Raw genomic sequence first — 72089 nt, forward strand, 5'->3', positions numbered from 1 at the left:
GTCCATTGATGTGAGTGTGTTGTCAAAATCTCCTACTATGATTGTATTCCCATCAATTTCTCCTTTTATGTCTGCTAGTATTTGTTGGACATATCTGGGTGCTCCTATTATAAGGGCATATATATTGATGATTGTAATATCCTCTTCTTGAATGGATTCTTTACTATTAAAGTAGTGTCCTTCTTTGTATTTCTTTTGGCCTTAGTTTTAAAGTCTATTTTGTCTGAAATGAGTTTTGCATCTACTGCTTTCCTGTCTTGCCCATTTGCATGAAATATATTTTTCCCATTCCTTCACTTTCAATATATATGTGACCTTTGCCCTAAGGTGAATTTCTTGTAGACAACAGATTGAAGGTTTTTGCTTTTTTATCCAATCTGACACTCTGTGTATATTTATTGGGGCATTCAGTCCATTGTCATTTAAGGTGATTTCCGATAGATTTTTATTTATTTCCATTTTAAACCTTGTTTTCCAGTTGATTCTATGTTTCTCTCTTCTTCTTTTCTTTTATCCTTTGGATGGTTTCCATTTATTTTATGCTTGAGTACTGTTCTTTTCATGTTTTATGATTATAATTTTCAGTTTTGATTTTTGGTTGCCCTGTTTTTTTAAGCAGTTAAGCCCTTCTATATCTGCTTGCTTTAGCCTGATAGTCATATATGTTCAAACACATCATTAAAATAATAAAATAAATAATTTATATTTTCTTACTCTCCTTCCCCAAATTGTATGATTTTGATGTCTTTTTTTTTTAACGTCTTCATGTTTAGAGCTGTATCTGCCTTATTTAAGCAACTACTTTCAAATTATGGTTTCCTCCATCCTAGTTCTTCTTTTTCTATTTTTTCTTTTTTTTTTTTTTCAATTTGGGGAAGCCATTTCAATATTTCTTTTAGAATGGGTTTAGTATTGCTGCACTCTTTTAGCTTTTGTTTGTTGGAGACATTATTTCCCCTTCTATTTTAAATGATATTCTTGCTGGATAGAGTATTCTAGGTTAAAAATTTTTTCCTTTTAGCACTTCAATTACATCTTGCTACTCCCTTAAGGCCTATAGTGTTTCTGCAGAGAAATAAGCTGATAGCTTTATGGGGGTTCCCTTACCATTAATGCTTTGCTAATCTCTTGCTGCATTTACAATCCTATCTTTATTTTTAACTTTTGCCATTTTTATTTATACTATGCCTTTGTATGGGCCCTTTTGGGTTCAACTTGCTTGGGGCCTTCTGTGTTTCATGTATCTTGTTATAAGTATCATTTAGATTTGTGAAGTTTTCAGCCATAGTTTCTTTAAATATATTTTCAATCCCCTTTTCTTTTTCTTCTCCTTATGGAATTCCTATTATGCATAGATTGGCCCACTTTATATTATCCCATAGGTCTCTTATATTGCTTTCATGTTTTTTTATTTGGTTTTCTGTCTGCTTTCCTGATTGGGTGATTTCCATTATTTTATCTTCCAAGTCACTAATTCATTGCTCTACATTATTAACACGGCTCTTTATTGCCTTTAGCTCAGATTGTATCTCTGCAAATGAATTTTATACATTTCCCTGGCTCCACCTTATATTTTCTAGTTCCTTTCTAAAGGAATCTGCATTCCTGTTCATATCTTCTCTTAATTCCTTCAGTATTTTAAATACCTCCCATTTTTAATTTTTTTTTATTTTCCCACTGTACAGCAAGGGGGTCAGGTTATCCTTACATGTATACATTACAATTACAGTTTTCCCCAACCCTTTGTTCTGTTGCAATATAAGTATCTATACAAAGTTCTCAATACTATTTAGCAGGATATCCTTATATATCTATTCTAAGTTGTGTCTGATAAGCCCAAGCTCCCGATCCCTCCCACTCCCTCCCCCTCCCATCAGAAGCCACAAGTCTTTTCTCCAAGTCCATGATTTTCTTTTCTGAGGAGATGTTCATTTGTGCTGGATATTAGATTCCAGTTATAAGTGATATCCTATGGTATTTGTCTTTGTCTTTCTGGCTCATTTCACTCAGGATGAGATTCTCTAGTTCCATCCATGTTGCTGCAAATGGCATGATGTCATCCTTTTATGGCTGAGTAGTATTCCATTGTGTATATATACCACCTCTTCCGAATCCAATCATCTGTCGATGGACATTTGGGTTGTCTCCATGTCCTGGCTATTGTGAATAGTGCTGCAATGAGCATGCGGGTGCATGTGTCTCTTTTGAGTAAAGTTTTGTCTGGATATATGCCCAAGAGTGGGATTGTGGGGTCATATGGAAGTTCTATGTATAGATTTCTAAGGTATCTCCAAACTGTTCTCCATAGTGGCTGTACCAGTTTCCATTCCCACCAGCAGTGCAGGAGGGTTCCCTTTTCTCCACAGCCCTTCCAGCACTTGTTATTTGTGGATTTATTAATGATGGCCATTCTGACTGGTGTGAGGTGGTATCTCATGGTAGTTTTGATTTGCATTTCTCTTATAATCAACGATGTTGAGCATTTTTCATGTGTTTGCTGGCCATCTGTATGTCTTCTTTGGAAACAGTCTATTCAGGTCTTTTGCCCATTTTTCCATTGATTGATTGGCTTTTTTGCTGTTGGGTTGTATAAGTTGTTTATATATTCTAGAGATTAATCCCTTGTCCATTGCATCATTTGAAACTATTTTCTCCCATTCTGAAAGTTGTCTTTTTGTTTTGTTTTGGTTTCCTTTGCTGTGCAAAAGCTTTTCAGTTTGATGAGGTCCCATTGGTTTATTTTTGCTCTAATTTCTATTGCTTTGGGAGACTGTCCTGAGAAAATATTCGTGATGTTGATGTCAGAGAGTGTTTTGCCTATGTTTTCTTCTAGGAGTTTGATGGTGTCCTGTCGTATATTTAAATCTTTCAGCCATTTTGAGTTTATTTTTGTGCATGGTGTGAGGGTGTGTTCTAATTTCATTGCTTTGCATGCAGCTGTCCAGGTTTCCCAACAAGGCTTGCTGAATAGACTTTCCTTTTCCCATTTTATGTTCTTGCCTCCCTTGTCAAAGATTAATTGACCATAGGTGTCAGGGTTTATTTCCGGATTCTTTATTCTGTTCCATTGGTCTGTCTGTCTGTTTTGATACCAGTACCACACTGTTTTGATGACTGTGGCTTTGTAGTATTTCTTGAAGTCTGGGAGAGTGAAGCCTCCTGCTTGGTTTTTGTTTCTCAGGATTTCATTGGCAATTCTGGGTCTTTTGTGGTTCCATATAAATGTTTGGATTGTTTGTTCTAGTTCTGTGAACAATGTCATGGGTAATTTGATAGGGATTGCATTGAATCTGTAGATTGCTTTGGGTAGTATGGCCATTTTTACAATATTGATTTCCCCAATTCAGAATACCTCCCTTTTGAACTCAATGTCTGTCAGACTGCAGAGGTCTGTTTCATTGTTGACTGCTTTATGTGAATTCTCCTGTTGCTTTAACTGTAAATGGTTTCTGAGCTTCTTCATCTTGCTTGTGTTTCTCTTTTTTCTGTGAGTTTGGGAAAGCCACACTGTAAGACTACCTCTATGCAAGCATACCTCTTTGTATTTTTTGAGGGGCAGTTATTATTTATTTTTGGTGTGGGAGTTTGAATATTTTTATTTGTCTGTGTGAACAGGCTGTTATTCCTAGGATGCTCCATTTGTTTTCATGGAGAAGTAGGCAATGGGTAGGGCCATCAGTCAGTGCGTGGTCATTGGGCTCTCAACAGCAGTATGGGCCTGCAGGAAGGTGGCACAGGCTACTCCTATTAGCACGGCCCTGGAAATGGTTATAAGCTCAAGGCAGAACTTCAAGGTGACCAGAGCACTTGGCAGTAGCAACAGCAGGGTGCATGAGTTCCCAGGGGAGGGAGAGCAACAAAAGCTTGTGTCTGATTACAATGCCCCCCTCTGACATGATTAGAACCACAGATGGTGCCTGTTCAGGGACCCCTGTTGAGAGCGGGCCCTGACCATCTGCTCATATTTTATTATTTCATTCCATCTACTGACTTTGGACTTGACTTTTTCTCTATTTTCTTTAAGAATAAGGATAGGTTGTCTATTTGAGCCTATACTATAAAACTATAGTCAGCAAACAGTATGATATTGGCACCAAAACAAAAATATAGATCAATGGGACAGGATAGAAAGCTTAGAAATAAAACCATGCATCTGTGGTCAATTAATCTCTGAATAGGAAGGCAAGAATATTCAATGGAGAAAAGACAGTCTCTTCCATAAATGGTTCTGGCAACACTGGACAGCGACATGTAAAAGAGTGCAATTAGAAAACTCTCTAACACCATACACAAAAATAAACTCAAAATGTATTAGAGACCTCACTGTAAGACTAGATACTACAAAACTCTTAGAGGAAAACATAGGCAGAATACTCTTTGACAGAAATCACAGCAATATCTTTTTGGATCCACCTCCTAGAGTAATGAAAATAAAAACAAAAATAAACAAATGGGACCTAATTAAACTTAAAACAATTTAAGCAGCAAAAGGCAGTATAAAGAAAATGAAAATAGAATGGGAGAAAATATTTGCAAACAAAGTTACCAACTGATATTAATCTCTAAAGAATTCAAAGGACACATGTAGCTCAATGTTAAAAAAAAATGAACAGCTTAATCAAACAATGAGTAGAAGTTCTAAACAGACATTTCTCCAAAGAAGATAAGTGAATGACCAAAAAGTACATGGAAATATGACTGGCATTGCTAATTTTTAGGGAAATTCAATTTAAAATTACAATGATGTATCATTTAACTCTGGTCAAAATGACCACCTTCAAAAAGTCTACAAAGAGGAGTTACCATTGTGGCACAGTGGAAATGAAAATGACTAGTATCCATGAGAATGAAGGTTTGATACCTGGCCTCACTCAGGCGGTTGAGTTTCTGGCATTGTCATGAGTTGTGGTATAGGTCACAGAGGCAGATCAGATGCCATCTTGTGGTGGCTGTGGTGTAGGCCAGCATGGGCTACAGCTCTGATTCAACTCCCAGGCAGTGAACTTCCATATACCATGGGTTTGGCCCTTAAAAAAAAAAAAAAAAAAAAGTCTACACATCTTCCTCATCCAATTATCTGTTAATGGATATTTGGGTTGTTTCAATGTCTTGGCTATTGTGACTAGAGCTGCAATGAACATGCAGGTGCATGCATATTTTTAAGGAAATTTTTGTCTGTATATATGCCCAAGAGGGGGATTGCTGGATCATATGGTAGTTCTATGTTTTAGATCTAAGTTAGCTCCATAATGTTTTCCATAGTGGCTATACCAGCTTATATTCCTACCAATGCATGGAATACTACTCAGCTATAAAAAAGAACAAAATAATTTCATTTGCACAAACATGGATGACACTAGAGATCCTCATACTGAGTGAATTAAGTCAGAAAGAGAAAGACAAATATCATATGATATCACTCATAGCTGATAACTAATTTACTGCACCAATGAATCTTTACACAGAAAAAAAATCATAGACTTGGAGAAGAGACTTGTGGTTGCCTGGGGGAGTGAGAGGTATTGGGAATTTGGGGTTAGTGGATGCAAACTATTGCTTTTGGAATAGATTAACAATGAGATCCTGATGTGTAGCACTGAGAACTATGTACAGATACTTACAATGCAGCACAACAATGGGAGGAAAAATTATGTATACATATATGTGTAACTGGGTCCCTATGCTGTTCAGTGGGAAAAAAAAAACTGTGTTGGGGGAAATAACAATAAAATAAATTAAAACTAATGTCTACAAACAAAGCCAGAGAAGGTGTGAAGAAAACGGAAGCCTCCTACACTGTTGTCTAGATGTCCATGGACAGATGCGGTACAAATATACAATGGAATATTACTCAGGTATAAAACAGAATGAAATAATACCATTTGCAGCAACATGGATAGACCTAGAGATTATCATACTGAGTATGTCAGTCAAAGACAAATATCATATGATATCACTTATATCACTTATAAAAAATGATACAAAAGAACTTGTTTATAAAACAGAAAAACTCAGACTAAAACCAACATAGGGTTGCCAAAGGAAAAGGTGAGGAGGGTGAATTGAATTTGGTATTAGCGTATGTACACTATTGTGTATGAAATGGATGGTCAAAGAAGGGGACTTTCTTATAGCACAGAGAACTCTACCCAATAGTCTGTGATAATCTGTACAAGAAATAATCTTAAGAAGAATGGATATGTATATATGTATAACTGAACCACTTTACTGTACAGCAGAAATTAACACAAAATTGTAAATCAGATATACTTCAATAATATTTTTAAAATGAAAAGAGAGAGTAAGAAGCCTTAAGTCCTTCTCTATTAAGTGAGGAAGCTGAAATCAAATCTATAGATAGTTTGAGGCTAAATGACTCTCATGTTAATGCAAACAGATAAAGGAAGGGTTTAACATACTTAAAAAACAGGGCAACCACAAATCAAAATTGAACATTACATTCACAAAAACTGAAAAGAAAAATACTCAAGCATAAAATAAATGGAAAACATCCAGCCAAAAAAAAAAGAACAAAAGAGAAAAATAGAATCAACTGGAAAACAAGGTTTAAAATGGCAATAAATATATATCTATCAATAATCACCTTAAATGTCAATGGACTGAATGCCTCAATCAAAATGCACAGAGTGGCAGATTCGATAAACAAGCAAAAACATTCAATTTGCTGCCTACAGGAACCTCACCTTAGGGCAAAAGAAATATATAGATTGAAAGTGAGGGAATGGGAAAAGTTATTTCATGCCAATGGAAAAGACAGAAAGCAGGAGTTTCAATACTCATATCAGACAAAATAGATTTTAAAATGAAAGCCATAAAGAAAGACAAATAGGACACTATTTAATGGTTAAAGGATCCATTGAAGAAGACAATATTACAATCATCAATATATCTGCCCCTAATATAGGAGCACCCAGAGAACTGTGACAAATACTAACAGACATAAAAAGAGAAAATTGATGGGATGGAAATACAATCATAGTAGGAGACTTTAACATCCCACTCTCATTGGTGGATAAATCCGCTAGATAGAAAATCAATAAGGCAACAGAGATCCTAAAAGACACAATAGAAAAGTTACTTAATCAACATTTTAGGGCATTACATTAAAAAAAATCAGAATATGCATTCTTCTTATGTGCACATGGAACATTATTAAGACTTGAACACATACTAGAGCACAAAACTAACCTCAACAAATTTAAGAGTATAGAAATTATTTCAAATATCTTCTCTGACCAACATGGCATGAAACTAGAAATCAACCATAGAGAAAGCAATGAGAAAAAAACTACCTACATGGAGACTAAACAACATGGTAATAAAAGAACCATGGGTGAATGAGGAAATCAAGAATAAAATTAAAAAATACCTCAAGGCAAATGATAATGAAGACACAACACATCCAATTCTATGGGATGCCACAAAGGGAGTGCTTAAAGAGAAGTTATAGCAATACAGACCTTCCTCAAAAAAGAAGAAAAATCTCAAATCAATAACTTAACCCATCACATAAATGAATTTGAAATGAAGACCAAAACCTGAAGTAAGCAGAAAAAAGTAAATCATAAAGAACAAAGAGCAAATCAATAAAACAATAAAAAATAAGATGAAGAGGTGGTTCTTTGAAGAGGTAAACAAAACTGACAAACCTTTGGCTAGACTCACCAAGAAATGGAGAGAAGATACCCAAATAAACAAAATAAGAAATGAAAAAGGAGAAGTCACAGAGGATACTACAGAAAGACAAAAAAAAATGAGAGAATACTATAACAATTATAATCTAACGAATTTGACAATCTAGAAGAAATGGACAATGTACAGCCTGCCAAAACTGAATCCAGAAGAAATAGATCAATTGAACAGAGTGGTCACTAGAAATTAAATTGAATACATCATAAAAACACTCCCTAGAAATAAAAGTTCACAGGGGAATTCTACCAAACACACAAAGAGGAACTTACACCCATCCTCCTTAAAATTTTCAAAAAGGCTGAAGAAGAAGGAACACTCCCCAAGTCAAGCTATGATGCCAAAATCACCCTAATTCCAAAAGTAGACAAAGATACAACCAAAAAAGAAAACTATCGGTCAATATCTTTGATGAATATTGACACAAAAATTCTCAACAAAATTTTAGCCAACTGAATCCAAAAACATATCAAAAATATCTTACACCACGACCAGGTGGGATCAATTCCATGTGCACAAGGATGGTTCAAACTATGCAAATCAAACAACATCATGCACCACATTAACAAAAGTCAAAAACCACATGATCATTTCCATAGATTCAGAAAAAACTTTTTACAAAGAACAATATCCATTCATGATCAAAACTCTTACCTAAGTCGGTATGGAGGGAAAATGCCTTAACATAATATAACCCATATACAAGTATAATACTCAATGGAGAAAATATGAAAGCCTTCCCACTAAAATCCAGAACAAGACAAGGATGCCCACTCTAACCACCATTATTCAACATGGTACTGGAAGTCCTAGCCACAGCAATCAGACAAACAAAGAATTAAATGGTTCCAAATAGCAAGAGAAGAGGTAAAACTGTCACTCTATGAGATGACATGATAGTATATACAGAAAACCCTATGGACACAACCCCAAAACTATTTCAACTGATCAACAAATTCAGCAAAGTAGCAGGATATAAGATTAACATTCAGAAATCAGTTGCATTTCTGTACACTTACAATGATCTATTTGAAAAGGAACACAAAAATATAATATCTTTTAAAATTACATCCCCAAAAATCAAATATCTGGGTATACACCTGACCAAGGAAGTTAAAGACTTGTAGGCAGAAAATGAGCAAACATTAATGAAGGAAATTAAAGATGTAAATAAATGGAAAAATATTCCCTGCTCCTGGGTTGGAAAAATTCATATTGTAAAAATGGTCATACTACCGAAAGCAATCTACAGATTTAATGCATTCTCTATCCAACTACACATTACATTTTTCACAGAACTAGAATAAACAATCCAAGAATTTGCATGGAAGAACGAAAGACCCTTTGTTTTCAAAGCAATTCTGAAGAACCAAAACCAAGCAGAAGGCATAACCCTCTCAGACCTCAGGCAATACTACACAGCCACAGTCATCATGAGACTGTGGTACTAGTACCAAAACAGACAGACAGGCCAATGGAACAGAATAGAGAACCCAGAAACAAACCCAGACACCTCTGGAAAATTACTCCTTGACAAAGGAGGCAAGAACATAAAATGGAAAAAGACATTCTTGTCAGCAAGTATTGCTGGGAAACCAGGACAGATGCATACAAATCAATGAAACTAGAACACAGCCTCACACCATGCATGAAAATAAACTCAAAATCATTGAAAGACTTAAATATAAGACAAGACACCATCAAATTCCTTGAAGAGAATATAGGCAAAACAATCTCTGACATCAACCTTACAATGTTTTCTCAGGTCAGTCTTCCAGAGCACAAGAAATAAAAGCAAACATAAACCAATTGGACCTCATCAAACTGACAGGCTTTTGTACAGCAAAGGAAACTGAAAAGAAAACAAAAAGACACCCTACAGAATGGGAGAAAATACTTGCAAATGATGCAACTGACAAGGGCTTAATATCTGAAATACACAAACATCATATACAACGCTACAGCAAAAAGCCAAAAACCCAATTGCAATATGGACAAAAGACCTGAATAAACATTTCTCCAAGGAAGATATAAAGATGGCCAACAATCACATGAAAAACATGCTGAACATCCCTGATTATTAGTGAAATGAAAATAAAAACTACCATGAGATACCACCTCATACCAGTCAGAATGGCTATCATTACTAAAACCACAAATAGAAAATGCTGGAGGGGGTGTGGAGAAAAGGGAACCCTCTTACACTGTTGGTGGTAATGTAAGCTGGTGCAACCACTGTGGATAACAGTATGGAGGTACCTTACAAAACTATACATAGAACTACCATATGACCCAGCAATCCCACTCTTGGGCATATATCCTAACCCTATTCTAACCATAACCACAATTTCCTCTCTTCTCTAACTTCTAACAGAGCCCTGAACTAATCTAACCTTGATCAAATTCTAATTCAACTTTTAGAATTTTAGGAATGAGCTCATGTATGTTTTGGTGCTATTTAGTATCCTGAGAGATGGTATATGTAGCCTAATAGCACTATTTGCCTCATCCAATTCTGTCCCATTCTTTGTCATGAGAGGGTCTGAGGATGTTCTCTTGGGGTCAAGGTGAGCAGGAGCTGTCTTACTGGTCATGGAGAACCATAAAAGAGCAAAAATCTCATGGAAATTTTAGCCCACAAAGTTCTTATGTGGTGTATCTGGGAATCAGGCTTCTAGAAGTACAAATGGCGGGAATTAACTTGTGGTGCAGTGGTTTAAAGTTTCAGGCTTGCCATTGTAAAGGCAGAGGTTAGATCCCTGGCCCATGAACTTGCATATCCTGTGGAGGTGGCAAAAAAAAAAAAAAAAAAAAAAAAACGGGGAAAAAAAGGATAAAAAAGGAAGAAAAGTACAAATGGCAAGTAAACCAAGTATTGCACCTGATAACAAACAGGAACATTCATTATTTGAACATTGAGTAACTTAAGGCAGTTTAACAACAAATTAATCTTGGTTCTGTTGCTAGGTCTAGATTACTCCGGGTTCCTGTCTCCTTTCTGCAAGCTTAAGTTTCTCCCCCTTTTCAGCCCCTCAAACAATTTAAGACAACCAGCCAGAGGAACATATATTTTTACCCACAGTGACAGGGGCCAGGAATGGCATCCTCATCTCTTCAGGGTCAGTCCTTACCAGCCTGCTGGGATCTCTCACCCATGTACCTGCCATGGACAGCAGCACCAGCTCCTAGTCCTTCTGATACCTCTTTGACCTCATTGTTGCAGAAGCTGTAGATGAGTGGGTTGAGGACTGGGATGACAAGGGTGTAGAACACAGATGACATATTGTCACTCTCCAGGGCATAGATGGATCTGGGATGCAGGTACATGAAAATGAGTGTCCCTTACAGCATGGCCACGGCCATGAGGTGGGAGGCACAGGAAGAAGCTGTTCATCAGAAGCCCCAGACTGGCTGCATGTGTATCACAGTGCCAGCAATGAATCCATAGGACATGGCAGTAGTCAATACTGTGGCTGTCTGGATGAAGCTGCAGATTGCAAAAAGCAGTTCATTGAGAAAGGTGTCATTGAAGGAGATGGCTAGCAGTGGAGGAATATCATAGAAAAAGCTCTTCACCTCCTGAGAACTGCAGAAGATCAGGCAGAAGGTGAAGGTTGTGTGGACCCACTGCACTCACTGCCCTGCTCTGGCCTGATGCTCCCAGCAAGGTCAGGCACAGACATGGCAACATGGCCCTGGTGTAGAGAATAGTGTTTTTGATGGCCACATAGCAGTCATAGGCCATGGCTACCAATAGGCAAGGCTCGGCATCTGCCAGCCCTGCAATCACAAACATCTGGAGGACACAGTCTGTGTAGGGGATGGTGGCAAGTAGCATCAGAAGGTCCACCAGCATCTTGGGGCTGATGGCTGAGGAATAGCAGGCATCCAGAAGGGAGAGTTTGGCCAGGAAGAAGTATATGGGTGTGTGGAGCTGGGTATCCATGCAGATCAGCAGCTTCATGCCCATGTTTCCCAAAAGGCTCACCAGGTAAATGGGCAGGAAGACCAGGAAGTGGGTGACATGAAGGTTCCAGCGATCTGTGACCCCAGAAGGATGAATTCAGCAGGGGCACTGCTGGTGCAGGTGAAGTTCTCTGGCTTCATCCTGTTGAACAGAAACTGAGGAGAGACAAAGCAGAGGGAGGTAAGGGAAAGGTCATAAACATCATGGGGGAGAGAGTTTTTTGTACTGGTATCAGGACTTTGGTGTTAGTCCTACATGGTAACAAAATTGCTGTGTGACCTTGGACAAGCTGTATCACATCTCAAAACTTTGTTTCTAACACTAAGTCACTGCCATTTAACCTTCATGAGAGAGGAAATCTTGCCTGTCTTAATTAATTTCATATCTGCAGTCCTGAGAACATAACCTATCACAGAGTAAGTGCTCAATTATTTTATTGCACTTTGCTTGATTGAATTTTACTTTATCATGCTTTACATATAGTGTTTTTTTAAATAAAGGTTTGTGGCACCATTTTCTTTTTATATTTAATTTTTAAATTTTTATTGAATTATAGTTGATTTCTGTTACACAACAAAGTGATTCAGTTATACACATATATGCACATCCATTCCTTTTCAGATTCTTTTCCCATATAGATTGTCATAGAATACTGGGTAGAGTTCCCTGTGCTTTATAGGTCTCTATCAGTGTAGCACCATTGTTACAACAGCATTTGCTAACTTTGAATCTCCATGTCACATTTTGGTAATTCTCACACTATTTCAAACCTTTTCATTATTATTACTTTGTTATTGGTGATTTGTCATGGGTGATCTCTGATGAACCACCTTCACTGGTTCCCTGAAAGCTTAGGTGATGGTTAGTATTTTATTAGCAATGAAGTATTTTATTTATTTATTTGTTTTGCTTTTTAGGACTGCACCACCAGCATATGAAGTTTCCCAGGCTAGAGATCAAACTGGAGTTACAGCTGCCAGTCTATGCCAAGGCCACATGATATCTGAGCTTCATCTGAGCCCTACACCACAGATCACAGCCACGCCAGATCCTTAACCCACTGAGCAAGGTCAGGGATCAAACTCAGACCTCATGCTTCCTAGTCAGATTTGTTTCTGCTGCGCCATGATGGGAACTCCAGAAATGAAGCATTTTAAAGTTAAGGTACATACATTGCTTTTTCTAGGCATGATGCACTTGCATACTTAATAGACTGCAGTATAGGGTAAAGGTAACTTTTATATGCACTGGGAAGCCAAAATATCAGTGTGAGTTAATTTATTGCTATATTGTATTTTTCTATAACTAAACCCACATCTGCTTGAATTTGTTCAATGAATGAATGATGAATAGGGTAGTAGTTAGCGTCTAGCCAGGGATTGAAAACCCCATGATTCTTTTTTTTTTTTTTAACATTTTGCAGCACACCTGTGGCATATGGAGGTTCCTTGGCTAGAAGGCGAATATGAGTTGCAGGTGAGGCCTATGCCACAGCCATGTAAATGTCAGGTCCAAGCTGCATCTCTGACCTATGCCTCAGCTGTGGCAATGCCAGATCCTTAATGAAAACAGTGAGGCCAGGGATCAAACCTCCATCCTCACAGAGACTATGTTGTGTCCTTAAACTGCTGAGATACAAGGGGAATTCCCAAACCTCATGATTCTATGTGCCTTCTCCTTTCCAGTTTCCCAAGGAGGAAAAGAGGCAATGAAATGGGCAGAGTCTCCTGATGCAAAATGTAAATAGCTTTGAGTCTTGAAGTTGGCTGGGAGGACATCTTCCCATTGGAGTAAGAGCTGGGAAGGGATAGAGCAGCAGTGGCTGGCATCTGGGGGATATGGCCAGGAGGGTAAAGAATAGATATGAAAGTATTCCAGGACTTGACTCTTCTTCTCTCCAAGCCTCGGATTTCTCATGTATTTAATCAGAAATAAAAAGCTGCAAGGATTCAATGAGATGATGCATGTAAAGCATCTCACACAAAGCCTGTCATGCAGCAGGCTTTTAATGAAGGGTCAGTAAATTGAATTGAATTGAGCTATATGTCTTGCCTTGATACTGGAAGGAAGCAACTTGATGGCAACCAGAGGTACTGTAGTTTCCAGAAAATGTAACATTGCTTCACCCTCCTGTGCCTTTTCACTAGTTGCTTTTGCTTAGAACACATTTCCTCTTTTTGTGTTTGATAAAAACTGTCTCAGATATAAAGCCTTCCTTCAAATGATTCAGAGGAAAATAAACTTCTCCCTTTGTTGTTCTGGCTGCCCTGGAGCCTATGTCTATCACAGTGTTTCCTTATTCTATTGCACATATTACTTATGTGACTGTCTGTTCTGTGGGCTTTGAGCTCTTTGGTTCAATATTCATTCGACAAACCTTTACTGAGTCCTTGTATATGCTAGGTATGGCCCTGTGATTCATTTTTCTCCCTCTAGGGTCTGGCAGTAATCAGTGCTCAATAAATATTAGTTGAATATATAAAAATGAAAAGAATGTGAACATTAATAGCATGCAGACTTGGTTTTAAGTTTGGGTTCCTCCACTTTCTGGTGTGCAAATTAGGACAGGTCACTTTACCTTCTGCAGGCTGTTTTCTCATTGTAAAGTGGGAGATGTAATATCTATCTATTAGAGGAAAGCAATATGCAACACCTGGAACTGAGTAAATGCTCTTTCTCATTCATTTAATGGAGTTTAGGAGTTCCTTCATGGCTCAGAGGGTTAAGAACCTGGTGTTGTCACTGCTTTGCCTCAGGTCACTGCTGTGGCGTGGGTTAGATCCTCAGCCTGGGAACTTCCACATGATGTGATTGAGGACAAACAAACAGACTAGTTTAAATGTTTGGGACCTTACCTGTGGCTGGTGAGGATGATGTAGAGCTTCTAACAGAGCACTATTTGGATAAAAAAAATTGATTATATTGAGTTCCCATTGTGGCTTAGCAATAACAAACCCAGCTAGTATCCTTGAAGACTCAGGTTTGATCCTTGGCATCACTCACTGTTTTGAGAATCTGGTCTTGCCTTGAGCTGTGATGTAAGTCACAGACAGAATTTGGATCACCCATCACTGTGGCTGTGGTGTAGTCTGGCTGCTGTAGCTCTGATTTGACCCCTAGCCTGGTAACTTCCATAGGCTATGGGTGCAGCCCTAAACATGTAGCAAAAATTGATTATATCACATATTATTGTGGTTGTGATGGTAGAATGTAAACTGAGCAATTTGGAAGACAATTTGGCAATGAACTACCAAAAACCATGCATACCCTATGTCTTAGACTGCTTGGGCTGCTTTCATAAAGTACAATAGACTGGGGGGCTTAAACAACAGACATTTATTTCTTGCAGTTCTGGAGGCTGGGAAACCCAAGATCAGGTACTCAGCATGATTGGATTCTGGTGAGGGCCCAATTTCAGACTTACTGATGCCTGCCTTCTTTATCTCATATAATGGAGAGAGACAGAGCAGGTTGTCTAGATTATTTTTCTAGGGGCACTAATTCCATCATGAGAACCCCACCCTTCTGACCATGTTACCTAATTATCTCCCAAAGGCTCCTCTTCCAGGTACCATTACATTGTGGGTTAGGGTTTCAACATATGAATTTTTTGGGGGGAGACATTTTCTCCACCTTGGTGGGGATCACTGCTAGAGGTCAGTGTCTGAGCTTAGAAAGCTGTGGGCCTCAAGCTCCAACCAACCACACATTCTCCATGAAAAATCAGCTTGCCAGCTAAAGTTCTACATCCAGAACCCAGTTGGTAGCAAAGCCCTTGTGTGTTTCCATCTATTCACATGCACGCAAATACTACTTACCGTCACAGATTGAGGAGCATCTATAAAATGGAAACCATCAGACTTCAAGGCTTTTAAATTTATTTGAAATTGTGGGGTTCAAGGATCCCAAAATATTAGTTAAGCATTTACTATTGAGTGTGTGTGTGTGTGCACAAAACATAGAGTGAATTCTCCATTAATTTCTCCCTGTTGCCTTACTGCCCATGAGGAGTAATCCTGACATTCAGGGACATTCATTTTTTTTCCTTGAAGGAAAGAATATGGAATTCCATAGAAGGAAGGAGATAAGACACACAGCTATGAAGGTATGGAGTTGGGCTTGAACTCAGATCTGGCTCCAAATCAAGTTTCTTTGTCTCTGTGCAGAGACCCTAATTAGATCTCTTAAAAGATTACCAAATTATTGTTGGCACTGTCTTGCCTCAGTCCTCTCATTTCAGATGAAGCAGATTGGGCCATATCAGGTGTTTCTGGTCTACTCTGTGGACTTCTTTCACTGGAACTACAGGTGGAGCTATGTGAAAAACTGTATGTCTCTACACAGTGGTCAAAAACTCTCATTCAGGGCTCAGAAATCTGTCCTTGTAAGAAAATATTACAGGTGATTCTAATATGTAGCTTGATTTTGATCCCTGATCATCAGAACTTATCAATATTTTTTTCTTTTTTTTTGGTCTTTTGCCCTTTTAGGGCTGCAACTACAGAATATAGAGGTTCTCAGGCTAGGATCTAATTGGAGCTGTTGTTGTTGGCTTATGGCATAGCCACGGCACCTCAAGATCCAAGCTGCACCTGCAAACTACACTACAGCTTTAGGCAACACCAGATCCTTAACCCACTAGGCAAGGACAGGGATAGAACCCACAACCTCATGTTTCCTGGTCAGATTCATTTCTGCTCCAGCATGGTGGGAATTCCAGAGCTTCCCAATCTTTAGTGCACCTAGGGAGCTTATTAAATGTCAGTTCTGCATCAGAAGGACAGGGATGGGCCTGAGATTCTGCATTTCTCACAAACTCCCAGGAGACACTGATGCTTCTATTGTGGGTACAAAGCTTGAGGTATGGAAAGCCTAGGTCATATTGGACAGCATTCCAGGTTCTGACATATTTTTTTCCTCTTTTTTTTTTTCTCTCTTTTTTTTATTTTTAGGGTTGCAAGTGCAGCATATGGAAGTTCCCAGGCTGGGGGTTGAATGCGATCTGTAGCTGCTGCCCTATGCCACAGACATAGTAAAACCAATCTGAGCTGCATCTGAGACCTGTGAATCTAGCCATGGCAATGCTAGATCCTTAACCACTGAGTAAGACAAAGGATCAAATCCACGTCCTCATGAACTCTAGGGTTGGTTCTTAATCTAACAAGACAGAACCAGAACTGCCCCGGATCTGATAATCTTTAAGGTTCTAGCATGCTGGGGGGTTCTCAGCCTCCTCCGGCTAGCTCTTTTCTCTCTGCTGATGACTTTGTTTTGACTCGTCCTCTCTTCCCAGGCTCCACTATACTCATGAACACTTTTCAGTGTGGCAAGGCTAAACTCCTGGTATTTATCAGGATGTAGCCTCCCCATTTCCTAAGGAGCCCCTGTTCTTAGCTCTTTCACCCTCAGCACACAGACATTTGATGTGTCTCAGGCTGTTGTCACTATGATAGCGCAGAGTTAGGGGGTTGGTAGGATGTACCTAGAAGCTGGAGGTGGGTGAGGCATTCTTCCCACAGAGAAGCTTCAGTCCAGCCATGGGGTGATGATGGCAGGGGAAGGTGGCAGGGACATGCCTCACCCTAGATGCAGGAAGTGGGGGACTTGTATTCTCCTTGAACCCTGAGGGAAGGGTCTCTATTTTCCTGCTGACTCCTCTTCCCATCTCTGCTGTCCTGAACTCCACAGAGACTCCCTCTCCACAGCCTTTAGGGACCCCATGACAGCTGGTGGTAGTGGAAAGCCCAGGATGATGCATGTTTTGGAGCCTGAGGAATTTGGAAAAGTGTGTCTGGGTGGGTTCCAGGTTCTGTGTGGAGAAGACAGTCATGCTGCTTGATTAGAGGCTTTCCCTGGGCTCCTTTTTCCCATATGTTCTCCCCACCCCCACCCCAGACTTCAATCCATATTTGAGACTCCATATTTTTTTATGATTTATGACCTTTTACACAACACAAATTATTCCTGGGGGTCTCCTAACATTTAACATTTTCCTCTTGCCTTGAATGCCCAACCTCTTTATTTATTTTTTCTTTTTTGTCTTTTTAGGACTGTACCCATGGTATATGTTGCATATGAAAGTTCTTAGGGCAAAGCTCTTATCCGAGCTGTAGCTGCCAGCCTACACCATAGCCACAGCAATGCTGGATCTTTAACCCACTGAGCAAGGCCAGGGATCAAACCTGAATCCTTATGGATAATAGTTGGGTTCATAATCCTCTGTGCTACAATGGAAACTCCAATGTTCTGTTCATTTCTACTGTACAGCAAAATGATTCAGTTATACATATATACACATTCTATTTCATATTCTTTTCCATTGGTTTATCACATGATATTGAATAGTTCCCTGTGCTATACAGTAGGACATTATTCTTTATTTTATCTATAATTGTTTGCATCTGCTGATCCCAAACTCCTAATCCATCTCTCCTCGACCCGATTCCCCCTTGGCAACCAAAAGTCTGTTCTCTATGTCTGTGAGTCTGTTTCTGGTCTGTTGATGAGTTCATTTATATCACCTTTTAGGTTCCACATTAAGTGATATCATATGGTTTTTGTCTTTCCCTTTAAGACTACTATTGATCCATTTGCTATTACCAGTCCTAATCCAGAAACCTGCCCAGGGGCATACACAATTAATAACATTGGGCATGAGTATTCTTTGTATGTCAATCACAGTATACAGACAACCCACCAAACTGCTGACTGGGGATGTTCCTTGGTGGATCATCAGGTTAAGTAACTGGCTTTGTTACTGCTGTGGCATATTGCTGGCCTGTGGACCTAAAAAAAGGATTGCATGTACGGCATTATCACTACCATGCAAGGAGGTGCTTGTGGCTTTATCCACAGTGTTGTGTGTTCATACCTGATGAGTCTATGAATGGATCATTTTATTAAATCACATTAAGGCACAAGGATGAAGATCCTGAGTCCCCAGCCTAGGAGACTTAATAAGTGATTCAGATCATGGGCCTGTGATGGAAAAAATTGTTACTTATGTTGGAAATCATTATCTTAAACTGTGGTTTTTCTTGCATGAGCTACACTGTTGCTGTGATTCCTGCCTCCAAATTCAGCCAGATAGCCACCAAATGAGCCACATCCAAGTAAGTGACACCTCTTGCTAACAATTAAAGGCACATTTCAGAAGACAGAGACATATGTGATAGTAGGAACTCGTCACCAGAATGTTGGTGTCACCAAGCCAAATTTCAGTCTGTTTACCTGTGGGCAGTAAAGCGTCTCCTAACACTGGGTTGCTTTGAAGAAAATGGCATTTGTTGCAGGGCAACAAGGTGGCTAATGCCCCAAAATCCTGATAGATGGTGAGTTCCTGTCATAGCTCAGCAGAAAGGAATCTAACTAGTGACCATGAGGACACAGGTTTGCTCAGTGGGTTAAGGATCTGGTGTTGCCATGAGCTGTGGTGTAGGTTGCAGATGTATCTTGGATCCTGCATTTCAGTGGCTGTAGCATAGATCAGAGGCTACAGCTCCCACTTGCTGGGCTGGTAACTTCCATATTCCATGGGTGAGGCCATAAAAACAAAATAAAACAAAGTCTGATAACTTTTAGGGAAAGAGTTTTAAAGACAGAGTGAGGGAGAGGGTTGCAGGTGCACAACAAGCTGGGAGACATTCCTCTGATTGGTTGGTGGTGAGGTAATCAGGAGTCAACATCATCAGCCTTTGGGTTCCAACTGGTCCACGTGCTTGTGGTTAGCAAGCAGTTAATTTTTCCCACCTGGTAGGGGTTTCAGTATCTGCCAAACAGCTCAAAGGGAATGGCTCAGAATATTACCTGTAGCCCTTGAGGAGGAACTAAAAGTCCTTGACTTTGTTTTGTGGCTAAATTAGTATTATTTTTTTTGGTCTGGCTTGTTTCCTTTTCTATCTGTACTTTTCTCAATTCTCTGATTAAATGTATTCCTTGGAACTTGAGGAAGGCCGAGGAAGCTAATGTTTGTTTACAAACCAGCAGAAGGCCAAGAACATGGGGTGGAGCAGGGGAGCAGGGGGTATTTCCAAGGAAGCCCCCATAGGGACCTGTTCAGTTACATCTGGAGAGGTCACTGAGAGGACAGAGAAAAGGTAACTGCTGATTGACCTGCAAGTTGGACTTGGCTGATTGGAGGTGTCTTGACCCTGCCTATGTCCTTGAAATGTACACTCTGACCTCGGTTCCTAGGCTGGGAGCCATTTTCGAGGAGGCAGCCTTGAAGCAACAGTGTGTTGCTGAGACTCTATGGACAACATGTGTGTCTGAACCCACTGAGGGCCTCTGTAAAAGCTTTCAAGATCCTGGCCAGCAGGGGTGGAGAGCTGCTTTTGGCTTCAAAGACAAGCCTTGTAAGTAAGTTCCCTTGCTTATGAAAACTGCCTCCTACCATTCTGGGGTGGGGGAATGGTGGCTGGCTCTTTTTTCAGGGGCCAGTTCATGAACAGACAGGTGGGTTTTCTTCCCCCTCCTCCATGGCAACTGAATTACACTTTATATGAATGGAGGGGCTTATGTGTGAGTGTCATCCTGTCCTCTTGATCTTTCAAAAGCATCTTCCCTAATATATTTTCCCCTAATTATGTTTTTGCATTTGTTTATTGTGGGCCTAAGCTGATACTAGAGTTAACAGAAAATTTTAAACAATTATGTGCTTTTTCATGTGGTTTCTGCTCTTTGATTATTATGAATAGTGCTGCTATGAACATTCATGTACAAGCTTTTATATGGATGTAGGTTTTCTTAGTTATATACCTAGGAATGGAATTGCTGTGTGGTATGGTAACTCTATGTTTGAACTTTTTGTGAAACTGCCCATGTTTTCCAAATTGGCTACATTATGTTAAGTGCTTACTACCAATACAGAAGTGTTCACCCTCCTCTCATTCCTTGCTAACATTTTAACATTGTCCATTAATACTTTTTTAAAAAATTAACCATATTAGTGGAAGTGAAGGGGTATCTCATTGTGATTTTGATTAGTATTCCCCAATGATTAATGATGTTGAGTTAATTGGCCATTTGTATTTTTTCATTTGGAAAAATGTCTCTTTAAATCCTTTGCACATTTTAATATTGGTTTATTAGTCGTTTTGCTGAAGTGTAAGAATTCTTCATATATGCTTATACCAATATCTTATCAACTATATGATTTGGATATATTTCTACCTTTCCATGGGTTGTCTATTCACTCTCCTGATGGTATCTTTTGAAGTAAAAAACTTGGTGATTTTGATGAATTCCTGTTGATCCATGTTTTCTATTACTGCTTGTACAGACAAGCAGTTTGGTGTCATGCTTAGGAAACCATTGCCTAATCTAAGGTCAGAAAGAGTCTCACTCCCATGCTTTTCTCTAATTGTCCTGTAGTTTAAGCTCTTGCATTGATCCCTATCATCCTTCTGAATTAATTTTTGCATGAAGTGTGAGATGAAGGTCCATTTTCATTCTTTTGCATCTGGCGATTCAGTTTTATCAGCATGGTTTGTTGAAAGCACTGTTCTTTCCCCCTTGAATTTCCCTGGAAGCCTTCTTGAAAACAAATTGCCCATAAATGTGAAGGTTTGTTTGTGGACTCTCAATTGTATTCCTTTGTCTGGCATAATGCTTGTGTATCATTGTCCTGTTAATTGAAGTCTAGTTTTTCTACAATAATTATATAGTGTACACTTGTATTATATATAGTGATTCATAATTTTAATATTATACTCCTTTTATAGTTATTATAAAATATTGGCTATATTCCCCATGCTGTACAGTAAATCCATGTGGCTTATTTTATACCTAATAGTGTGTATGTATTAATCTTCTGAACTGATCTTGCCCCTCCCCTCTTCCTTCTCCTCACTGGTGACCACTGATTTGTTCTCTGTATCTGTGAGTCTGCTTCTTTTTTGTTATGTTCCCTAGTGTGTTGTACTTTTAACATTCCATATATAAGTGATGTCATATATTTAGTTATCTTTTTCTGAGTTTTTTCACTTAGCATGTGGTTCTCCAGTACCACCCATGGTGTTGCAATTGGCACAATTTCATTTTCTTTATGTCTGAGTAGTAGCTCATTGTGTTTATATGTGTATTTATATGTGTGTGTGTGTGTGTCCATTCATCTGTTTATATGTGTGTGTGTCCATTCATCTGTTGATGGACACTTAGGTTTCTTCCATATCTTGGCAATTGTAAATAATGCTGCTATGAATATTGGGGTGCATTATCTTTTTGAATTAGTGTTTTGTTTTTGTTATTTGGTTTTCTTTTGGGGGGGGGTTATGCACCCGAGTGGAATTTTTGGGTCATAGGGTAGTTCTACTTCAGTTTTTGGAGAAACTACTATACTGCTTTCCATAATGGCTGCACCAATTTACAGATCCACCAACAGTGTATGAGGGTTGCCTTTTCTTTGCATCCTTACCAACATTTGTTATTCATGTTCTTTTTGATGATGGCCATTTTGACAGGTGTGAAGCAATATCTCATTGCAGTTTGATTTGCTTTCTCTGATGATTTGTGATGATTAGAATCTTTTCATGTGAAGTACTAAGCATAAATTACTTCTTAGTTATTTAGTTTGTAGTAAGTTTTGAAATCAGGAAGTGTGAGTCTACCAACATTAGTCTTCATTTTCAAGAAAGGACTGGTTATTCTGGTTCTATTTCATTTCCATGTGAATTTTATGATCAGCTTGTCATTTTATGCAAAAGAAATATATATAGCTGAGATTTGTAATGGGATTGTGTTGAATTCAGACTGTTTATTATTTCTACTAGGTTTTGGGGGGATTGATTTCTTAAGAATTTAAAACTATACAGAATCTGCCATTTGCAAGTAGAGATGATTTTCCTTCTTTACAATCTAAGTGCCTTATATTTCATTTTCTTCCTTAGACATGCTGTTTGGAACATCTAGTACAATGCTAAATGGAATTGGCAAGATTTATTGTTATTCTTGATCTTAGAATGGTGGGAATAGGAAGATTAGGTAAAAGGGATAGTGGAGCTCACAAGAAAAAGAGATCCCTTCTGATGATTAGAGTGGGCTGGTGTGAGAGGGCACATTTTGAAGATGACATGGCAGTTAAACTAGATAGGCTTGCAGTAAAGTGCCACAGAGGAGGAAATTATAGTAGAAAGAAACACCCTGAGGGAAAATGTATATGCTATATTTGAATGAATGAGAGTCCCATTATTGTCAGCATCCTGATTTTGAATAATTATGGGACTTGAAATTGAGAGGAAACTCTTTTTTTTGGCCATACCTGTGGAATGTGGAAGTTCCTGGACCAAGGATTGAACCTGTGCCGTAATTGTAACCTGTACCACAGCTGTGGCAAAGTTGGATCCTTAACCCCCTGCACCACGAGGTAAGTTCCATGAAATTCTGGAAGAGAGTGAGATGTGTAGGAGGAGAACCACCTAAATTCATAATATCACTCTAAAAGTCATGTATCATTTCAGTAAAAAAAATAATGATACCCTGATGTTCCCTGGTGGCACAGTGGGTTAAGGATCTGGTGTTTTCACTGCTGTGGCTCAGGTCAGTACTGTGCCATGTGTTTGATGCCTGGCCTGTGAACTTCTGTTGATGTGGGCATAGCCAAAAAAGTAAATAAATAACACACCACATACTGAAAGCCACTGAATTATAGCCTTTAAAATGAATTTTATGGTGTATGAATTACATCTCAGTAAGACTCGTCTTAAAAAATTACACATCTTACTGAAACAAAAAAAAAACAATTTATTGATCACATGAACTCTATGCAGAAAAGAATTTCCAATGATAACACTGGCAGAAGAGTCAGAAGGAGGAATTTTTTTTTTATCGGTTTCATTTTTATAAAGTGAAAACCCATTTAGTTCAACACATCAAAAAGAAAATGGACGGATGAATGGTGACTGGGGAAATTTTGCACTAGGAGCATGAGAGTGCAAATTTTAAATCTTTAATACAAAGAGGACTTACACAAGTCTGTAAGAGAGTCAAATGACCTGAACAATTGATTAGGAAGAATAAACACAATGTATTTACAGAGAGTTCCTCTCATGGTGCAGTGGAACTAAATCCAACTAGGAACCATAAGGTTGCTGGTTCTATTGCTGGCCTCGTTCTGCAGATTAAGAATCCGGCATTGCCATGAGCTGTGGTGTAGGTCATAGATATGGCTTTGATCCAACATTGCTGTGGCTGTGGTGTAGGCCCACAGCTGTAGCTTTAATTTGACCTCTAGCCTGGGAACCTCCATGTGTCTACCACTGGTGTGAACTTAAAAAAAGCAAAAATAAATAAATAAAAAATAAATAAATAAAATGTATTTACAGACTTATGAAAACAATCAGTAAGCAAAACATTAAAACAAAAGTCTATGATTTTCTTTTGTGTGGAAAGATTCATATGTGCTGTTTATTAGATTCCAGATATAAGGGATATCATATGGTATTTGGACTTTGTTTTGGACTTGGAGAATAGACTTGTAGATGCCAAGGGGGGAGGGGGAGGGAATGAGATATATGAGGTGCTTAGGGTTAATAGATGCAGACTATTGCCTTTGGAATTAATTATCAGTGAGATCCTGCTGTGTAGCACTGGAAACTATGCCTGATCACTTATGATGGAGCATGGTAATGTGAGAAAAAATAATGTATGCATGTATGTGTAATTGGGTCACTGTGCTTTATGGTAGAAAATTGACAGACCACTGCAAACCAGCTATAATTGAAAAAATAAAAATCATAAGAATTTCTTAAAAAGGAAAAAAGCAAAGAAGTACCATTTTTGGCTTATGATATTTGCAATAATTGAGCCAAAAATTGAAACACAAAGAATGCAGAGAAGGGTCACTCCCATAAGACCATCAGTTGGGATGTAAATCATTAACAGTGGTGTTTTTCCTTCATTGACAGTTGTGTAAAGTATTTTAGAAACATGTATCATGAGCCTGAAAAATTTTCTACACAGCAACTCCATATATTCAAGTTTATTGCAAGTACAGTGGCAGCTGCTTCTGCTATAATATTAATTATGAGAATGTTTATAAAAACTTATAACAGTGTGCATAACAATAGTGTGGAGAATATTCATGCTTTAAGATTATGTGAAAAATTATCATCTTAAGAATATAAAATGAATGCACAGAGGAAAGGACCATAAGAATTTGTGGAAAATATTCGCAGTGATTTCTATAAGGATTTGAAAAAAGTTCTTTATATTTTAGACATTCACGATAATGACATGAATGATTTTTAAGTTGGAGAAAAAAATGAACCAGAGTTTAAAAAAGTAAAGAATAAAGACTGATCACAGCTAACAGAAAACAAAGTCACTTGCCAGTGACAAAAGATCTAAGCCCATATGTATGATCTCTTCATTTCCTTTTTTAGAATATTCTGGCCCTCCCGGGCCACACACAGATTCTGTCTACTTGGTGTGATATTCTCTATGTTGATGCCAGTCCCCATGAATGAGTTTCTTCTGAGGTTGGGTCAGAATTTTTTCCAAAACCCAGTGAATTGGCTGAGGTCCTGACATGCATAGTCTTGCTAGAATTTGTGTCTCTAGGGGAAGAATTTATAGTCCTACACTGTGCTTCTATTGGGCTTCCTTATAGAAGCCATCTGTTGGCACTTTTCATGTTCCTAACCCTGCGTTGAATCTTCCTGGATCCATATACCCACACATCATGTCACACAGTAGGGACTACTGGTCACTCCCTCTCTCCAGACAGCATTTCTGGCCTTGGTCAGTTGGCCCTATTTCAGTCCTGAAAAAGTCCAAGTCTTCATTTGCTGGCATTTTGCTTGGAAAGCAAAGCATCCTGCCTTGAATGAGATTTTCACATTTATAGTGGACACATGGAGGGGAAAATTCATGTTGGAACCTGGGCCTGTACTTTAGAGGAGAAATTTTTATGGGGTGAAACATCTTCCACAACCAAAAAATCTCCACAGGTCCTCCTTCATGTCCTTGCTCCTTAGGCTGTAGATAAAGTGGTTCAGCAGGAGAGTGACCACTGTATAAACCACAGAGTCCACCATTCCAGTATCTGCAGAGTAGGAGGATAAGGGCTGGAAATACACCAGAAAGAAGGTCCTGTAGAAGAGAATGATGACCGTCAGGTGAACACCATGGGCAGAGAAGACTTTGTGCTTTCCCCCAGGAGAGGGGACCCTGAGGATGGTGTGGATGATATGGGCATAAGAGACCAAGGCCAGGTGAGAGGGACCACACCTGAGAGTGCTGCCTCTGCAAACATCCTGACCTGAAGATGTGGGTGTCTGAGCAGGCTAGTCTGAGGAATGGTAGAAGATCACAGAAGTGTGGGATGGAATGGGAGGCACAGAAAGAGAACTGAGACATGAAAAGAATGAGTGATTAGGCCAGAAGGTAGTCATAGAGCCAGGATGTGGTGAACAGCAGTAGGGGTTCATGTTCATTGTGTAGTGGAAAGGGAGACAAATGGACATGTAGTGGCCATATGCAATCACAGCCAGCAGAAAGTAATCCAGAAGGGTTAATGCCATGAAGAAGTACATCTGCACGAAGCACCCAGTGTAGCAGATGGTGTGGTGCTGTGTCTGGATGTTGACCAGCACCTTGGGGACAATGGTGCAGGAGATGTAGGTGTCAATATAGGACAGTTTGGCCAGAAAGAAATACATGGGAGTGTGGAGGTGAGGGTCAGAGCCAATGGCCAGGATGATGAGCAGTTTCCCCACTATGGTCAGAGATGCTGGTTCAGTTTCTAATTTCCTTCTAAATTAGAGAAATTAGAGCCAAATCTTCCTTAATTAAAGATAGACGGTCAATATTACAGAGTCCAAGGACTTTAATCTATTTTCCTCTATTCCTGTAAAGGGTCACTCAGATTCACTAGTATGTGTAACTGCTGATTTGCAAAATGTTCAAAAGGGAGGACAGTTGACTCTGATAAAGAGGCATCAGGCTAGACTGTAGTCTGAGGTCTGGACTTCTGTAATGTTGCAAGTTTCTCCATGAATGTTCTGAATGAGACTGGACTGGGGTTAATCTGGAAAAATGTTTCCAAGTTCAGTTTCCTTTTTAAAACCCATAGAACACTCATTTAAATTTACTGTCTTATTGCTGTGCTCACTTGTGATTCATGTATATCCTAAGATTATTGGGCAAGATCAGGTGCCATGTTAATGTGTGAGTGTGTGGTGTGCACACATTTTAAGGGATATGGAATAAAGAATAGTTTCTTCAGAGAGGATCCAGCTGGGCCTAAGGGGTCTCTAGTTGTGCTGGGAATACTCTGGCCCCCTTTGCTTTGAAGATCCTTCCCATGAGTTAGTGTGCCCAGGAGAAAACTGCAAACTGAAAATCATATTATTATGAAGGGCACACCATTTTCTTTTTAAACATCAACTTCTTCCTCCTCAGTATACATATTTTTTGAATTCCTGGGCTTTGGCCTCTGGAAATTGGGGGGGGGGATCAATTGTGTTCCTTATGCTCAGTCTGTCTTTGGTTAAATGCTTCCCACTGGATCTCTGTTTCTGGTTTTGTACTATGTGTATCTACCTCATAGACTCACTGCCATCATTCCTGAGATAACATATGTAGAGGGAAGGCTGCTAGCAAGGGCAGTGATGTTACTGTCATTGTTAGTCACAGGTGATGAAATGTGAACGTGGGACACAGGATGTGGTGACAAGGCTCTGGGTGATGTGCTTTGCTCCTCTGGTCCTCATGTGCCTTTTCAATTGGGGGAATTTTTAGTCTCTTTGAGCTTTGCTATTCTCCTCCATAAGATGAATATAATACCCCTAGCAGATAGGATTGTTGAAGAGACCAAAGACTGGAACTTGTGTCAGTTTCTTCACAACTCATGATGTTCAGTTAAGATGTGGAATTTAAATGACCTGTGTGATGGTGTGGGGGGATAATATGATCAGTCAGTGGTAGCCGTCATGAGGAAAAATATATGATACCTCTGGAATCTGCAAGTTTTCCCACTCTTTACAATTGATGAAATCTCAAGAAAGCCACAAGCTTTTTCACCTTCAATTTCTTCAATGGCTAAAATAGACTAATGCTGGTGTTCATAATACAGAGTGGTTATGAGGAATAAATTTGATAATGATGACGTAGTATGTAAATCAAGACTTCCAAATACTAAGCAATCTTTAAAAATGATCTGTTATTAATATTGAATATTGAAAATATTAATTTCAATAATATTAAAATCATAAATAATTAAAATATATAATTACTATTATCATTAAGCCTCTTTTAAAAATTAAGCTGTTGTGTCATTTTTGTAGTCCTTGTTATTGCATCAGCAGCAGCAGCATAACCAGTATCATCAGTCCAGCAGCACCACACTGGAAAGGTTTGGAACCTGCTTATAACTATCCATCACAAAGAATTTATTTTGGAATCTGGAAACCAAGTCAAATTTACTGGGAAGAATAACTTAATAATCCTCCAACTTATTAAGTATATCATAGGAATAAATAACTCTATCTAAGAGAATTATTTACTGGATCAAATTTTAAGAAAAAGAAAGGATATGGGAGTTCCCATCATGGTGCAGAGGTTAACGAATCCAACTAGGAACCGTGAGGTTGCCGAGGTCCAGCCCCAGCAGCCAGGGAGTGCCGAAGGAGAGGATGGGCTACAAATGGCGAGGCAAGAATTGGAGCCAACTCCTCAGCTGCATGCTGCAGATGACCCAATTTATTAAATGAAAAGCATCAGCTTTTATACCATTTCACAATCAGGTTTCGTGTAAGATTTGACATTAACATTTGATTTAAAGCCCTTTCTGTTCCCTCCACCTGAGATAAAAAAAAAAAAAAATGTTAGTTAAAACATGTTCCTTTCAACTTTAGATTTTCCTTCAAGATTACAAACTTAAAGTTTCACACTGTATTTTTCTTCAAAGGTCAACAACAGTAGCTATTCTATTTTATATTAAGAACAAAGCTTTAAATAAGTAATAAACTATGATACCTAACATTCTTTAACTAAAGGCGTATGTAGTTAACAAAAATGCATGAAAGCCTTGGGGCTCGTGACATTCTTGAGACTACGATTTATTTGGCACCAGCAAGCTAAGCATTTAACCTATTGTGCTGATTTACGTAAGTTCCAAACCACCAATTTCAATAGAAAGGAGTATTATACCCAAAAATTAACAAATGCCCCCACAAGGGATGAAAGTTAACAGGTGACACTGTTATTTGATAAAAAAATATATCTATTATAGAAAAATAGCAATTTATAGGCCAAACAACATTTTTCCCAGCCCCAAACTTCTTTTTAAGTAAAGGGACTGAAATCATAAGTTTCCCCTGTATACTCTTACAAAATAGGTGCCATAAATTGTTACTCCAAAACAAAGGCTTTTTCCATTACATTGTTTAAATAACTTCACTCTGTTTTGGTTCAAGTGTTTTACGTACCCAGGGCAAATTTTTAGCAGTAAGAAAGCTGTGAATCAAAGATAGAAAAAGAAGGATAAACACAGAAAAATAGATTAACATATTTTTAAGGGATATCATTTTTATTTTCCTGGAGCCGATATCTTTCAAGGGATTGCTCTGCAATCCTTCTTCTTTCTTCAGTTTGTCTGTAGCTCTGCTAACCAGACAAGCCTCATGCAGGTGCCGACTGTGGCTTTGCTTTCTTTACTGGAGCAGCCTTATGGCTCCCAACATGAGGATGCAGGTTCTATTCCTGGTCTTTCTCAGCGGGTTAAGGATCCGGCTTTGCCACGAGCTGTGGTATAGGTGAAAGACGTGGCTTGGATCCCATGTTGCTGTGGCTGTGGTGTAAACTGTGGCTGATGCAGGGAGCTGAGTAGATGCAGGGACTCAAGGAAGGAACCTTACTTGATGGCAACAAAAAACTGAAGGCAGGTTCCTAAGGAAGGAAGGGAGCTCACCTGAACTGTACAAGCTGAAAGTGGGCTTCTGGTCAGGATAAAAGCCTGCCTGTAAGGTGCAAAACTGAGGGAAGGCTGAAGCCTGCCTGTGTGGTGCAATCCAAGGGAAAGCCTTAGATTACACAGCTCTCATGCTGACATTGATGGGGAAGAATTGGGGCTTTCCAGGGAAAACAATTTCCATGTTTGCACTGGATAACATGGATTGTTTCCTGGGTGACCTGGTCTTTCCTGTTGTTTTAGTTGTTATTCAGTTTTTCCTCAATGTTTCCTGTTATTTGATTATTATTCTTATTTTCCTGTGGTGATTTGTGATTTAACAAAATTACAACAATAATATAAAAATTTATTCCTATGTACTTTCCCCTATTCAAATCCAATTTAATTAAAAACATAGTGTTTATGTACTAACTGGTTATACTGTAAGCTTTAGAAGTTGGAATGTGCTACAGACATAGATAAAGTTAGACATATATTATTCATGGTCAAAGAACCCTAGCTATGGGAGTTGTCCTTGATTTTAGAAACTTTTAAGTGATAGCTAACTGAAGTTGATTTTCTCATAATGTCCTCCTGCCATGACACTTTGAAGATAAGCACTGATCTAAAAACAAGACTTGTGAATGCCAAATCCTTATTTCTGTAGCCTTTTAGGAAGCATAATCTGGGAGTTAACCTTTAGAACTTGACCTTCAGGTGTACTTTTAACATTGTGGTGTAATTGAAAACTGTCTATATAAACAATCATCTATACCAATAAAATTTGAGCAGTCCAGTGCTCTTAAAAAGAGACAAAGAGGCTGTCTCCATGTGCATTCATTGACACCATCCATCCCTGACAGGGTGCACATCCCTGGCCATGGGAGCTGGACTCCAGCAGGCTACAGCTCCAATTTGATGCCTAGCCTGGGAAACTCCATATGCCACAGAAGTGGCCCAAGAAATGGCAAAAAGCCAAAAAAAAAAAAAAAAGAAAAGAAAAAGAAAGGATGTGAATGAGTTTGATAAGCTTTAAGTGGAAGTAGAGGAGTCAATTAGTGGTGTTGATGTGGTTGGTGGCTTAGATAAGTTCTGGGAGGAATGCTTTTTCCAGTGAAATGAGAGTGAATTATTCTCTGTGAGTGCACAGGTGCTATGTCCTGCTCACTGATAGGGTTTGTGGAAGGGTGGTCTGAGACCTATTCTCCACAAAGCCTTCAATCTGCACCATCAGGGATGTGACAAATCCAGACCAGCTGCCCTGCATGGTGATCGGAAGATCCAGAAAACATATGGCAGAGAGGGATATAGAAAAGAAGGCAAAAATGAGGAAGAGCTCTATGGGCTGTTTGTATGTCTGTATTTGCTTATGTACGCATATGTGCATGCACACACATGACCTTAGGTATACTCTGCTCCCTGTCCCCTTGCCTGTGCCTCTATCCTCACCTGGAGATGCTGCCCAGCATCAGTCTGTGACACTTACATGAAGGAACTTGGGTTCGATGTACAATTGTCTCCCCAGGAAGACATGGCTGGAGTCACAGAGCCCTTCTTGTGTGTGGCAACCACAGAGACTGAAGACTCAGATCACTGGTGATGCCCCATGCTCAGGTGCTGGGAGGAGCTGCTGCCCATTCCCAGACCTGCTAGTTAGAGACCAGATGAGACAATTGTCCAACATGCCATCTATCCCCTCTTGATGTTTTATCCATTTGTCCCAGCAAAATCTATTATAATTCCATTCAGATGGATCAGGCTGGTCTCTATGGCTGCACCCTGGTTTCTCCCCTGGTTGAGGAGCAGCTGTGGTAGATCGTCCCAGCCTTAACCCTGAACGGGTCCACAATCTGTTCATGGCATCCAGGCTTCTTAATTATTCCCATCCTGATGGGTGATTACATTATGCCCCAGGAAATAAGTAAAAAATAAAGACTAGATCAGAGGTCACAATCATTGTTTTAAATGTCATGTAGAAGAGGAAGCATTCTTATTTAATGATCTCAGAGAACTGAGATATGAAAAATATTTAGATTCTGCTTTGGGACTAAGGTGACAAATTATATATTTATAAGAATAAATTAATTTCTAGACAAGTTCATTTGTTTTTGTTTAAATGTATGCTACATAGGAAAAAGTGTATGAAACATTTATGTTTTCTTATGAATGTTTATAAAATTAATGCCTATTCTCCAATCATTCAGCTTAAATAATATATGGGCCAATTTTTCATTAATAATTAATTTCACTAAGATCCATTTTTAATTTTTTTAATTTTCATTATTTTCTTTTCTTGGATATTATTAAAAATATTTTAAAATTATAGTTATTTTCAATGTTCTGTCAATATCTGCTGTACAGCCAAGTGATCCAATTATATGTAAATGTACACTATTTTTCTCATGGTATCATCTGTTATGTTTCATCACAAGTGATTTTATATAGCTCCCTGTGCTATACAGCAGAACCTCATGGCTTATCCATTTCAAATGAAATAGTTTGCATCTGCTAACCCCAAAATCCCAGTCCATCTTCCTCTCTCCCCCTCCCCCTTGGCAACCACAAGTCTGTTCTCCATGTCCATGAGTTTTTGCTTTTCTGTAGATAGGTTAATTTGTGCCATATATTAGACTCCACATAAAAGTGATATCATAGCATGTTTGTCTTTTGCTTTTCTGACTTAGTATGCTCTAGTTTTTCACCTAGTATGGTCTAGTTCCATACATGTTGCTGTGAATGGCATTATTTTGTTCTTTTTATTGATGAATAGTATCCCATTGTGTATATGTAACACAACTTCTTAATCCATTCATCTGTTGATGGACATTTTTGTTGTTTCCATGACTTGGCTTTTGTGAATAGTACTGCAATGAACATAGGAGTGCATGTATCTTTTTGAATGAAAGGTTTATTGGTTATATGCCCAGGAGTGGGATTGCTGGGTCATATTGTATTTCTATAACTATTTTTCTGAGGCACCTCCATGCTGTTTTCCATAATGGTTGTACCAATTTACATTCCCAACAAGTGTAAAAGGGTTCCTTTTCTCTACACCCTCTCCAGCTTTTGTTACTTGTAGATTTATTAATGACAGCCATTCTGACATTGTGAGGTGGTACCTCATTGTAGATTTTATTTGACTTTCTCTAATAATTCATGATGTTGAACAATTTTTCCTGTGCCTGTTGGCTATAGTAATGTCTTCTCTGGAGAAATGTGTACTCGGGGCCTCTGTCCATTTTTCTTTTTTTTTTCTTTCTTTTTTTTTTGGCAGTTGAGTGGTGTGGGTTGTTTATATATTTTGGAGATTAAGCCCTTGTTGGTTGCATCATTTGAAATTATTTTCTCCCATTAAATAGTTTTTTGTTGTTTTTAATGGTTTCCTTTGCTATGTAAAACTTCTAAGTTTGAGTAGGTCCCATTTTTTTTATTTATGTTTTTATTTCTATTGCTTTGGGAGACTGACCTAATATAATATTTTTATGGTTGATGTCAGAGAATGTTCTGCCTATGTTCTCTTATAGGAGTTTTATGGTGTCTTGTCTTATGTTTAAGTCTTTCAGCCATTTAAATTTATTTTTGTGCAAGGTGTGTGGATGTGTTCCAGTTTCATTGATTTACACGCAGCTGTCTGGAAGAGATAGTCTTTTTCCCATTTTATGTTCTTGCCTCCTTTGTCAAAAATTACTTGACCATAGGTGTCTAGGTTTATTTCTGGGTTCTCTATTCTTTTCAATTGGTCTGTATATCTGTTTTGGTACCAGTGCCATACTGTCTTGATTTCTGTAGCTTTGCTCCTCAGGATTGCTTTAGCAATTCTGGGTCTTTTATTGTTCCATGTGAATTTTTTTATTTAACAAATTTTAATGCAATATTTAAATATTCCTTTCCATTTACAGTTATTACAAAATATTGGCTATATTCCCTGTGCTGTATAATACACCCTTTAACCTATCTTACACCCCCCAATTTGGATCTCTCATTTCCCCACCTTACCCCTTCACCCCCTCCTTATCAGTAACCACTGGTTTGTTCTCTGTATTTGTCTGAATTTTTTTCTTTATTCAGTTGTTTATTGTATTTTTTAGATTACACATATAAGTGATATCATACCATGTTCATATTTCTCTGTTTGAAATATTTATCTTAGCATAATGCCTCCTAAATTATTAGAAAACAATCACCTGTGTATAACTTCCCAGATTTACAAGGAAAACATTATTACCAGCAGGGCTGAATCTCCTTTTGTGTATCCTGTTAGTCATTCCTCTGCTCTTCGTCTCAAAATAAACTAATCCTTACTGTCTTACACATATGTTATTTTAGTTTTGCCTGTTTTGGAAGGTTATATTACTGCCCTCAGACCTTATGTATACTTTTTCTGGATCTTTTGTTTAGTCTTACTATTGCAAAGTCAGCTAGGTAGCTATATGGTGTGGTAATTTGTTCATTTTTATTGCTGAGAGTTGCCCCATTGTAGGATGGTCTCCCTCATTACTCATGCAACCTATTCTTGACAGATATTTTTGAGGTTATTAGGAATAATCTGCCATGATCATTCCTATTTTCCTTCAATTTCCTACATATCTAGGAGTGATATTTCTTGGTTTTAAAATGTCCCCATATTCAATTTTAGTCCACACTGTGAAATTGACTCCCAAAGATATTTTACTAAGTTGCACTTCCACCAGCAACGTGTGAGGGTGTGGTTGTAGCTCATTCTTACCACACCTGGTGGTGCCATCCTTTTTTATTGTACTCATGTGGTGTGTGTATGCTGGGCAGCATCTCCTGGTTGTTTGATTTTGTATTTCAGTGATTAATCATGAGATGGAGTAGCTTTTAAATACTTATTATCATTTTTATTTCCTAATTTTGAAACCGCTTGTCTAAATTTTTATTTTTCCAGAGTTCCTGTTGTTGTGCAGCAGAAATGAGTCTGACTAGTGTCCATGAAGATGTGGGTTCTATTCCTGGCTTTGCTCAGTGGGTTAAGGATCTGGCATTGCCTTGAGCTGTGGTGTAGGTCTCAGGCATGGCTCAGATCCCATGTTGCTGTGGCTGTGGTGTAGGACAGCAATTATATCTCCAATTAGACACCTAACCTGGGAAATTCCATATGCTATGAGTGTGGTCCTAAAAAGACAAAAGAAAAAAAAGTCCATTTTTTCCCTGAGTTAAGGAAGGTAACTTTCAACATTTTCTTCTAAAAACTTTATAATTTTACTTTTCAAAATTAGTGCGTTAGTCTACCTGGAATTGACTATTGTGTATGTTGTGAAGTTATGGTGGGGATGTCTTTTTTTAACTTATTTTTTTTGCAACAAAACACAATAATTTGAATGGTTCATTCATAGACTCCTTCAAATTGCAATAATATGAAAATGTCAGATGTGAATAAAATGCAGTTTTGTTTCTTTTCTTAGAGAATTTATTTCTCTTCTCTATTTTTCTTATCCTACTGTGGCCTCAAGTACAATGTGGGATAGTTGTGGTAAGAGCTGGTGTTTTATCTTGCTCCACAGGGAATTGGAAGGTATTAAATATATAATCATACATATTATCTATGCTGTATGTTTGAAGAAATAACTTCTTTTTTCAGGAAGAATATTTTCTTCCATGTTCACTTGCTAACAGCCCTTTCTAATGAGCATATGTTGAGTTACAGCAAATGTTTTTTTTCTTGCATCTGTTGAGACATTATTCTTGCATCATATAATATTTTCATTTGCTTTATCACTGTAGTGACTTACTTTGATTGCTTTTTTAATGTGAAATCAACTTTGCATTCCTGGGAAACTGCAACTTGGTAAAGATAACATCACATTTCTTCTGAGTTTATTTTAATTGTCTTACTAATATTTTATTTTGAATCAGTATATTTAATTCATAAATGAGATCAGCCTGTTCCTGTACTCTTTTGCAGTGTTTTTGTAGCTTTATATATCAAGGATGTGTTTATCTCTAAATGGAGATTGGTGAATTCTCTCTAATTTCTATTCCCTGAAAGAGTTTTGCAAGCTAGAAATTATTTCTTTCTTGACTGTTGATAAAACTAAATTCACTATTGCAGACATCTAGGCCTGCAATTTTCTTCAAGGTTAGGTTTTGGCTACTGATTCAATTTCCTCAATAGTTATAAGTCTAAAATCTTACTAAATTTTTTGATGGGTCATATGTTTTTTAGAAATTTGTCTTATTTGAACAAAATTTAAAATTTATTCTTATGACATTATTCATAATATCCTCTATTTTAATATCATAGGTAATACAGTACTGTGTTAGAGAGAACCACCTTATTGATATGATTTCTTTCTAATTTAATGTGATTATATTAAAATGAATATAATAAGAAAATAAAATAATTTTAATAAAATTAATAAGTCAAATAATTATGGTAACGTAAGTAAGATAATTAAGTAGTTTATTATTTGTATGAATTCTGTAAGAGGCAGTTTTCTTTTTCCACAAATACCATGTAATTTACATTTTAAAAATTCTGCCATTAATATTTTATTTATTCTTGTTTTAACACATTTCTATCTATCCATATATATATATCAGTGCATCTTATTATTTGTTGTATTTCAAAATAAATTATATATATCAATAAACTTCACCCTAAATATACATACATATAAAAACCAGAGTTCAGTATTTATTAAAGTAAAATTTATGTGCAATTAAATGTAAAAATTTTAAATGTGTATTCATTGAGTTTTGACAAATATATAAGCATTTGTAATTCAACATTACCATTACTCCAGGAATTTCTCTCACACCTCTTCCCAGTCTTTTCATGCCCTCACATTATAGGGGCAGTCACTATTTAGCTTTAAGTCTTTTTTTTTAATTACTCAAATGAATTTATCACATCTCTTGTTGTATAATGATCATAACAATCCAATTTCACAGTATTTCCATCCTATAAACCAAGCACATCCCCCCACCCCCAAACTGTCTCCTCTGGAGACCATAAGTTTTTCAATGTCTGTGAGTCAGCATCTGTTCTGCAAAGAAGTTCAGTCTGTCCATTGTTCAGATTCCACATGTCAGTGAAAGCATTTGATGTTGGTGTCTCATTGTATGGCTGACTTCACTTAGCATGATAGTTTCTAGGTCCATCCATGTTGGTAAAAGTGCTGATATTTCATTCCTTTTAATGGCTGAGTAATATTCTGTTGTGTATATGTAGCACATCTTCTTGATCCACTCCTCTGTCAATGGACATTTAGATTGTTTCCATGTCTTGGATATTGCAAATAGTGCTGCAATGAACATCGGAGTACATGTTTCTTTGCGAGTCATGGTTTTCTCTAGATAGATGCACAGGAGTGGGTTTGCTGCATCAAATGATAGTTCTATTTTTAGTTTTCTGAGGCATATCCATATTGTTTTCCCCAGTGGTTGCACCAATTTACAATCCCACCCACAGTATAATAGTGTTCCTTTTTCTCCACACCTGCTCAGCACTTATTGTTTGTAGACTTTTTGATGCTGGCTATTCTGGCTGGTGTAAGGTGGTCCCTCATAGTGGTTTTGATTTGCATTTCACCAATAATGAGTGATGTTAAACATCTTTACATGTGTTTTTTGGCTATCCATATGTCTTCTTGGGAGAACTGTCTTTTTAAATCTTCTGCCCACTTTTTGATGGGGATTTTTTTTTGTATGGAGTTGCAGAAGGTGTTTATAAATTTTGGAGATCAATCCCTTATCAGTTGATTCATCAGCAAATATTTTCTCCCATTCTGTGGGTTGTCTTTTTGTGTTGTTTAGGGTTTCCTTTGCTGTGCAGAAACTTTGAAGTTTGATTAGATCCCATTTGTTTATGTTTGTTTTTATTGTCAATACTCTGATAGGTGGATCTGAGAAGATGTTGCTGTCATTTATGTCAGCGAGAGTTTGGCCTAAGTTTTCCTCTAAGAGTTTTATAGTATCAGGTCTTATATCTAGGTCTTTAATCCATTTGGAGTTGATTTTTGTGTATGGTGTTGGGGAGTGTTCTAATTTCATTCTTTTCCATGTGTCTGTCCAGTTTTCCCAGCACCACTTATTGAAAAATCTGTCCTTTCTCCATTGTATATTCTTGCCTCCTTTGTCTTAGATGAGTTGGCTGTAGGTGCGTGGGTTGAATTCTGGGCTTTCTATCCTGTTCCACTGATCTATATTTCTGTCTTTGTGCCAGTACCATACGGTTTTGATGATTGTTGCTTTGTAGTATAGTCTGAAGTCTGGGAGCCTGATTCCTCCAGCTTCATTTTTCTTTTTCAGGATGTCTTTTGCTATTCTGGGTCTTTTGTGCTTCCAAACAAACAAAATATTTTGTTCAAGTTCTGTGAAAAATGTCCTTGGTAATTTGATAGGGATTGCATTGAATTTGTAGATTGCCTTAGGTAGTATAGTCATTTTGATAATATTAACTCTTCCAATCCACGAGCATGGTTTGTCATTCCATCTGTTTGTGTCATCTTTGATTTCTTTCATCAGTGTCTTATAGTTTTGAGAGTACAGGTTTTTTTTGTCTCTTTAGGTAGGTTTAATCCTAGGTATGTTTTTCCTTTTGGATGCAATTGTAAACAGGATTGCTTCCCTAATTTTTCTTTCTGCTTTTTCATTGTTAGTGTATAAAATGCCATTGATATCTGTGTGTTACTTTTGTATCCTGTGACTTTGCCAAATTCACAGATGAGCTCTAACAGATTCCTGGTAGAATTTTTAGGATTCTCTAGGTATAGTATCATGTCATCTGCAAATAGTGATAATTTTACTTCTTCCTTGCCAATTTGTGTTCCTTTTATTTCTTTTACTTCTCTGATTGCTGTGGCTAGGACTTCCAAAGCTATGTTGAAGAGTAGTGGTGAGAGAAGACATCCTTGTCTTTTTCCTGATCTCAGTGGGAATTCTTTCAGATTTTCACCATTGACAGTGATGTTTGCTGTGTGTTTGTCATATATGGCCTTTCTTATGTGAGATAGGTTCCCCCTGTGTCCACTTTCTGAAAGGTTTTTATCAGAAATGGGTGTTGGATTTGTCAAAGACCTTTACTGCATCTAATGAGAAGATCATATGTTTTTTATTCTTCAGTTTGTTATTGTGGTGTATCACAAAGATTTATTGGTGAATATTGAAGAATCGTTGCATCCATGGGATAAATCCTACTTGATCATTATGTACAATATCTTTAATATATTGTTTGCGTTGGTTTGCTATTCTTTTGTTGAGGATTTTTGCATCTATGTTCATCATGAAATTGGCTTGTGATTTTATTTTTTGTGGTATCTTTGTCTGGTTCTGCAATCAGGGTGGTGGTTGCCTCACAGAATGATTTTGGGAGTGTTCCTTCCCCTGCACTGTTTTGGAATAATTTCAGAGAAATAAGTGTTAGCTCTTCTCTAAATGTTTGATAGAATTCACCTGTGAAGCCATCAGGTCCTGGATTATGTTTGTTGAAAGTTTTTTAATGTTTCAGATTCAGTTCTTGTGATTGGTCCATTCATCTTTTCTATTTCATCTTGCTTTAGTCTGGGAAGATTGTACATTCCTAAGAATTTGTCCATTTCTTCTAGGTTTTCCATTTTATTGGCATATAGTAGTTTCTTATGATCCTTTGTATTTCTGTAATGTCTGTTACTTCTTTTTCATTCCTAATTTTATTGATTTGAGTCCTCACCCTTTTTTAATGATAAGTCTGTCTAAGATTTTATCAATTTTGTTGATCCTTTTAAAGAACCAGGTTTAAGTTTTATTCATCTTTTCTATGATTTTCTTGTTTCTATTTTTTTGATTTGTGTTCTGATCTTTATGATTTCTTTCCTTCTACTAACTTTAGGTCTTTTCTGTTCTTCTCTATCTAGCTGCTTTAGATGTCAAGTTAGCTTTTTTTTTAGCTTTTTCTTATTTCCTGAGGTATTCTTGTATTGCTCTAACCTTTCCTCTTAGAACGGCTTTTTCTGCATCCAATAGATTTCAGAGTGTAGTATCTTTGTTATCATTTGCTTTTAGGTATTTTTAAATTTGTTCTTTGATATTTTTCAGTGGTCCATTGGTTGTTTACTAGCATGTTGTTTAGTCTACAGGTGTTTGTGGTTTTTGTAGTTTTTTTCCTTGTTGTTGACTTCCAGTCATATAGTGTTGTTTTTGGAAAAGATGCTTCATATGTTTTCAATTTTCTTAAAGTTACTGAGGCTTGATTCATAGCCCAGGATATGGTCACTCTTAGTGTACTTGAGAAAAATGTGTATTCTCTTGCTTTTGGATGGAATGTCCTATAAATATCTGTTAAGTCTATCTGATCTAATGCTTCATTCAGGGCCTGTGTTTCCTTATTGTTTTTATGTCTGGATGATCTGTCCATTGCTATAAGTGGGGTGTTAAAGTCCCCCACTATTCTTGTGTTATTGTTGATTTCTACTTTTTGGTTGTTAGCAGTTGCCTTATATATTGTGGTGATCCTATATTAGGTGTATAGATATTTAAAATTGTTATGTCTTATTCTTTGATTGATTCTTTGATCACTATGTAGTGTCTTTCCTTGTCTCTTAAAGTATTCTCCATTGTAAGGTTGTTTTTTCTGATATGAGTATTGTTACTCCAGCGTTCTTTTTATTCCTGTTTGCATGGAATATTTTCTTCCATCCTCTCACTTTCAATTTGTATGTGTCCCTCGAAGTGAAGTGGGTCTCTTTGAGACAGCATATATATGGGTCTTGATTTTGTATCCATTCAGCCAGTCCATGTCTTTTGGTTGGGGTGTTTAGTTCACTAACATTTAAGGTAATTATTGATATGTATGTTCTTATTGTGATTTTATTGACTGTTTTGGATTTTTGTTCTTTTTTATTCCCTTCTTATTTTGTTCACTTCTCTTGTGGTTTGGTGTAGGCTTCCTGATGGAAGGGACTGGTGCCTGCTGCTGTTAGGTGGAGCTGATTCCAATCCCTCTGGTGGGTGGGGTTTTGACTCTGGATGAGATAGAGGTGCCTATGTGCCTAGGGCATCTTTAGGCAGCCTGTTTACTGATGGGTGTTGCTGTGATCCTACCTGGATTATTGTTTTTCCTGGGGTTTCTTAGCATTGATGGTTGGGGCCATATTTTCCCAAAATGTCTGTCTCTAGATGAACACAGGATGATGAATATTCCCAAGAGCTTTGCCTCCAATGCTCTTCTCCCACAACAAGGAACAGTCAGCCTCTGTTTTCCAAGGAGATCCTCCAAGAACTGCAGTTTGGTCTGACCCAGTTTCCTATGGAGCCTCTGCTTTGCCCTGGGACCCAGTGCACATGAAATCCTATGTGTGCCTTTTAAGAATGGGGAATCTTTGTTTTCCCCAGTCCTGTGGAGCTCCTGCACATGAGCCCAACTGGCCTTCAATGCTGGATACTCTAGGGGATCATTATCCCAATGCCAGATCCCCAGGTGTGGGGACCTGACTAGGGGCTGAGAACTCTCATTCCTGATGCAAGTCTATGTGATACAGTTACTTTCCAGTCTGTGGGCTGCCCACCAGCACATATGGGGTTGCATATATCACATAATCACCCCTCTGACCATCTTGAAATGGCCTTCTCTTAATCTTCTGGAGTAGGATATCTTTTTGTATGTTCCCAGTCCATTTGATTGAAGCTTGTTCAGCATTTGATTGTAACTTTGTTGTTTTTAGTAGAAAAAGTGAGCTCCAGTCCTTCTATTCTGTCATCTTAATCCCCTGATTGTTTTTCTTATTTTTGCATTTTAAGAGTTCTTTTTATATTTTGGACCATGGTCCTATATCAGGTATGTCATTTGCAAATATTTTCTCTAAGTCATGGTTTATCATCTCATTCTTTTGACATTGTCCTTTGCAGAGAAATGTTTTTAATGTTAAGAAATTCCAGTTTATCAATTATTTCTTTCACAGATGGTGCCTTGGGTGTTGTATATAAAAAGCCATGGCCATATCCAAGGTCATCTAAGTTTTATCCCATTTTTCTTTTAGGGTAACTAGTTCTTTGTTTTACATTTTACTTAATGATCTATCTCTATGGATCTTTGGGAAGTGTGGAAGCCCACTTCCCCAAATCAAAGACCAAATCTTCTAAACTGACAATAAGACTTGGTCTTTGATTTGGGGAAGTGGGCTTCCACAGAGAAAACACGAGTGTTCCCTGATATTAAAGTCTGATTGCTGCCTGGTGATTTTAGATTCTTTATTTTGGAAGGCTTGAGACAAAGAAAGGTCACTCCAAGTTTGGGAGTAATTGACCCTAATCATTATGAAGGACTGGGGAACTTTCCTGACCAGCAATAACCTTAAACAGGTGATTGTAGTTCTGCCACATGATAGGTAAACAGCAGGATAAGCAAGAATTATGACATTTCAGGAATGAAGATCAGGGAAGCAGTCTTGAAAATAGGTCATGTTGGAGGAATATAAAGGAAATATATATGGATGATAGAGGAAGGCAATGATGAATTTCAATTACAGCCTTGGGGTCATCTTTATCAGCAAAGATTGTAGTTTGTCCCACTAACTCTCCCTTTTAAATTCTGTTTATCAAGTGTCTGATGGCTGATATTCTCCAGGCTCAGCATGCGGGACAAGCAGATAGGGGAAGTACATGGTGTAGATTATAGTTGATGCTGCCCTGAAGCTCCTTGTCCCACTTGGGTTATTGGAAGCTGCATTAGAAAGTTTTCAGCAAGCTGACAGCTCCTAGCTGCACTTTGGCTCTGCCTGGGGGCTTTCCCTGGCACTGAGGGAGTTTGCAGCCATCTTGCCAATGAAGATGTCAGTTATGATACATTAACCAAAGGGAGCATAAAAGTGGATAGCTTAGTCTACTGAAATTTGAATGATATAATTGTTTCATTATTCTGCGGGGACAAATTTAGTTCTTTCTTGGGAGGGAATAGGTTCTTGTTAAGATCCAAAGAATTCATTAAGCAATTAATTCAAGTATTCATGCACTATTGGTGTTACATCAATGTCAATGATTCTAGATGTAATTATACATTTTTTGAGGACACAAAAATAATCATATCGAGATATTTATTGTGCAGTTATTGTGTGCTTTAGCATGAATCATCTCATTTAATCTCAATAATTGTTTCATGATGACAATGCAGTTATTCTCTACACTTTAAATGTAATGAAACAGGACTGAGAAGATAATTAATTTTCTCAGGGCAAACTGTTAATGAGGAGCATAGCCTAGACACAGTTCTTCTGGGTACGAGCCCAAGGACTCAATATACTCCTCTACACTTCCCTGAAAAAGGTTCCCTCCATGCCCTGAAGTCACTCCTAAGTGAGAGAAGGTCCCTACAAGATGTGAAGTTAAAGTGAGATTTGTGTTCTTGTGACAACAACTATTGGTTTATTCCTGGACCATAGTGTAGTATTGGCAGCATCGGTGTTGGAAGATGACTAAGCTATTCCTACTTCCCAGCTGGGACTATAACCAGATAGAGAGGATCTCAGGGTGTCCCTGAGATCTGGGACATCCCCTGAGGTAGCTCTAGCAGCTCAGTCCCTCCAGCCCTTGCACAGGCTCCTCAATAAGTTCCAAAAGGATTTGGAGGCACCTAGTCTACAGTGATTCATTCCTTAACAGGGAATTTAGGGACATTTTATGAATCCTCTCTAAGGCTTGTAAAATGGTGTCCTCCTGCCTGCTGCTCTGGAGATCAAGAACAGGCACAGAACTGCAGGAGGTCATGAACCTCAGAGAGGCATTCTGTGCTGTGTTCTAGTGTTCTCAATAGAAGCTGAAGTTTCAGGAAACTTCTCATATCACAAGGTACCTGAACTCACTAAAATCACAGATCTGAGTGATATGTGAGTTCTAGGTGGGAAAGATGTGTTTCTGTGCCTGGAGGGCAGTTTTTCATTCCACATGGGCTGGTGTTTCTTTCTTCCTATAATGTGTACATATGTGTGTTTTCTTCATGAGTTTCATCTCTATGGGGCATAGTGTGTGTGTGTGTGTGTGTGTGTGTGTGTGTGTGTGTGTGTGTGTGTTTGCTTTATGTTTTATTTGCAGGTAGTTTTTATAGAGTTGGTTCTTGTGAGCAGGGTCCAAATGTCTCACTCACCTATCACCTTCACTTGTATTGAGTGTAGGTCAGTGGACATTGGGACCATTTCATTTTCCAATGACTGTATATACATGTGACCATGTAACAGCCATGGTTACTGTCCTATAGACCACAGATGGTGGAAAATTACAAATCAGTAGTTTAAGTGTGCACATTAGTATATGTTTCATGTACAGATTTTAAGGGCTTCTGTTTCATGCATATGAGTCCAAATATCCCTTTGACTATCTTTCAGCAGGGGCCATATTACTGCAGGTTACTCATTGGTTCAGTTCATATTCCTTTGATTATCTTTCAACAGGGGCCATATTACTGCATTTCCACCCCTGGGGAGCTTCCACATACTAAGGGATATGAGCTCAGTGTCTGCACTGTGTCAGGCTGGGGCTCAATCCTCAGTCTGGTCCTTAAATGTTTTTGTGATCTTAGGAAGTGACTTTGATTATCTGAGGGTCAAGGATCCTCAGAGGTGCAGAAGTAAGTCTTCGTACATCAAAGTGTTATTTTGAGTATTAAATGAGGAAGGCATACAAATTATTCAGCATGAAGCCTGACACATAATTGATGTGCTATAAAAGGAAGGTATTTTTATTATCTTGCTCCAAAATCCATGTTTGTGTCATTGATGTTCCTCATTCACTTTTGTCTGGGACAAAACATGTGGTCTGAGAAAACAGGTCCATCCAAAACATCATCTGAAACCTCAAGGTCATACTCTGACCTTCTTTCCAGGTCTCATGGCCCAGCTGCATCCTTCACAAGATCCTACCTGAATCAAGGTTACTGATTTGTTCAGTTCATCTTGTTCTCTTCTAGTGTCTCTGTGAGGACCAAAACGTTATGTGAGTGAGTCTCCATGCCACTATAAAATGTTCGTCATTGTCCTCCTTGGTGGCCATGAACTGAAACAACCAGTGACCTAAGCAAGATAGTGATCCTGTTATGGAGTCCAAACTTGTATTGCTTACTTCACAACAGGCCACTAAGTTGAGACACAATTTGTTGGGGCAAGGAATAGTGAATTTATTTGGAAAGCTGGCATATGGAGAAGATGGTGTCCCAAAGAACCATCTTCCCTGAGTTAGCATTCAGGCTTCTTTTAAACCAAAGGGGGTAAGCATAAGGTTTGTTGGTCCAAACTGCTTGGTGTTAGAATCTTTTGTTCATGTAGCTGTCACATAGGTCAAGTCACAGTGCTCCTGTAAACCTCCAAAGAGACAAAAGCTAATTTTCTGTTCTGAAATTTTTTATCTCCATATGAGTCAGAAATTGTTACACTTTTAATGGTCAGCAGCTTGTGAATGGCTCTTCTGTACATTTCAGGCTAGAGGAAATATTCTTCACTTGTAGCAAAAACAATAAAATATAAAGTTTAAAGTACAAGAAACAAGTCTGATATGGAGTCAGTTTTATTCTTCTATTTCAGTCTCTGAGGGGGTCTTACTATCCCACCCCTATACGTGAGTGAGAATGTCCATCTTGAGTCCTTCTTCAGGGCTATGTGGTTGGAAATCCTTACCTCCAACCTAACTTCCAAAGAAATACTAACCTGAAAATCACCATCAAAAAGCCACCTCACCTGAGTTAAGTAATTTATCACTTAGCTTCATTTTCCAAATTTATGTAATGAAGACATAAGATTTGCCTTGTGTGGAGTTCCCGTGGTGGTTCAGTGGTTAATGAATCCAACCAGTATCCATGAGTATGCTGGTTTGAATCTTGGCCTCACTCAATGAGTTAAGGATCCAGCTTGCCATAAGCAGTCATGTAAGTCCAGATGCGGCTCAGATCTTACATTGCTGTGGCTGTGGTGCAGGCAGCAGCTACAACTCTGATTTGACCCCTAGCCTGGGAAACCCCAAATGATGCAGGTGTGTCCCTAAAAAGACAAAAGAAAAAAGAAAAAAAATATTTGCCTAGATTACTAAGCAGTCCTAAAATATAATTACTGTTTGATAGGTTAAAACACGTGAAAGTCCTTTGTGTAACACATAAATGTGAGTTGTAAATTTTACTTAAAAGGACTTAGGAATATTTTGGAGAAAGGTAGCTGACATAATATAGCTTTTCTGGATATTTTAAATACTGAGGGTATGATTTCCATTCTGAGTGGTTAAGATCATGGAACTTGGTCAGATAAAACTATGTTGTGATTCTCACTGTTGGACTTAATTGTATGTATCCTTGCCCATTTAAATAATGTATACTTTTGTTTTCTTAAGGTTAAAATGTGTGTAAGAATATTTACTAGGGCTACTGCAAAGATTTCATTTGAAAGTACATGTAAAACACTTGGAACAGTGCCTGGAACTATTGAAATTATCTTGGAAGCCTGGATTGGATAGTTTTGATAATGGGATTTTAAGTGACTTGAAAGAGGTTGAATGCAGTGAACTATACTGAAAGCCCATGAAATAGCATTAGTAATTCTCTTCAAATGTAAGGAGTTTCATAGACTTTTTAAGAGGAAAGGAATGATTGATACCTCTTAGCTGGTGCCCTTTTCCCATTTTCATCTTAGCAAATTACATGTTTGAGCATGACTTTATTTAAAGATTTAAACTTGAACACAGAGACTTCTCAGTCCTTGTTGACTCCTAAGTACTCAATATGGGACAAAGCAGTTGTTCAATAACTATTTACTGAATGAAGAAAAAAAAATGTCCATTGGTTTCTTTGGAAAAAGCTGTTTTTAATGTGAGGTTTTGATAAATAATTGGAGCCAGAATTGGAAAGACTAATTCATTTACCAACAATTAAAAGAATTAAGGGAAAGGTAGGAAAAATTAAGACTTTTCATAGTACAATGGACAAGACTATAAACTTATGGTATGTACCTTGACATTTCCCACTTTCCCCAATTCCCAGCTGAGGCAAGAACAACATGAGGAGGAATAACCAGAGAAGCGTGTCTGAGTTCCTGCTCCTGGGGCTCCCCATCTGGCCAGAGCAGCGGGGCATGTTCTTTGCCCTGTTCCTGTGCATGTATCTGACCACAGTGCTGGGGAACCTGCTCATCATCCTGCTCATCAGGCTGGTCCCTCACCTCCACACCCCCATGTACTTCTTCCTCAGCCACTTGGCCCTCAAAGATGTATCCTTTTCATCTGTCACTGTCCCTAAAATGGTGATGAACATGCAGACTCAGGATCAATCCATCCCTTACTCTTGGTGCATTTCCCCGATGTATTTTGTCACACTTTTTGGTTGTCTTAACAATTTCCTTCTCACAGTGATGGCTTATGACATGTATGTGGCCATTTGTCAGCCTCTCCTTTACACCACTGTCATGAGGCAGAACTGTGTCTTTCCTTAGTAGCTGGGTCCTGGTTCCTCTGTTTTATCCATGCCCTGTTTCATACTCCCCCATTGCTCCAGCTGTCTTTCTGTGCTACAAATACCATCCCACACTTCTTCTGTGACCTCAATATATTCCTGAAGTTAAGCTGTTCAGACACCTCCCTCAGTGAGATGTTCATCTTTACTGTGGGAGGAATGCTTTTCATCCTGCCTTTAAGTAGTATCTTGGGTTCATATATTCGTATAGGGACCACAGTTCTGAGGGTCTCTTCCTCCAAGAAACTCTTTAAATTTTGTCCCAGATGTGACTCCCATCTCTTTGTGGTGTCTTTATACTATGGGACACTTGCTAGTGTTTACTTTTTCTCCTCATCATGGGACTTCAGTGACAAAGATATATTACCTTCCATCATGTATGAAATAGTTACTGCCATGTTGATCATCATTAATTGCTTACAACTCAGAGAATAAACATGAATTCGTGAGTTTGTGATGATATAAATAAATAAATTTAAAAAAATGAATGAATGTGGAGTAAGGGGAAGTTTTTTCCTATAGGAGAATACATCCAGTCAACAAAGAGGAAATGATCAAATTAGAAAACCAACATTTGGCAGCACATTTGCAATAGTTTTTTTTCATATATGAATCATCAATAGATATTAGATAGGTAAAAACTGTTGTGGTTATATAGTCTCCAAATATCTACCAAATGATACGTGGTTAATTACAAAGTTTTAAATAGTAACTTACTGTATAGAAGTTGGCAAACAGCACATTAAACAATTGATCAATGATAAAATTACCAGTAATTGGAAAAAAAATTTAGGCCTGCACCAGTGGCACATGGAAGTCTCCAGGCTAGGGGTCGAATCAGAGCTGCAGCTGCCAGCCAACACCACAGCCACAGCAACATGGGATGTGAGTAGCATCTGCTGCCTGCAATGCAGCCTGCAGCAACATCAAATCCTTACCCCAGTGATCGAGGCCAGATTTTGAACCTTCATCCTCATAGATACTAATCATGTTTGTAACCTGCTGAGCCACAAAGGGAACTCCAAATAACAAAAATTCTTAATGAAGCTGTACAATTCTTGAAAAAAATCTGGGAATGTAAGGCTTGATTTTTTATATATGGACAAAGCCCTTAGCCTAGGAATCAAAGGCTCATAAAAATTTTCATCATTATGAATGATAGTTTGTGGACTATTCTAGCACCAAGCTTCTATAATAAATTCCTTTTTGAAATATAATTTGCAGGGCCTGTGTAACTCAGTCAGTAGAGCATCAGACTTTTAATCTAAGGGTCAAGGGTTTAAGTCTCTGTCCAGACACTGTGTAAAATATAATTCACAAACAATACTATGTCAGTTTCAGTTGTATTAGATGGTGATTTGACATTTTCATACATCACAAAATGATCTCCACAATTATTAATCTAGTAACTATCTGTCCCCTAAGTTTTTACAGTATTATTGATCATATACTATATTCTGTATATTAAATTGCCATGGTTTCTTTATTTTATAACTCAAGGTTTGTTCCATATCACTTATTATTCCCAGATACTGTCCCCTCTGGCAAGTACATGTTTCTTCTCTGTATCTATGAGCCTATTTTCATTTTGATTTGTTGATATGTTGTTTTGTTGTTCTGATATTTAGACTCCATATATATGTGAGATACCATGATATTAATCATTGTCTCTCTGCCTTATTTCACAGAGCATAATACCATCCAGACCCACCCATGTTGTTGGAATATGGCTGTGAACTGTGAGATGCACTTGAATAGCTCCCTTATGGCCATGTTGTCGCCCAACAAGGTGGCAAACATTTTTGTCCCCATAATGGGATATCACAGAGAGTTGTTTTCACTGTTGGGGATTTTCTTTCTTTCTTTTGTGTGTAGATATCCAGTTTCCCTGCACCACTTATTGAAGAGACTAACCTTTCCCCATAGTGTGTTTTTGGATCTCTAGTCAAAGATCAGTTTAGCATATATGTGTGGGATTATTTCTGGGCTCCATATTCTGTCACATTTTTTATTTGTGTATTTTAATGACAGTAACATGCTGTGTTAATTTCTAAAGGTTTGTAGTATACTTTGCAATCAGGAATTGTGATGCTTAGGGCTTTGCCCATTTTTCTCAAGATGGCTTTGTCTTTTGTAGGTTTTTTTTGGTTTCATATGGATGGAGTAAATGATGGTAATAGGATGTGTGCTCCAACACACTTCAGGGTCAGTGGTGTGGGATCTCAAGGCTGGTCCTGCTCTGTTTGGTCCTCTCTGCAGTGTACAGAGTGGCAGATTTCATTGTGGGTTCTTCAGAATTTGGTACATTCATGGATGCTCCATTTCCTCCTGAGCAGGCAGAAGAAAAGCCAGTGTGTCACTGACATTAGAGACATATTATGGGACTCCTGTAGCTCAGCCCCGTTGGTCCCTGAACTGGATTCCTCTCAAGAGGAAGGCAAGAAATAGGGCAATTAACTCAGTTGTCTTCTTCTTTAACCAGAAGCTTGGGGGTGTGTTCCCTGGGGTCTCAGTTCTGTTGGTAAATGCAGGTCTTTCCTGTTCATTGTTCTCCTTCTTATAAACAGTTGGGTAGTGCTAAATATCCTGAGACCATGAAGGCATCATAGATGAGTTCTCAGGTAGTAGCTTGGACCAGCAGAGGTCAGATCAAGGTGGGGAACAATCTCTTCCCCTGGATGTGTGTGATGATGTCGGGACCAGGAGAAAGAGACAGAGAAATGTGTATTTCTGTTGGTCCTATAATCATGTGTTTTTAGTGACTGATTCACACACTGACCTACATGGTGCCATCAGCCTCAAGTGGCTATAATATGAAAATTTTAAAAAATAATCTGAAATTAAAAAGTGGGTTCCATAGTTTTGCTAGCTATATTTCAAGTCTCCAGTAGCCACAGGAGACTGGTACTGCTGTATTGGACAATATAGCTATATAGAAATTCCATGGTTGTGGAAAATGCTATTGTACAGTGCTAAAAATAGACCATGGAGGCTGGAAATCTGCAATACATGTGTGTGTACTTGGGTTACTGTGTGCATGTTGCTTGTATTTATGTTATTTTTTTTCAGTGTACGTAGTGGAATTCGTGTTTGTGTGAGTATGTATTGTTTGTGAGTTGGTTGGGTGGGTGGATGTAGCCTTTGCATATATTTTTAAAACAGTTTGTGAGAAGTAATTGATATTCAAAATCTGGTCATATATAATGTATATAATTTTAAGAGTTTTGACATGTGCACACATTTGTGAAGCTACAACCACAATCAAGGTCAACAACATATCTGTCTCCTATAAAAATGTCCTTGTGTCCCTTTTATGTGGCAACAAATCTTATTATGGGATCTACTGTTTTAAGGAGTTTTTAGGTGCACAGTATATTATTTTTGACTCTAGGCATTATGCTGTCACACAGGTCTCTAGAACTAATTCTTCTTGCATAACTGACTCTTTATTTCAATTAAATAACAATGCTGCATTTCTCCTTCCCCCTGGCCCTTAGATATTGCCATTTATTCTGTCTTATATGAGTTTCTCAAAGTGAAATTATGCAATTTTTTCCTTGTAGGACTGGTTTATTTCACTTAGCCATCTTGTCAGAAATGGAAGGGTTTCTTTTTCTTTTCCCACTTTACAGCAAGGGGATCAAGTTATCCTTCCATGTATATATTTTTCCTCACGATTTGTTTTGTTGCAGTATGAGTATCTAAACATAGTTCTCAATGCTACTCAGCAGGATCTCCTTGTAAATCTATTCCAAGTTGTGTCTGATAAGCCCAAGTTCCCAATCCCTCCCACTCCCTCCATCTGCAATAAGGCAGCCACAAGTCTGTGATTTTCTTTTCTGTGGAGATGTTCATTTGTGCTGGATATTAGATTCCAGTTATAAGTGATATCACATGGTATTTGTCTTTGTCTTTCTGGCTCATTTCACTCAGTATGAGATTCTCTAGTTCCATCCATGTTGCTGCAAGTGGCATTATGTCATCCATTTTTATGGCTGAGTAGTATTCCATTGTGTATATATACCACCTCTTCCAAATCCAATCATCTGTCAATGGACATTGGGGTTGTTTCAATGTCCTGGCTATTGTGAATAGTGCTGCAATGAACATGCGGGTGCATGTGTCTCTTTTAAGTAGAGTTTCGTCTGGATAGATGCCCAAGAGTGGGATTGGAGGGTCATATGGAAGTTCTATGTATAGATTTCTAAGGTATCTCCAAACTGTTCTCCATAGTGGCTGTACCAGTTTCCATTCCCACCAACAGTGCAGGAGGGTTCCCTTTTCTCCAAAGCCCCTCCAGCACTTGTTATTTGTGGATTTATTCATGATGGCCATTCTGACTGGTGTGAGGTGGTATCTCATGGTAGTTTTGACTTGCATTTCTCTTATAATCAGCGATGTTGAGCATTTTTTCATGTGTTTGTTAGCCATCTGTATATCTTCTTTGGAGAAATGTCTATTCAGGTCTTTTGCCCATTTTTCCATTGGTTGATTGGTTTTTTTGCTGTTGGGTTGTATAAGTTGCTTGTATATTCTAGAGATTAAGCCCTTGTCAGTTGCATCATTTGAAACTATTTTCTCCCATTCTGTAAGTTGTCTTTTTGTTTTCATTTGGGTTTCCTTTGCTGTGCAAAAGCTTTTCAGTTTGATGAGGTCCCATGGGTTTATTTTTGCTCTAGTTTCTATTGCTTTGGGAGACTGACCTGAGAAAATATTCATGATGTTGATGTCAGAGAGTGTTTTGCCTATGTTCTCTTCTAGGAGTTTGATGGTGTCCTGTCGTATATTTAAATCTTTCAGCCATTTTGAGTTTATTTTTGTGCATTGTGTGAGGGTGTGTTCTAGATTCCTTGCTTTGCATGCAGCTGTCCAGGTTTCCCAACAATGCTTGCTGAATAGACTTTCTTTTTCCCATGTAATGTTCCTGCCTCCCTTGTCAAAGATTAACTGACCATAGGTGTCAGGGTTTATTTCTGGGTTCTCTATTCTGTTCCATTGGTCTGTCTGTCTGTTTTGATGTCAGTACCACACTGTTTTGATGACTGCGGATTTCTAATAATTCTTGAAGTCTGGGAGAGTTATGCCTCCTGCTTGGTTTTTGTTTCTCAGGATTGCTTTGGCGATTCTGGGTCTTTTGTTGCTCTATATAAATGTTTGGATGGTTTGTTCTAGTTCTGTGAAAAATGTCATGGGTAATTGGATAGGGATTGCATTGAATCTGTAGATTGCTTTGGGTAGTATGGCCATTTTTGCAATATTGATTTTTCCAATCCAGGAACATGGAATATCTTTCCATTTCTTTCCATCTTCTTTGATTTTTTTGATTAAGGTTTTATAGTTCTCGGCATATAGGTCCTTTACCTCTTTGGTCGAGTGTATTCTGAAGTATTTGATATTTTGAGGTGCAATTTGAAAAGGTATCGTATTTTTGTATTCCTTTTCTAATATTTCATTGCTGGTATACAGAAATGCAACTGACTTCTGAATGTTAATCTTATATCCTGCTACTTTGCTGAATTTATGAATCAGTTCAAATCATTTTGGGGTTGAGTCCTTAGGGTTTTCTATGTATGGTGTCATGTCGTCTGCATACAGTGACAGTTTGATCTCTTCTCTTCCTATATGGATGCCTTTTATTTCTTTTGTTTGTCTAATTGCTGTGGCTAAGACTTCCAAAACTATGTTGAAGAGCAGTGGGGAGAGTGGGCATCCCTGTCTTGTTCCAGATTTGAGTGAGAAGGCTTTCAGTTTTTCCCCATTGAGTATTATATTTGCTGTGGGTTTATCATAAATGGCTTTGATTATGTTCAGGAATGTTCCCTCTATACCCACATTGGCGAGGGTCTTGATCATGAATGGATCTTGGACTTTTTCCAATGCTTTTTCTGTGTGTATTGAGGTGATCATACGGTTTTTGACTTTTTTTTGTTAATGTGGTGTATGATGCTGATTGATTTGCATATGTTGAACCATCCTTGTGAGCCTGGGATGAACCCTACCTCGTCATGGTGTATGATTTTTTTGATAAGTTGTTGGATTCGGTTGGCTAAGATATTGTTGAGAATTTTTTCCTCTGTATTCATCAAATATATTGGGCGATAGTTTTCTTTTTCGGTGTAATCTCTGGTTTTGGAATGAGGGTGATGGTGGCATCATAGAATGTCTTTGGGAGTATTCCTTCTTCTTCAATCTTTTGAAAGAGTTTAAGGAGGATGGTTTTCCATTTTTTAAGCCAAAATTATAATCCATTGTGTGTATAAGCCACATGTTCCATTCATCTTTCAATGAGCATGTTGTTTGTTTCCATTGTTTATCTCTTTTGCACAGAGCTGCAGTGTACATTGGATAGTAGATACATGTCTGAGATCCTGATTCCAGTCCTTTCTGGTCTACACCCAGAAGTGGGATTCCTGGATCATGTGGTAGTTATATTTTGAATATTTGGGGACTCTCCTTACTCTTTTCCATAATGGCCACACCATTTTATATCTCCACCAACAGTGTAGAAATGTCCTTGATTTTGTGTTTTTTAAATTGTGATGGAGAAAAGATTCCATTTTATATTTTTTTTAATTTTTTTGTCTTTTTTCTTTTAGAGCCACACTCACAGGATATGGAGTTTCCCAGGCTAGGGGTCTAAGTGGAGCTATAGCTGCCAAGTTGTGCCAGAGCCACAGAAATGCCAGATCTGAGCTGCATCTGTGACCTACACCACAGCTCATGACAATGCTGGATCCTTAACCCACTGAGAGAGGCCAGGGATGGAACCTACAACCGCATGTTTTCTAGTCAGATTCATTTCCATTGCACCTGGATGGGAACTCCAAAAGATTCCATTTTAAAGTTGTAAGTAATTTGGTATGAATCTATACATATATCACTTCCGACTAGGATGAGTAAGTGATGAATAGGCCAAAAAGCAGTAGATGCCATTTTGTTTTTTGGTCACTATGTTTCATGCTGAGTGTCCGTTTCTGTGTATAAAACACTCACACTCTACTTCTCCTCTCTTGGATGGCTGTAGAGCAGAGAGGCCCACATGAGGGCTTTGGAAATATGTGTATGCATTTGACCTGGTGAGACAGCCGCACAGCCTGATTCTTCTTTTGTCTCATCTCTAGACATAAACAGGAAGCAAAGTCCTATTTATATTAAGTTGGTGGCACTTTGTCCAGAAGGTTTGAAGGCTACTGAACTTCTTGCAAGTTTCCTCATTGATATTTAATGATTTCCACATTTCTACTCTGGGAAACATGGTGGGGTTAATTTTGGAACCTTGTCTAGTTAATGAGATAACTGTGAATTCTGATATTGGTCCTTGGTCGTACAGCGTCTGTAATATCTTGGCTCTCTGGTCACCTCATCAGGCAAATTCTCATGACCCTCACTTTGCCTGTATGCTCAGAATGGAGCCATTTTAAAGCCCTGATGTTGGAAGAGGAGAGAAAGCCAATGGAAGATATGAAGGAAGCCGTTTCTTGGAAATTTTTTTTAAAAATGCAGTAAATCAAGTGCTCTGGATCTACTAATTTTCAAGCGGCATCAATGGTCTGGGTCTGTACTGTTTTCTGGATGTGAAAGCAAGACTTCAGAGGTACACATTTTCAGGAAGCTACTTTATCTTGCTTGATGGCCTTCTATATCTTTGTCATCTTTAGTTCTTGATATATCCTTACTCATACAGCCCAAATAATTAGCTGATTTATTTAATTTGGGGGTCACTCTCATTCTGATTGCTGTTTTTAGTCAGTATTTATTGACTCTTGTGATATATTTTCTTTTTTTAATTCATTTTTTTGTTATGTTCCCCAACACACTTTTTCTTTACACTTTTTCTTTACACTGCACATTTTCTTTACACTGTCAAGCGTGTTGTGCTGAATTATAAGTATCTAGACATAGTTCTCAGTGCTACAGAGCAGATCTCATTGTTAATTCATTCCAAAAGCAATAGTTCACATCCATTAACCCCAAGCCCCCAATCCCTCCCACTCCCTCCCTCTCTCCCCAGGAAACCAAATGTCTATTCTCCAAGACTATGATTTAGTTTTAGTGGAAAGGTTTATTTGTGCTGTATATTAGATACCAGATATGAGTGATATCATATGACATTTGTCTTTCCCTTTCTGATTTAATTTACTCTGTATAAGTCTTTAGGTCTATCCAAATTGCTGCAAATAGCATTATTTCATTTTTTTATGGATGAGTGGCATTCCACTGTGTATCTATACCACATATTCCTAATCCAATCATCTTTTGATGGACATTTGGGTTGTTTCCATGTCTTGGCTATTTTGAATACAGCTGCAATGAACATGTGGGAGCATGTGTATTTTTTAAGGAAAGTTTTATCTGGATATATGCCCAAAAGTGGGATTTCTGGGTCATATGGTAGTTCTATGTAAAGTTTTCTAAGGTACCTCCATACTGTTCTCCAATATCGTTGTACCAGCTTACATTCCCACCAACAGTGCAGGAGGGTTCTCTTTTCTCCACACCCACTCCAGCACTTGTTATTTGTGGACTTATTAGTGATGGCCATTCATACTGGTGTGAGGTGGTATCTCATGGTAGTTTTGATTTGCATTTCTCTAATATTTAGGGATGTCGATCATTTATTCATGAGCTTGTTGGCCATCTGTATATCTTCCTTGGAGAACAGTCTATTCAGGTCTTTTGCACATTTTTCCATTGGGTTGTTGGCTTTTTTGCTGTTGAGTTGTGTAAGTTGCTTTTGTATGCTAGAGGTTGAGCCCTTGTCAGTTGCATCATCTGAAACTCTTTTCTCCATTGTGTAAGTTGTCTTTTTGCTTTCATTTGGGTTTCCTTTGCCATGCAGATGCTTGTCAGTTTGATTAGGTCCCATTGTTTTTTTTTTTTTTTTTGTTTTTTTGTTTTTTTGTTTTATTTCTGTTGCTTTGGGAGTCTGAGCTGAGAAAATACTCATTTTCTAAATAAAGAAATTTTATTGTGTTAAAATATATGTAACAATATGTAGCATTTCAATAATTTTTGTGTACATTTGGTGGCACTAAGTAATTCACGTGTTTGTACAAACATCACCACCAGCCACCTCCAGAATTTTTTATCTTACCAAATGGAAACTCTGTAAACACTGAAAAATAACTCCTCATTTTCCTCCCCACACCAGACCCTGTCAGTTGCTATTCCTTTTTTTGTCTTTATTAAATAGACTATTGTAGGACTCTTATATGAATGGAATCTTACATTACTTACAGTTTTGTGATTGCATGATTTTACTTATCATAATATCTTCAAGGTTCATTCATGTTGTGGTTGTATCAGGATTTCTTTCCTTTTTAAGGCTGAAGTGTATTGATCTATATTTAATGACCATATTTTATTTATTCAATCATTTGCTAAAGGACATAGATTATTTCTATCTTTTGGCTACTGTGAATAATGCTATTTTAAATATGAGTGTGTAAATACCTCTTTGGCCACAGCTGTCAATTATTCAGGGTATATAAACACAAGTAAAATTCCTTAGTTATATGGAAATTCTGTAGAAGTTTTTGAGGAACTTTCTTAATGTTTGTCTTTTACTTCCTCCCTCCCTGCCTACCTTATATCCTTCATACCTTATTTCCTACATTCCTTCCTTCACTTCTTCCTCTTTCTCTTTTGTTTCTTCTTTCTTTCATTCTTTCTTCTTTCTTTTGTACTCCTTACATTCATTATAATGATGAAAATAAGATTTTGATTTGAGCACATTATTTTGTACATGGTATATTAATCTTCCAAATAATGCTTTAAGTGGTGTGTGTGTGTGTGTGTTAGATGGACACAAGCACATAAGCAGTCTGACAGTAGAGCCATGGAAGGTACTGTGTCTTATTCATTACTCCCTCCTTACTGTCTATCATGATGTCTCCAATTGTAAAAAAGAGAATGAACAGTTCCTTATTTCCACTGAAGGTTTTGATTGATATCATACACTTTCTCCATGTGACAGTCATTGTTCAGACAAATCAAGATGTGTTGCTCCTACCAGACTGGATGAAGCTTCAGTGTGTGAGTGCAGTGCAGTGAGACCTGTCTGTACACTGAGACAATCACTCTGAGAAACCATGTAACCATGTGGTAACTGCAATGCTCAGAACTTCTAAGTTCCAGGAATTTCTGATATCTACATTCCAAAAACAGACTAAAGCAGCATGAGAAGGGAGAACCAGAGCAGCGTTTCCATGTCCAAGTTCGTCCTCGTGGGGCTACACATCTGGCCAGAGCAGCAAGGCATGGTTTTTGCCCTGTTCCTGGGTATGTACCTGACCACAGTGCTGGGGAACCTCCTCATCATCCTTCTCATCAGGCTGGACCCTCGTCTCCACACCCCCATGTACTTCTTCCTCAGCCACCTGGCCTTCTCTGATGTTTCCTTTTCATCTGTCACTGTCCCTAAGATGTTGATGAACATGCAGACTCAGGATCAATCCATTCCATATGCAGGGTGTGTAACACAGACATATTTTTTTATATTTTTTAGTTGCATTGATAACCTTCTTCTTGCAGTGATGGCCTATGACAGGTATGTGGCTATTTGTCACCCTCTACGCTATGCCATCATCATGAAGGAAGAACTGTGTCTTTGTCTATTGGCTGGATCCTGGCTCCTCTCCTGTGCCTATGCCCTGACACACACCCTTCTCCTGGCTCAACTGTCCTTCTGTGCTGACAACATTATCCCCCACTTCTTCTGTGACCTTGCTTCCCTGATTAAGTTGTCCTGCTCAGACACCTCTCTCAATGAGCTGGTCATATTCTCTCTAGGGCCAGCAGTTTTCATCTTTCCACTGAGTGGCATCCTTGTCTCTTATGGCTGTATTGTGGTCTCCATCCTCAGTGTCCACTCTCCTAAAGGGATTTTCAAAGCCTTGTCCACCTGTGGCTCCCACCTCTCTGTGGTGTCTCTATTCTATGGGACAAGTATGGCAGTGTACCTTTCCTCCTCATCAGGCCAGTCCCATGACAAAGACACCATTGCTTCAATAATGTACACAGTGGTCACCCCCTTGCTGAACCCTTTCATCTACAGCCTGAGAAACAGAGACATGACATTGGCTCTGCAGATTCTTTTCAGAAACAGTAACCTTTTAGCCAAATGAGAATCACTGAACCATGTTCTTCTTTCATTCACTGGCATTGTTAGTAAAGCCTTAAAAAGCTGTGTGTTGGTCACCCATGTCTCAAGCAGTTTCCTCACTCTCCCTTAAAGAGTCACTGTTATTGGATCAATTTCTTTCCCTTTAGCTATATCTATTGTCAATTTATTTTTCCATACCCCTATATGTGACATTACCCATAACACACATCCAATGTGTGATCTTCAATGCCCCAAACTCCTTTGTGTATATGTGTAAATATGTTTAAATTTTAATTTTTCCAATATGTTGTATTATTACTTTTTTACACCTTTTCAAGTATATTTAAGTTTCATTACAGTTATCTATTCTTTGGCATTGGTTTTTCAATTCTTTAATTAATTAAGTAATAAATTTGAAGTTTAGTTGGCATACAATGTTGTGTTAGTTTCAAGTGTAATGCAAAGTGATTAGATCTTTTATATATTATTAAGTATATATGTATATGTTCAGGTTATTTTCCAGCACATGTAACTTATCACAATATATGAGTACAGTCCTATGTGCTATACAATTGGTCCTTGTTAGTTATCTGTTTTATATACAGAGTGTTTATGTGTTAATCCCAAACTCATAATTTGTCCACCCCCCTTTCAGCTTTAGTAACCATAAGTTTGTTTTCTATGTCTGTGTGTCTATTTTTCTTTTGTGTATAAGTTCATTTCTATCCTTAATTTGGGGGGGTGCTGCACCAGCAGCATATGGAAATTCCCATGTTAGGAGTCAAAGCAGAGCTATAGCTGCCGGCCTACCCCATAGCCATGTTCAGATCCAAGCCATGACTGCTACCTATACCACAGCTCAGGGCAATGCTAGATCCACAACCCACTGACCCAGTCCAGTGATTGAACCCACATTCTCATACATACTATTGGATTCATTTCCCTTGAGCCACAAGAGGAACTCTCTGTATCATTTTTTTCAGATACCATATATATGCAGAATCATATGATATATGCTTGTCTCTGTCTGGTTTACTTCTTTTAATATATTAATTTCTACCTCCATGGCACTATTTCATTCTTTTTATGACTGAGCAATAATCTATTATATAGCTGTAGCACATCAACTTTTTCATTCATCTGTTGATGTGCATTTGGGTTGCTTCCATGTCTGGCTTCTTGCCTTCCAAATCTACAAATCTTCAATTAAGTTTCTAATATTTTTTTAGTAAAGTCCAAAATGCTTATATTGTTAATACAGTACTTTTGATAGTTTGTTAAATATAAATAAATTTAGTTTGAATGTGGTTTTGACAATAATGGAGCAAGAGTAGTCAATTTAATTACCAAATTTCCCCATTCCAGGAAAACTAATTTTTCCCCATAAATTGGATATTTGTGTTGAGAACAGTATACAACTATTGGATTAATTTTAGTCTTGGAAATGAGTGTTGTATTTTCTCCACAGATGTCACTTCTAATAGGAAAATTGCTAAATGTCTGAATTTATAATTTTTGTACACAAAAACAGCTATTGCATGACTAATATATGTCAGGTAATTTTCTATATTCTGAGAACACAAGTTTAAAAAAATATATCCCCTTGTAGAGTTAACATTCCAGCACTCCTGATCCAGCTCATCATGTTCCATTTCTCCCATAGCAAGATTTAAGCTTCTAACACACTATAAACTTAACTTACTTTTAAAATATGTCATCATAGAACTGGGCTGAATGTTCTATGGTATATGGGTTTATATGTCTGAAATAAATAAATTCTAATTTTCTAATATGTAAAAAAATCTATAGCTAAAGATGGAGTAAAAGGGTGAAAAAGAATTTCCAGTCAAGGCTCAGTGATAACAAACCTGGCTAATATCAATGAGGACACAGGTTCAATTGCTGACCTGGATGAATGGGTTAAGCATTCAGCATTGCCATGAGCTGTAGTGTAGGTCTCAGCTGTGGCTTGGTTCTGACTTTGTTGTGGATGTGGTGTAGGCAAGAAGCAGCAGCTCTGAATCTACCCCTAGACTGGAAATTTCCATATACCCCATGTGTGGCCCTAAAGATCAGAAAAGGAGGGAGGACAAGAGTGATGATTCGGGGTTCATAATTTAACATCATGTAGTCTAGGTAGAGCTCATTGGGAAGGTAACATCCAAAGACATTAGTGAGGACAGGGAAGTGAGCAATGGGGCTGCCTGGGAAAAAGAATGGAGATCAGCACCTGGAAATACACTGAGGTAAGATGGTGCCTGGCCTATCCCAGGGACATTAATCGGGCCTCTGTACCTGGATAGGTCCAAGGTGGGGAGGGATCAGGGGTGATGAGTTCAGAGATATCAGAGGACCAGATTTTTAGGGCACTAAAAATCCTGGTAGGTGTATCAGTCAAGATTCTCCAGAGAAGTAGAATTAATAGCTTGCATGTTGTGTGTGTGTGTGTGTGTGTGTGTGTGTGTGTGTAAGAGAAAGAGATTTATGGAGTTCCTGGATTGGTGGTGTCCCTGCAGTAGGTGAAAGGATCCCATTGCCACAGCAGTGGTGTAGGTGGCTACTGTGTGGTTGATCTGATCCCTGACCTGGGAACTTCCATATGCTGCATAAGAGAAGAATCAAAGGAGAGAGAGGTTTCATTTACAGAACTGGCTAACATAATTGTGGAGGCTAGCAAGTATAAAGTCAGCATGGCAGGTTGGCAGGCTGGAAACACAGAGAAAAGTTGCAGCTGGAGTCTGAAGGCAGGCTGCTGACAGAAGAGCCTCTTCTTTGTGGGAGCTCATTCTTTTTCTTAAGGTCCTTAACTGAATGGATAATGAGCACCCTCATTATGGAGGACAGTCTACTTCATTCAGAGTCTGTGGATAGCAATGTTAATGTCATCCATAAAGATACTGGCATGGAAATAATCTAGATGTGTGTTTGACCAAATATCTGGATACTGTTTCCCAGCAAAGTTGATATATAAAGTTAACCATTATAATTCTGATTTGGAAACTGACTAGAAGGGTTTCCATAGAGGAATAACATGGCCATACTTATTTCTGTTGTTGTTTCTTTAAAATCACCCAGATTTATGGAGTTATGCATGACATGAAATAATCTTCATGTAGCTAAACTATACAATTTGACTCAAAAAAATGAATATGATCCAACCATCCCACTCTAGGTCCAGGGCATATGTATGGATAAAACTATAATTCAAAAAAATACATGTACCTCTATGTTCATAGCAGCATTGTTCATAATAGCCCAGACTTGGAAATCACCTATGTGTCCATCAAGACATGAATGGATTCAGAGGAGGTGGTATATATAGAGAATGGAATACTACTTAGACATTTGAAGCAACATGATACAACTAGATAGTCTCATACTAAGGGAAGTAAGTCAGAAAGACAAACATCATATGGTATCACTTACATGTGGAATCTAAAATGAACATGGCACAAATGAACCTATCTACACAACAGAAGCAGACTCATAGTCATACCGGACAGACCTGTGCTTGCCAAGTGGGAGGAGTGGGAAATGGGGTGGACAGGGTGTTTTGGGTTATTAGTTGCAAACTTTTGCATTTGGAATGGATAAGGAATGAGGTCCTACTGTATAGAAGAGGGAACTATATCCAGTCTCTTGGGATAGACCGTGATGGAAGAGAATATAAGAAAGGGAATGTAAGTCAAAAATAGAAAGACAAACATATGATATCACTTACATGTGAAATCTAAAAAGGGCACAAATGAACCTATCCACAAAATAGAAAAATACTTATAGACATGGAGAATAGACTTTCAGTTGCCAAGGGGGAAGGGGAAGGAGTGGGATGGACTGGAGTTTGAATTAGTAGATACAAACTATTAAATTTGGAATGGATAAGCAATGAGGTCCTACTGGGAACTATATCCAATTTCTTGGGATGGAGCATAATGGAAGATAATATGAGAAAAAGAATGTAAATATGCCAGGTCATTTTGTTGTAGAGCAGAAATCGACACAACATTGTAAATCAACTATACTTTAATAATGAAATAAAATAAGAAAGGGAGTGTATATGTATAGGACTGGGTCTCTTTCCTATACTACAGAAATGGGTGCAACATTATAAATCAACTAATTTTAAAAAAGGTAAATAAAATGAAGTAAATCATTTGACTAGTTTTGACCTATGCACATACCCATGAAATTATCACCACAGGCCATCAAGATCATGAATTTCCCAATGTCTACTATTCTTCCCTCTCTTTGCTCCTAACATCTGTCCTCAGGGGAACCAGTAATCTCCTTCTGTCTCGGGGATTAGTTTGCATCTCCTAGAAGCTTACTTCAGTGGAATAATACAGTGTCTATTCTTTTCTTGCTGCCTTCTTTCACTGTATTAAGTGTTTTGTGATTTACTGATATTGTATTTTGTATCAATAGTAAATTCTTTTCAAAGCAGAGTTTTAGTCCAGCTTGAGGATATACTACAACCGTTTTAATTTTTTTTATTATTTTAAAATTTAATTTTCAAACTTTATGTTTATCTTTTTTTACTTTCATAAGACTTTATTTGTTATTGAAGTACAGTTCATTTAAAATGTGTTATTTTTAAGAGTACATCAAAGTAATTTTTATACACACACATACACATGTACATGTATTCTTCTCATGTCCTTTTCATGATCAATTATTATAAAATATTGAGTATAGTTTCCTGTGATGTACTGTATTATAAGTCAATTCACTTAGAGCAAATTCAATGATGAACATCTAGGCTGTTTCCAGCTTTTGGCGATTAAATAAAGCTGGTGTGAACACTCTTGTATAAATCTATGTAAAACTATATACATTATTTTTCTTGTACAAATACCTAGTCATGTTCTAAGTAATGGTTAACTTTTTTTAATATTCAAACTCTTTGTATTCCCACGAGTAGTTTATGTGTGTTCCAGTTCCATCATATCTTTGGTGACACTGACAGCAGCATTCTTTTCAATTTTAGCCAATCTATTAGGTGTGTAGTGGTGTAAACCAGTTTACAGACCTTGAGCCACTTGCTTGAATGGGTGTTTGTGTTCCTTTGGAAAAGAACCTTGTAACACTGGGGTATTTTTTTATCTTCATGAGTCTCTCTGGCTCCATGCATGATTCTCATCATTTCACAGCACGTTTCACCATTTACCTGCCATTCATTTTGCCTGAACTTTTTTTCTGTGTCACCTCCTATTTTGATGTGTGTTTTAAGAAAGGGATTCCTGATTATGTCATTATCTGTTATGTCTCTATAGAATATATCAGTATTACATTTGTGGAAACCATGAAGATTATTTAAGGGAATGAGTGAATGAATTAACAGATGATTTCATTCAAGAGTTACAAATCACAGTTGCCTGTTGTGAGTCATAGCTGATCTCTAGTGATACAAAAACACTGACAATAAACCTTAACATTTATTAAACTTTCATTAGGTGATCATTTAACCATTCTTCAAACTCACACAAAGACTGTGATTATTGTTTCCACTTCATAGAAAATGAGTCTCAATGGCCTTAGATAAGATGTTCAAGTATGCCCTCTTAGAAGTGCAAGAACCCAGAGACTTTATTTCCATATGTATTCAATCCCCTTTCTCCTGAACAAGTCATAGATCATACCATATAAAACCTTCATGGGAGTGGGAAGATGTGCACATTTTAAGGGGTGTTGTGTTCTACAAAAAGGCTGTGTCAGTGTTGGGGAACCTGCAGAAGCCCTTCCACTGGCTGTGTCACACACTGCTGTTGAGAGAAACAGTGCTTATTATATAGAGGCCACCATCAATTTGGGAACTCCTTGTTTCCAGAGACTTTACCAGAAACCAAAATTGCCAATGATATCAGGGACACAGTCTCCTGTGAATCCAGGTGCAGCTCAGCCCTGTGAACCCTAATCATCCTCTTTCCCAAAATGTCAGGATGAAGTTAGGCTGTTGCCCCAGTTGATTGCTTCTCTAGTTGGGGCCTGGGGTGGATTCCCTCTGGGGTCTCTTTAGGATGAAGAAAACAAACTTTTCTTTTGTATCATTCTGAAAGTGGAGAAACTACAAGAGAGTCTGTACAGGGACCCAGGCCACTATGGTTTTCTCTTTTTCATTGGGTCCTGGGTCTTCCGGACAGAAAGTGAGGATTCAGGTAACAGAATGAAGCAGAAGGTATTTAAACTTAAGGCACATGTATAACTCAAACAGAGCCCAGGAATCTCTCTAGACAGGCATGTGTGTCTGTCTGTAAGTGTGTGAGTTACCATCAGAGAAGTTATATGTATTTGTATGTGTGCATTGTGTTATGTGAGTCTATGTGTGTATGTGTAACTGGCAAACACACTGAATGCCACACACTAGGATACACAGAGGTCAGAGAAGCCTGGACATTTCCTCAGTGCATTCTTATTCTATGTGCATCTACCACTTGTGTGCAATGTGTAAGACCTTGTGCACTGCTTGTGATTTAAATATGAAGGCCTTCTTGTGACAAAAATGGCTCTGGTCTTGGATGCTTGACAGTTCTGTGTGTGTAGCTGTGTTGTACATGTGTATTTTGTTTGTGAGTTTTGCATAGGTTTATGTGAAGCTGACTCACACCCTGACTGTATATATCTAGTGAGAGTATAAGCCATAGAAATATATAAATCTCCATTTGGCAAGTATGTGTCTGTCATAGTGTGTGAGGACTTTTGTGTAACAAGCCCACACCTTGACTTCCTTCACATTGAAGATATAAACATCTGTGTGTGTGTGTGTGTGTGTGTGTGTGTGTGTGTGTGTGTGAAACATTCTCACATTTTTTACTCTCCACCTGCCTGATACCAGAAACTACAAAGGCTGATACATAGGAAGTGTACTTTGCAGAGCTATTGGCATCCATTTATCTGTGATTGGACTCCTCCAGCAGGAACCTTGGGACCCTAATATTTTGACACCCTGCTTCATTTTGGTCAAGCCATTTAAAAATGACATCTTTATTTATGGAATCACATACCTTGACACATATCTTTATCATTTCCCCACTTAATAGCTTGGTGGCATTGGGTTTGGCCACATGATTCTCAGCATCCAGTGCTCTGACATGGGATCACACTAATTGCTGAGAGGTCTTGTCTGTAACATGCTTAAAAAGCTAGGCACATTGTATGCATTTAGCAAATTATAGCCTTGTGAAGGCCCAAACCCCTGACTATCCATGTACTGAGAGTGCAGGGGAAAGTATTTAGTAAGAAAACTGGAATATCAGCCCCATCCATAGTCTTTCTCTCAATGTCCCACACCTGTCCCATCTTCACTACTGAGAAATTCTCAAACACCTATTTGCACACGGTGCTGATGGAATCAATGTTTCATGTCTGTATTGTTCTGTCTGTTCCCATTGCAGCTCCTGGGTGTCATTAGGAGTTCTGGTTCTCCTGTAGTTGATCTGTGAGATCCTGGACTATGTATGAACCAGCAGTTTTCAGTGAGAAGCCAGTGCTTGGCAGAAGGGTTAAGTGCCTGTTTCCTCCTTGAGTGCTGTGAACTGAGTCAGGTCATAAACCTGAGCATCTCCCTGGTCTGGAGAAAACATGTGCTGAAAGATTCTTACCCAATTACACAGGGTTAATGTCATGTTCCTCTCCCAGGCATATTTTAACATTTAACTTTTCACTTTTAACATATTACCTTAGCTGCTCTTTCCCCCATAAAAGGAAATAGCTGGATTCTATGCAGTGAAAAATGACCAGAAAATTAATGTTTGAGGCCAAGTTCCACTATGCAATATCTATGAGAGCTTGTTTAAGTGATTTCACTACTCCTATTGGTCAAATACAAGCGGGAAAAAACACTGTTCTCTGCTTCCTAGACAGAAATAAATTTTGATGGATTGAATTATATTGAATGCATATGAAAGCCATTGGCAAACTAAAGGGCCGCAGGAATATTAGTGTGGACAGTAATCTGAGCAGAAGCACTCCTTCAAATCCCAAAATATTTCTTCTTGAGGTCCTGCCTTTTTGTCTAACTAAAGAGACAGTGGAACAGTAGTTTCATAGGATCAAAGATTCCAGTATATATTCAAAATCATAGAGAGATATGTGACTTCAGCTGTTACTAACTCTATGTTCATGCTCATTTCCTACTCCTTCTGAGTACATTGATAGTGCAGTTTTATATTTTTTTAATTTTTAATTTTTAGGGCTACACCTGCAGCATATTGCAGTTCCTGGGCTAGGGGTTAAATCAGAGCTGTGGCAGCTGGCCTACACCACTGCTACAGCAATGCCAGATCCGAGCCCTGACTGCAACCTACACTGTAGCTCAGTGGTATCCTCAAACCACTGAGTGAAGACAGAGTTCAAACTGGCATAATTATAGACACTAGTCAGGTACTTAATGCCCTGAGCTACAATTAGAACTCCCAAGAGTGAAGTTTTAATAGCACATCCCTTCCAGGTTACTGAGAAATTCAGTGATGCAATCATGGAAAAATGTATTTGTCTTTCATTGTGTTCTTTAACTTCCCATTATCATCAGTGTTAAGATCAATATTGGGATAGAGTGGTGGTCAATCAAGTAACTGAATTCTAAGAGATACCCCAATCCTTCAGTATCTCTCAGCTCTCAGACCCCGTCTAAAGTCTCAGGTATCTTCCTAAAATTGAATATCCATATCTGAGCCAACTTGTAGGATTAGGTGTAGATGGAGATAGATGAAGGTACATACACTGAATAAAGGTTTATTTTTTGGCAAGAAGATAAACCTGCATTTAGACAAATTCTAGTTGTGTACTTACCACAGTGATAGGATATGAACTCATAAATGCACCTTAAGACTGAGAGTTAACATAAAATTTTAGGTCTGCTTCTTGGTAATTTATGTTGACCACCTCATAATACTGTTTTCTTAAATTCCTGAACATTATACTGTTTTTTGGGGGGAATGCAGATAAAATAATAACATAATATATGCCATTTTTGGTGTTTATTTTACACAGAAGAGTGTTCTTACATATTCATTCTTAATGAATTACAATCCATTTTAAAAATCTATCAAGCTGTGATAGTAGCATCTTCACAAAATAGAGGCACAACATGAGACCAAGAGAGATTTAACATCACAAGTCTTACATCACAAGTGAGAAAGTGGTGGGACCAAAATCATAACACAGGGAATCTGTATTAATGTTCATTTAGTAAGTCCTTGGTCAGGTATGCCCTTGAGGGTTAGTCTCCTATAGAAAGAGGTCCTGTTTGTTGTACTTACTTTTCAATGTCCACCTAATAGCTTAGTGTCAGAAAAATGGCCATACTACCCAAAGCAATCTATAAATTCAATGCAATCCCTATCAAATTACTCATGACATTTTTCACAGAACTAGAACAAACAATCCAAACATTTATATGGAACAACAAAAGACCCAGAATCACCAAAGCAATCCTGAGAAACAAAAACCAAGCAGAGGGCATAACTCTCCCAGACATCAAGAAATACTACAAAGCCACAGTCATCAAAACAGTGTTGTACTGGTATCAAAACAGACAGATAGACCAATGGAACAGAATAGAGAACATGGAAATAAACCCAGACACCTATGGTCAGTTAATCTTTGACAAGGGAGGAAGGAACATAAAATGGGAAAAAGAGAGTCTATTCAGCAAGCCTTCTTAAGAAACCTGGACAGCTGCATGCAAAGCAATGAACTTAGAACCCACCCTCACACCATGCACACAAATAAACTCCAAATGGTTGAAAGACTTAAATATATGACAGGACACCATCAAACTCCTAGAAGAAAACATAGGCAAAACACTCTCTGACATCAACATCATGAATATTTTCTCAGGTCAGTCTCCCAAAGCAATAGAAATTAGAGCAAAAATAAACCCATGGGACCTCATCAAACTGAAAATCTTCTGCACAGCGAAGGAAACTCAAATGAAGACAAAAAGTCAACTTACAGAATGGAGAAAATAGTTTCAAATGATGCAACTGACAAGGGCTTCATCTCTAGAATATACAAGCAACTTATACAACCCAACATCAAAAATCCAATCAACCAATGGAAAAATGGGCAAAAGACCTGAATAGACTATTCTTCAATGAAAGTATACAGATGGCCAGCAAACACATGAAAAAATGCTCAACATCGTTGATTATAAGAGAAATGCAAATCAAAACTACCATGAGATACCACCTCACACCAGTCAGAAGGGCCATCATTGATAAATCTACAAATAACAGGTGCTGGAAGGAGTGTGGATAAAAGGGAACCCTCCTGCACTGCTGGTGGGAATGTAAACTGGTACAGCCGCTATGGAGAACAGTTTGGAGATACCTTAGAAATCTATACATAGAACTTCCATATGACCCCACAATCCCACTCTTGGGTATCTATCCGGACGAAACTCTACTTAAAAGAGACACAGTCACCCACATGTTCATTGCAGCAGTATTCTCAATAGCCAGGACATGGAAGCAACCCAAATGTCCATCAACAGATGATTGGATTAGGAAGATGTGGTATATATACACAATGGAATACTACTCAGCCATAAAAAAGAATGACATCATGCCATTTGCAGCAACATGGATGGAAGTAAAGAATCTCGTCCTGAGTGAAATTAGCCAAAAAGACAAAGACAAATACCATATGATATCACTTATAACTGGAATCTAATATACAGCACAAGCGAACATCTCCACAGAAAAGAAAATCATGGACTTGAAGAATAGACTTGTGGCTGCCTGATGGGTGGAGAGAGTGGGAGGGATTGGGAGCTTGGGATTATCAGACACAACTTTGAATAGATTTACAAGGAGATCCTGCTGCGTAGCACTGAGAACTATGTCTAGATACTCATATTGCAACAGAACAAAGGGTGGGGAAAATGTATACATGTAAGGATAACTTGATCCCCTTGGTGTACAGTGGGAAAAAATAAGTTATAAAAATAAGAATAAAAGATCATAGAAATCCTGAAAAAAGAAAAAAAGGAAGAATTTCCTCTGGTTTGAATTGAAAGGAATCATGTTTAGTATTGAGGGTGTCACTTGCTTTGGCAACACTAGGTGATAAAAGAAATGCAGGCAGTTATTATTTTTCTCCATCAGAAGGTGAGAGACCTAGTGTGGTGGCCACAATCATGAAATCAATATCTATGATATTCCCACCCCCCCTCCATCACCAGTAGACTGGAGAGGAGCATGAGGCGGGAGAACCAGAGCAGTGTGTCTGAGTTTTTGCTCCTGGGGCTCCCCATCCAGCCAGAGCAGCAGGCATGTTCTTTGCCCTGTTCCTGGGCATGTACCTGACCATGGTGCTGGGAAATCTGCTCATCATCCTGCTCATCAGGCTGGACCCTCACCTCCACTCCTGCATGTACTTCTTCCTCAGCCACTTGGCCCTCATGGATGTCTCCTTTTCATTTTTCACTGTCCCTAAGATGTTGATGTACATACAGACTCAGGATCAATCCATCTCCTCTGCAGAACATGTAACACAGACATATTTTTTCATATTTTTGGTTGCATTGATAAAATTCTTCTTACAGTGATGGCATATGACAGGTATGTGGCTATTTGTCACCCTCTACATTATGCCAACATCATGAGGGAGGAGCCTGTCTATGTCTGTTGGCTGGATCCTGGCTCTTCTCCCATGACTATGCCCTGACCTACACCCTCCTTCTGGTTCAACTGTCCTTTTGTACTGACAACATCATCCCGCACTTCTGTGACCTTGTTAAGAAGCCCTGCTTAAGCTGTCCTGCTCAGACTCCTCTCTCAATGAGCTGGCCATAATCACTGCAGTGTCTGCCATTGTTATTTTTCCTTTGAGTGGCTTCCTGGTTTCTTATGGCTGCATTGGGCTCTCCATCCAGAGGGTCCCCTCTACTTAGGGGATTTGCAAAGCCTTGTCCACATGTGGCTCCCACCACTCTGTCATGTCTCTATTCTATTGAACAGTGATGGCACTGTACCTTTCATCCTCATCAGGCCAGTCCCATGACAAAGAAATCATTGCTTCCATGATGTACACAGTGGTCACCCCCATGCTGAACCCTTTCATCTACAGCCTGAGAAACAGAGACATGACATTGGCTCTGAGAATTATTTTCACAACAGTAAACTTTTAGGCAAGTGTGAATCACCTGACCACGTTATTATTTCACTCAGTGAAAATAGTTTTGTTAGAAAAGCTTTTAAAAAGTTGTGTGTTGGAGTTCCCGTCATGGCACAGTGGATAACAAATCTGACAAGGAACCATGAGGTTGCAGGTTCGATCCCTGGCCTTGCTCAGTGGGTTAAGGATCCGGCATTGCGGTGAGCTCTGGTGTAGGTTGCAGATGTGGCTTGGATGTGTCTCTGGTGTAAGCCAGTGGCTATGGCTCTGATTTGACCCCTATACTGTGACCCTCCATATGCCATGGGAGTGGCCCTAGAAAAGGCAAAAAGACAAAAAAATGTTGTGTCTTGGTCACCCATATCTCTAGCACTTTTCCTCACTCTCTTTAAATGATCATTGACTTTGGAAAATTTGTTTCCCTTTTAGTTTTCTGTCATGTCCATTTATTCTCCCATAACCCTAAATATAACATTACCCACAATACACATTCAACTTGTGGTCTTCAATGTGCCCAACTCCTTTGTGTGTATGTGTAAATGTGCTTAAATTTTGTTTATTTCCATGAGTTATATTATTATTATTTTGACTTTTATATAGCTTTTTAAATATATAATATATATTAATTCTTATGGTAATATTGACATTGGTTTTTAAATTATTAATTGATTAATTACTTAATTTGAAGTATAGTTGACCTCTAGTGTTGCATTAGTTTCAGGTATAGAGCAAAGTGATTCAGTTTTAAATATATTATCAACCTTATCTATTTTTCATATTTTGATGTTATATTGTATTACAAAATATTGAGTATATTTCCAAGTTCTATATGATTGGTACTTGTTAGTTTTCTATTTTATATATAGCAGTGTTTATATGTTAACACCAAACTCCATAGCTGTACCTCCCCCACTTTTTTTTTTTTTGGTAACCATAAGTTTATTTCTATGTCTGTGCTTCTCTTTTTTTGTGTGTATATATTCATTTCTGTCATTTTTTTAGATGCCACACATAAGAAATATTTTTTCTCTATCTGGTTTACTTCATTTAGTATGATAATCTCTAGCTCCATCCATGTTTCTAAAAATAGCATTACTTCAATCTTTATATGGCTGAATTATAGCCTATTAAATATGAGTACCACATCTTTATCATTCATTGGTTGACAGATGTTTTCATTGCTTCCATCTCTTGGCTTCTTGCCTTACAAAGCTACAAATATTCAGTTAAGATTCCAATGTTTACTTTTAGTAGAGTCAAATGTGCTTATCTTTGCAATGCAGTATCAGGTTAATAAGGTACTTTCAATGGTTTGCTATGTTGTGATTCCACCTGTTGCACTTAATTGTGTGTATCTTTGCACATTTAAATAATGTATAATATTGTTTTATTATGGTTAAAATGTGTTTAGTAATATTTATCTTGGTCACTGGGAAGACTTATTTTGAAAGTACATGTAAAACACTTGGAACAGTGCCTGGAACTATTGACATTGGCTTGGGAGCCAGCATTGGATGTTTTTTATAACATGGGATTTTAAGTGACTCCAAAGGAGAAGGGTGCCATGAACTATACCAAAAGCCCATGACACATCTTCAGCAATTCCCTTAAAATGTAAGGAGTTTCATATCCTTTTTAAGGAGAAAGGAATGATCAATACCTCATACCTGGTTCCCTTTTACCATTTTCATTTTAGCAAATTACAGAGGTTTGAACTGGGCTTGAAGTAAAAGTATAAACTTGAACACAGAGACTTCTCTATTCTTGTTGATTCATGTGTACTCAGTATGGGACAAACAAGTTGTTCAAATATTATTTATTGAATGAGGAATAAATGTCCTTTAGTTTCTTTAGGAAAAGGTTGGGCTAATGTGAGTGTTTGATGTAT

At 38.1% G+C, this 72089-nt stretch overlaps 1 protein-coding gene and 3 pseudogenes across 1 annotated transcript; 2 read left to right on the forward strand and 2 right to left on the reverse strand.

Annotated features, from left to right (window-relative positions):
* Positions 1–10830: 10830 nt before the first annotated feature.
* On the reverse strand, positions 10831–11817 carry LOC100511911 (annotated as a pseudogene).
* Positions 11818–19503: 7686 nt separating this feature from the next.
* LOC100158090 lies at positions 19504–47725 on the forward strand (annotated as a pseudogene).
* LOC100526030 lies at positions 25582–30831 on the reverse strand (annotated as a pseudogene).
* A 9160-nt stretch (positions 47726–56885) lies between the features above and the next one.
* On the forward strand, positions 56886–58433 carry LOC100524234 (olfactory receptor 1J4-like). The gene has a single exon (XM_003122132.2). The coding sequence runs from the start codon at positions 57159–57161 to the stop codon at positions 58104–58106; it is 948 nt and encodes a 315-aa protein (XP_003122180.1). The 5' UTR covers positions 56886–57158; the 3' UTR covers positions 58107–58433.
* Positions 58434–72089: the final 13656 nt, after the last annotated feature.

Source organism: Sus scrofa, unplaced genomic scaffold (assembly GCF_000003025.6).
Source record: "Sus scrofa isolate TJ Tabasco breed Duroc unplaced genomic scaffold, Sscrofa11.1 Contig59, whole genome shotgun sequence".
Classification (NCBI taxonomy): domain Eukaryota; kingdom Metazoa; phylum Chordata; class Mammalia; order Artiodactyla; family Suidae; genus Sus; species Sus scrofa.

Bases quoted from the DNA above. Each gene is read 5' to 3' on its own strand.
- LOC100524234 (XM_003122132.2), top strand. From the start codon at position 57,159: ATGAGAAGGGAGAACCAGAGCAGCGTTTCCATGTCCAAGTTCGTCCTC.